Source organism: Lathyrus oleraceus, chromosome 7, assembly GCF_024323335.1.
Source record: "Lathyrus oleraceus cultivar Zhongwan6 chromosome 7, CAAS_Psat_ZW6_1.0, whole genome shotgun sequence".
NCBI classification, from domain to species: Eukaryota; Viridiplantae; Streptophyta; class Magnoliopsida; order Fabales; family Fabaceae; genus Lathyrus; species Lathyrus oleraceus.
This window is the reverse complement of record NC_066585.1, coordinates 302,218,084-302,290,172: the sequence shown is the minus strand read 5'-3', so window position 1 is coordinate 302,290,172 and position 72,089 is coordinate 302,218,084. Positions and strand designations below refer to the sequence as shown.

Here is a 72,089-nt window from a genome sequence, read left to right as displayed (position 1 = left end):
TTATTTTCTCAATTGTATTATGGATTTGTGATTGTATGAAAACTTGGAAATATTTGTCAAATAATAAGGAACTATGAAGGTTCCATTGGGAAACCATTGAAGAGTGCATGTATGAAAAACGAGGACGAACGCCGAAGCACTATAAATATAGGTGTCATCTTTCTCTCTCTCTCTCTCTCTCTCTCTCTCTCTCGCATTTAATTTTGTAGTGATTGTATGCTTAGGTTTTTTTCAATTTCTCGTACTATATTGTTTGTACATTGATAGAGATTTATCACGTAAATATGCTTGGTCCTAGGACGATACATTTGATTGTTTGTCAAATAAATAACACTCTGACTATCACAATGCAACCAAAATCCACCATGCTCAACACTTAATTCTCTCACCAATCTTATACGCCATAAAGCTTTTTTGGAAGATTCAATTTTCGTCATGTACTCATCTTCAATTATCAATATGATCACTATGGATTGAACCAATGATTTCCAATAAAAGATCTTCTTACTAAGGAAAGATATACCTTGTTGTAGATATTATATCATCCATATCACCAACATAGTATGAATCAACATATCCTACAACTAAAGGATCTCCTGTCTAATGCTAAACTTTAAAACATGACATGTTGTACCATTCAAGTACCTAAAAATCCACTTGAATGTTTCACAATGATGCTTGATCAGTTTGGACATAAACTTACAGACTTAACTTACAACTTGCGCCAAATCTAGTCTAGTGTAGACCATTGTAGCGGTGTATTCGTTGCTATATGATCTATTAATTAAACCATAAGCAAAGTATACAATGAAACGAGTCGTCACCGCACTTTTATTTATCCAAAAGGACTGGTTAAAAAGCGAACAAAAACCTAAGAAGTTTTACACCTAGAAAACTAATAAAAAGATCAGAGAGTCTGGGTAAGGGGTAAATTACGCAATGGGAAGGTGTTAGGCACCCACTACGTCCTAGGTACTCCTAGGGAGCCCTTTTCACACTTGTTGTATAAAATTGTTTATCTGTTTAAAATATTTATTGTGCAAACATGAATGGGATGATGAGAAAAGAATATACAAGTTAATTATTTTTGTGTTTGAACGGATGAACCCGTTGCCTACGTACCTTCCATCAAAGGTAAGGATCAAAACGCCGTAGTTCGGCTAAAAGATTTCCAAAAATTAGTGAGTTCAGTTTTAAACAATAGCACTTAAGGTTCTTCATTATCAATGGGAGAAAACTCGACCAAGACCAACATCCACCATGCGAGGATAGCTTCGACGTACTAGAGGGGTTAACCCTGTTTTCAGTACGGAAGTCTTATTGTCGACTCACTAAGGATAGGGTGAGGTTTACATCAACCACAATGAGAATTGAAACCTATGGCTAATGCATGAAAACATGTTAATAATGGACAAGGCCAAAACATTTGAGTGAGTGAAATTAGTTGATTATGATTATTCACAAAAGGAGTCAAAGTATGATTAAGATTGATTCAAAGAAGTGTTATGAAATGGAGTTTGAAAAGTCAAGGACATAGGGTCCAGGTTTCTAGTTTGAAAACATGGCAATGTTTGCACAATTATATCTCAAGTTTTTTGAAAAGCAATGTGTGAAAAGTTTTAGGACACAATGGGATGAATGAGTGAAGGTGGAACGTAATTCCTAAGAGGTTCGCCTCTTGAAGTCATATGGAAGATGACTCAAGTGCGTCCTTTGGAATGGGCAATGAGCAATAACAAAATAAACAAACAAATGGTACCGGATGCCACTCAATGGACTTACTCCGATCCCACAAAACAAAACAAAAGCGGACACCGGATACCACTCAATGGATTTACACCACTATCCTTAAAACAAAACAAACACGGAAGTTGGAAGCCAGCGGATGGACTTACTCCAATCCCACACATATGATCATGGGAGTACAAATGCCAACTTGCAGGGACTTACAATTGTATCCTCACATACAACAGATAAGTGCACTAGGCACTGGATATGAGTGACCAAAGAGGTCTTACACTCTATCCCTTCCATGTCATAGGAACAGATGCCAACTTACAGGGACTTATAACTGGTTCCTCAATGGGTAAGCAAACAAATCACATAGGTATGAAATGATAGTCATGCTACAAGGAGCAATAAATGATGAGAAATGCACTAAGGCATGCAAGCAATCATGTACAAATGAGTAATAAATCACACAAAGTCATGTAGCACACTCTATAACCAAACAATGGGGCTCAATCAAAGGGTTTGACTATGAAAGTCCACTGTAATAGGTAAGTGTCGCTCTTAACCTTGCCATTGAGGGGCTAAGGTGAAGCAGATGAAAGGATATGAGGGGTGTGCCTCATTGCTTCTATCTCAGGTCCGAGAGAGCATGTAAATATAAGAATGTGGGGGAGTTCAGAAAGATGGAACTCTCTCCCCAAGTGAAGACTCGATAGATCTTGGGTTTTACTCAACATGCTTCAAACACAAGTAGTGTGAGCAATGTGAGTGACTCACAGACTAGCAGGAGATAGGTTGCTTATCTCTTGGGTTCTGCCAATTTGCCTTTATGAAGGACTTTCCTGCTTAGCACAATAATAAACAACCACAAACATTGCCCCTTAAGGGGGACTTCAGACAGTTGCCTGGCTAAATAACAAGCCAGGTCTTCCAGACTACATGGAGAAGAAGGTGCTATACCTCAATTGCAAATGCTACTCAAGCAAAGCAATGCAAGTTCTTAAAGAACTATAAGCGACTATGATACCTGAAATCAATCAAATATAATCAGTACCAAACACAAAGTCAGAATAAACAACATAAGAGCCAATAGACAATGTACAATCAAATAATGCAATGTGCAAAGCACAAAAGCTCAAGGGAGCCAAGCACCCTACAAAACAAGACAAGTTAGCTTATGACATCCAATGAAACAACATTAATCAACTTGAATTAAGTCCTTGAAGCATTTTACTTCTTTAACCTGAAAAAACAACTCAAATGTGAGAAGTAAGACCACTAGGACTAGCCTAGGCTCAAAAGGAGGTAAAAAATTTGAAACAGCAAGTAAAAATTGGTCAAAACCAAGATTAATCAATTAAAAAGAAGGACCAATTGGTCCCATATCAAAACAGTGCACCAAATTCATTTTATGCACATGACATGTCAAACTATGCATTTGTGAATCACATTGGAGCTAACAGAATGATCACACTCAAACAAATACCAAAACAGTCCAATAAATTCCACAAAAATTCCAGCTCAAACAGAAGATATTCAATAAGCTACATATCAAATTTCATGTTATTTGGACTAGTGGAAGTAGAGAAATTAAATCAGGAAATCATGGCATGCAAAAATCAACTCAAACTAGGTCACAAAGTGTACACCAACTTCAATCAATTGTAAAACAGTGGGAACACATGAGAAATAGATGGGACCAAAGCCAAAGTGAAGCTAAACATGTTAATAAGCACTCCACCAAATTTCATCTTCATATGGTAAGGTATGAATATTTCACAAGCTATGGAAGTTTGCTACTCAAGCAAAACCCTAAAAATGCTAAACAGCAAACAAAATGTCAATCAAATAGGAAATGTATCAACAATTCCTACAAAAATTCATGGTGAAACTAGACATGTATATGGTACCTCATGCAAAAAATCAGAGCCATTGGCCTAGTGTAAGCATGGAAAATTAAATCATGAACATTGCATATCATAGTGTGACACATATTGTCACACTCAAATTGAATAAATCATATCTACCAATCCAGAGATCCAAAAATTACAAATTATACATCAAAATCTCCAGGCATGAGTCAAGAATCATCATATGAAATTTCATTAAATTTGGAGCTAGCATGATTATTTGGTGATTAAAATGGTAAAACATACAAATATGTCACACATGACAAGAATCAATATACCATTCCAAACTTTTACCAGGCACAACATGAACTATTATGCCTAAAAAATTCTAGAGAAAAATTGGGATTTAACAAAAAAATTCCCAATTAATTTGGATTAAAATTGAATTTTATATGATTTTTATAAGATTTGTTTAATTATTGAAATAATTAATTAAGATGATTAAGAGGAATTAATTAAGCGAATGGCATTTCCGTAATTACCACCAGCCATGGCCAAAACGCACAGCTCCATTAATGCCGTGGCAGCACGTGATTCGCTTATCCCGGCGGGAAACAAAAGTTTGAAACGGAGCCAAGCCAGCATGGATCAAAAGCGAAATATTTCCAGAAAATATGATGTTCTTCGCGCGTGTTCATCGTTCATCACCTTCAGAATTGGATATGAGCAATCTTGCACCAAATGACACAAACGACATACCGATCTCTCCGTCTTTCCATGTAGATCAAGGATACGGCCATGAAAATGTCTAAAGATCAACGCACGCAAAGAACCGATCGAAAGAAGATTCACACACAAATATTCAGATCAACATATCTAGCTCAATATCTAATGGATTCGCGCGATTCGAAGTTTAACGTGACCTACATGCCACGATCTACAAGATCCATATAGGAATTGCAAGAATCGAAGACATTGAAATCTTACCTTCTTGAAGTGACAGTGCGGAATCGGCACGTGTTTAGCTCCGATTTATGAAAACAGATGGAGTATTATGCTGTAGGAGGTGAATGATGAAGAATTCGCAGCTCAACCGTGCATGATCATGAAGAATTTTCCACTTGCCATTGATGAGTGAAGCTTGGACAGTTACGAATTTCTTCAAGTTTCTCCAAATTTTTGCTGCAACAGATCTTCTATACAACCTGCAAATGATGAATCATACAAGAAGAAACAGAAAAAGTGACGAATTCTTGATGAATTTGATGAAAAGTGTTTATGTGAAAATGGAGAAAAGTGAGAGAATTTGGGAGTTTTTGGATTGGATCTGAAAAATGATTATCCCCCTGAGTTTCTGTTAGGATTAGTCTTTTATATGTGCTCTTAATCCCAGCTTTAATCATGATTAGCAAAAAATGGTAATTAGCAAAAATGTAGCTTGTAGTGCATTTTGGCCTTTTTGCCCTTGGATGACTAGAACCAATGTAACAGTGATTTTTCAATTTGAACAAGTCACAAATCTCATTTAGAAGCTATTGGAATTGGTCCCATGTCATAATTCCATGTACTTTGAGTTTTGGACCATTTTGCCCTTGCATTTTAATTGGTTCACTTAAAAAATGACCTTTTTATGTGGAGGCTTTTGGCAAAATGTGATGATGGATCATGAAAGTACATATCAAATATGGTTTGCTCAAAGAAGAACCATCCAATTTGGCCATTCCATGTGAAAGTTATGCCACTTTGAATTTGGGCATTTTTGGAAAATGATTGGACCATAACTTGCCAACCACACATGGGAATTTCAAGTTCTTGGACTTTTTGGAATGGTGAGAACAATATCTTCAACTTTCATGTTGGACAAATTTTGATTTGAAGCTTGTATGATGAAGTAATTTTGAGGAGCAAAACTTTCCATTTTGGGCAGGTGAGAATTACAGGTCATTTCCATTTTGGGAAACTTTTTGCCTGACTTCAAATTCTTCAATCTTGATCTTTGAAATGCCAAATGAGGCTCATATGGACAAGAATGAGACTTTTCAAACCATCTCACACCTTCCAAATCCTGATTAAATGCACAGTTGACCACAGTTGACTTTTTTAGGGTTTTAGTTGACTGGGCCATGTTCTGATGAATTCCAAGCCTCTACCACTTGAGATCTTGATTCCAAATGATATCACAAGTTAAATGAACTCTTGATGAAGGATCATGGTGTCCAAATTCTTCAAGAATGGTCACCATCCAATGCTCAATGCCTGATTTTGATTGTTTGACCTAGTTTGCTTCATCTGCAAGTAACATGGTTAGATGACAATATTTTTGTACTTTCGGTTAGTAAACGAATGAAAAGCAATGATATACAAATGCAATACATGCTGGGTGATCAAGAACCACACTCACAAGGTAACCCACCCACTAGGAGGGAAGCTAGGGTATGCAATGATCCTTGAGGCCATGATATGATATGATATGGGCCATGAGGGATCTTAGGGCCAAAATTGGGGTCTTACAGATGCCCCTATTTAAGGTCATTCTAGCCGGAGAAGTGAAGTTTAGAAATCTTCATCTCGACGCGGTAGAATGGGCTTAAATAACAGTAATGAGACAAATTTTGGTCCCTAAGAGACCTCATGATGCAAATGTATGCATGCAAAAGAAAAATTCTGTGGGGAATAGTTCACACAGAAGAAAAGACGATCCATCAGAGTAATACACTCACCAGGAACAGAGACTCTAACAAGACTCTTATTGGGGATAGTAAAAGAAAAAATGCGTGAGCAGGACACGACTTTGAGTTGGGGAAAGACAAAACTGACATAGCGTGAACAGGACACGACTCTGATTAGGGGATTAACAGAAATCAAACCGGAGACCTCACTGGGGAAGTGAAGGACTTACACTGGGGAAAAGAATTCCAAAGGAAAATAAATCCATTGGAGACACAAGCTGACTCCTGGGGAGAAGCAACAGGAAACTCCACTGGGGAAGTACCAAAGGATGCGATGTTACCGGTATAAGGGTAACAAACTCAGGAAGAATGAATATCTAAGACCGGTATAAGGGCGAGAGATATCAATCAACCAAACATCTGAGAAAGACCTGAAAAAGGTACATAAACTCAGGAAAATCTGACTCCACAAGGGACCGAGGTCATAATAGGGAGTAGAAAGGAAGGAACACCAGGGATACCGGGTTGTAGGTACGTAACAGGTGACCGACCAAAGACGTGAATTGGTGTGTATGCCAAAACACTCATCATCCTGAAGAGAGCGAAAGCAAACTTGTTTATAGGATGAGTATTCGATTCTGTAAAGAATACGAATCTTACTCAGTTGGGGGAACAAGCAAAGTGTTCGACAAAAGAGTGCATGAGACATATTATCTATAGCCGTCAAAACGTAGACAATATCCTCGCATGGAAAATTATCCTGAACCGGGTGGTAGGTTGTTTATAGGAACAAATCCGGAATCGTGAATTGGTTTGTGTTCCAAAACACTCATCATCCTGAAGAAAGCTAGAACATCAGACTTGTTTATAGGATGAACATTCGATTCCACAAGGAATGCGAATCTTACTCTGCGGAGAAAACAATCAGAAGATTGACTCAAGAGTGAACGAGATATAATATCCATTACCGTCAGAACGTGGATAGAATACTCACAAAAGGAAGATTATGCTGAACCGGGTTGTAGGTTGTTTATAGGATAAAATCCGAAAAGGTGAATTGGTTTGTGTTCCAAAACACTCATCATCCTGAAGAGAGCGAAGGCAAACTTGTTTATAGGATGGGTATTCGATTCCACAAGGAATACGAATCTTACTCGACTGGGGATGATCAACAAAGGATTCCAACCAAAGAGCGCATGAGACATATTATTCATTACCGGCAGACCGTGAATAACATACTCGAAAGGAAAAGACACCAGAGCTACCGAAGTGTATGATAGGTGACTAACCAAAAAGAGAGACAATCGATACCAAGCATCCGGGTAAACGAAAGACAACTCAAGGGGATAAATTGCAAGCATACGGCAATTATCCAACAACAGGGAATATTCGATTCCGCAAAGGGAAATAACGAATCTTACTTGACCAGGGAAACACAAAAGGCTTCGACTGACGAGTGCATGAGATATATCATTCATTACCGGCAGGCCGTGAATAATATACTCGAAAGAGGAGGATTATCCTTAGCCAGGTTGTAGGCTGTTTGTAGGATAAAATCCGAAAAGAAAGGCATCGGGATACCAAACTAGGTATATAATGATGACCAATCAAAGGGAGCAACAGACATTACCAACAAAGGGGGTAAATGAAAGAAGACTCGTTGGAGATGCATTGATGAAAATCAATGATCTGGGGAACACAATCACTGACAAAAGGTGAAAGGACCCGCTAGGGATAAAATTGCAAGCATACGGCAATTATCCACAAAAGACTTGCTGGGGATATAAGTGCTTATTCTGAGCAACTTATCCAAGCAAAGGGAAAGTCAACATCAACTAGATGAAGATGACCACAAAGAGGGGATTATCATCAGTTGGGATGAACAAAGTTAACTCCGTTAGGGGAGAAAACGGGTTTATAACTACCGGTTAGTGGGTAGAAAAACCACAAAGATAGGACTTACGACTGCTGGTTTGTAGGCAGAAGGCCAAAAAGATAGGGATGGAAAGATTAGGGTTTACCTCAAACCATCAACTCTGCGTGGGGATGGGAATGGATCACGAATCCGCACGAGAAACCAAATAGGGTTTATAACAAACCACAAATTCTGTTGGAGAGTAAGAAGAACAGGATTTACGACTACCCACCACTAGGTAGACCAACAACTCTTGCCGAGGAATAAAAGGTATATAACCACCAATTCCATCAAAATGGCAAGGAAAATAGGACTTACAACTACCGGTTCGTGGGTAGAGGCCCGCAAACTCCGCTGGGGAACAACCCACTGGGAAGCACAAGATAGTTGACAAGCGCCAAATCGGGAGTATTCCGAAATGACAGACTGAAGCAATACGCGTCCTAATGAGGATATAACCCAGTTAGGAAAATCCATCCCAATATATGTTGGGAGGAAACGGAAGAAACCGTCATCCACGAGGATATGTCTCAGTGGGGAAACGCAGAAGGAAAAGCTGACGCTTTCTGCTTATGGGCTGACTCTACATGGGGAGATTTAAAGCACCCGACATCTGCTTTAGGAAGATCTATAAAGAGATCTATATCATCCATAGCAGGAGACACAACAATCAAAAGATATATGGCAAACAATGCAACATGAATATCTGAATGTTTATGAATATGCGTGAATATGCGTAATTATGTTTGATGAATGCTGACAAAACAGACATATCTAACACGACAGGCCCAGGAATCAAACGCCCGGTATTATACTTCCAGGGGAAAACCAGCTGGAAAGCCAATCTGCGGAGATCTACGTGCGGTAAAGCAAAGATCTGCGGATACTGCTAGGGAAGCAGAGGATCAGAGATATCAGGAAACACCAAATCTCTGGGTGCTGGATCAACGAAAGTCCCAATCGAGGCACAGAAAGTCACAACGGGCAAACAGCCACCAAGACGAATCTGTTGGGGAACAAGAGAAAAACTCGAAACATCTGCAGGGGATCCCAGTATCAACTGAGAAACAAAAGTCACTACAACTCCAAACAACTCCGGGGAACAACCCACTGCAGGAGAACAAAATCATCCTAGTAGAGCATAACTGCATAAGCAACTCTACTGGGGAAAACTGTCAACTACTTTCTTAGAGAACAACCCACTGAAGGAGAAAGCACCACACAAGTAGATTCTGCAACAAACCACTCTACTGAGGATCAAAAGCAATCAGGAAATCAATCCAGTCTCTGGATGACGGAATCATCAACCGACCATACCGGGGATTGAGGGAGGCTCAACAGGCAACACTGGCCACAACAACCACTCTGCAGACAACGCTGAGGAGAGATGGATGAAAATACTGGGATATCAACCCAATCAACCACTGAGTAGGAAAATAAATCCTTCTCTGCTGAGGAGAAACGCTCTGATGGAGGGAAAGCAACAACTACACTGGCAACTCCGTCGGGGAAAAGGTAAAGTACCGGGTATCAAACCACTGACTTACCGGGTCTTCCAAAAGGAAAATGACCATGCTGAGAAAACAGACAGCTCTGCTGGCAACTGCACTGGGAGAGTGACAACCACTTTGCTCACGATTGCAATGGGGATATCAATAACTGCTCTGCTCGCGACTGTGCCCTGGAGACAAATAAAGTCTGGGAATAGCGACTCTCTGGAGAAAGTGACGGGGTACCAGGATGACAAACCATCAACCGCCGAATCTTCCACAAGGAAAGCACCCACGCTGGGGAAGACTGCTGCTGGAGAAAACTAAGTCTTCAACAACACTCTGCTTGGGGAACAACCCCACCATCAACTCTATTTGGGGAACAACCCCAACAAAGATCTGAAGAAAGAAGATACAACCAAACCAGGAATATGACCACATGTCTTACCTGTTGGAGATCATGCCACCCTCGGGAGAGCACTGAGATATTCTTGAGTATCCTTTCAATCTTGTGAATATTCACTTTGTTTAAAACAATAATCTTGAAAAAATTTGTTTTTAAAACAATGACATTTCTATCAATTAAAACATGCAAAACATTTGTTGAATTGAAACAAATAAGAGTGCAAATAATTGGATAAAAGCTCAAATTTATTTGATGGAATGGTAGCCTGCAAATGGCAAGACTCCATAGATCTGTACAAATTTGAAATCAGTGATATATATTGGAAGAGGGCTACATTGAACATAATGATCCTTTCTCTACCATTCTGAATCTCGATGTATCCGAAGCTTCAGTTGACGACGAATCGAGAATCTTCTGACGAAATGACGACTGGCGAACAGAAAGTCTTGTCAGGATGCAGTTACTTGCCAAATCCCTAATTTTTGCCTAGATTGCCCCAGGGTGAGGTACTCAATCTAGCGGGATGCAAATTCTGATTTTTTTTCATGTCTTTAATTTTTGCCTGGATCACCCTCGCGGATTCTCCACCGAGACGCTCATTTTTGCCTAAGCCGCCCTTTCGGGTTTTCAACTTAGCGAGCTGTTCTGTTTTTCATTTGCATATACCTTTTTTTTTTCTAGGCAAAGTATCTCTTGACTGCATCTGAATTCACAGGACGAGTGAAAAATCCTCCCCATCCATTGTTGTAAGCATCAAAGCACCGCCTGAGAAGGCTCTCTTAACAACATATGGACCCTCGTAGTTTGGAGTCCACTTGCCCCTGGAATCGGGCGCGAAAGACAAAACCTTCTTGAGCACGAGGTCACCTTCTCGGAACACACGAGGCTTGACCTTCTTGTCGAATGCTTTCTTCATTCTCTGCTGATATAACTGACCATGGCACATGGCAGTCAATCGCTTCTCTTCAATCAAATTCAACTGGTCGTAACGACTCTGAATCCATTTAGCATCAGTCAACTTGGCTTCCATCAAGACTCTCATTGATGGGATCTCCACCTCTACTGGGAGAACAGCTTCCATGCCATAGACAAGAGAGAAAGGGGTTGCCCCTGTTGAAGTACGTACAAACGTACGATAACCATGCAAAGCAAATGGCAGCATCTCGTGCCAATCTTTGTACGTGACAGTCATCTTCTGGATGATCTTCTTGATGTTCTTGTTAGCAGCTTCAACAGCCCCATTCATCTTAGGTCTGTAGGGAGAGGAATTATGGTGTGCGATCTTGAATTCAGCGCACAAATCTTCCATCATCTTGTTATTCAGATTAGATCCATTATCAGTAATGATCCTCTCTGGCACACCATAACGGCAAATCAGCTGGTTCTTGATAAACTTCACAACCACCTGCCTGGTCACATTCGCGTATGAAGCGGCTTCAACCCATTTGGTGAAGTAGTCAATTGCTACGAGAATAAACCTGTGTTCGTTGGACGCTTTTGGTTCAATCATGCCGATCATGTCAATTCCCCACATAGAGAAAGGCCATGGTGATGAAATCACATTCAAGAGTGTCGGAGGAATATGAATCTTATCCGCATAAATTTGACACTTGTGACATTTCTTCACATACTTGCAACAGTCAGACTCCATTGTCAGCCAATAGTAGCCTGCTCTTAACATCTTCTTAGTCATGACATGTCCATTGGAATGAGTACCAAATGAACCCTCATAGACCTCAGTCATCAACAGGTTTGCTTCGTGTCTATCCACGCATCTGAGCAAAACCATGTCAAAATTTCTCTTATACAGCACTTCACCACTGAGGTAGAAACTGCCTGACAACCTTCTCAAAGTTTTCCTATCTTTCACAGATGCCCCAGGCGGGTAGACCTGGTTCTGGAGGAAATTTTTGATATCAAAATACCAAGGCTTGTCATCATGTACTTCTTCAATTGCAAATATGTGAGCTGGTCTGTCCAAGCGCATCACAGAGAGATTGGGGACATCATTCCATCGTCTGACTACAATCATGGAAGCAAGCGTAGCAAGCGCATCTGCCATCCGATTATCCTCTCGAGGAATATGATGAAAGTCAACTTCTGTAAAGAACGTTGAAATCCTTCTTGCATAATCTCTGTATGGGATGAGACTTGGTTGATTCGTCTCCCATTCACCCTTGATCTGATTGACAACCAGGGCCGAATCACCATATACATCAAGATGCTTGATTCTCAAGTCAATGCATTCTTCTAGTCCCATAATACAGGCCTCATACTCAACCATATTGTTCGTGCATTTGAAAGTTAGCCTTGCTGTAAGCGAAATATGCGAACCTTGAGGAGTAATGATCACTGCCCCAATTCCATTTCCGTATTGATTAACAGCGCCATCGAACACCATCGTCCATCTGGAACCAGGTTCCGGACCTTCATCAAGTGTAGGCTCATCACAATCTTTCATTTTCAAATACAGAATTTCCTCGTCAGGGAAGTCATACTGGACATACTGATGATCTTCAATCGGCTGGTGCGCTAGATGGTCAGCCAAGATACTACCTTTGATAGCTTTTTGAGCTCGATACTCAATATCATACTCAGACAACAGCATCTGCCAACGGGCAATCCTCCCAGTTAAAGCAGGCTTCTCGAAGATGTACTTGATTGGATCCATTCTGGATATCAACCAAGTTGTATGATTAATCATGTACTGGCGCAAACGCTTAGCAGCCCAAGCTAAAGCACAGCACGTCTTCTCTAGCGTAGAGTACCGAGACTCACAATCAGTAAACTTCTTACTGAGGTAGTATATAGCACATTCCTTCTTCCCTGATTCATCTTGTTGACCGAGTACACAACCCATTGAGTCTTTAAGAACTGTAAGATACATAATCAGAGGTCTTCCTTCTACAGGAGGAGACAAGATCGTAGGTTCAGACAGATATTCTTTGATACTGTCGAAAGCAATATGGCAATCTTCGGTCCAATCATGAGACTGATCTTTCCGAAGGAGCTTGAATATCGGCGCACATGTGGCAGTCATGTGGGATATAAATCTGGAAATGTAATTCAAGCGGCCAAGAAAACCTCGGACTTGCTTCTCAGTTTTGGGTGCAGGCATCTCTTGTATTGCTTTGACCTTTGCAGGATCAACTTCAATACCTCTTTCACTTACCACAAAACCTAACAGTTTGCCGGAACGGACTCCAAATGTACATTTGTTCGGATTCAGACGAAGTCTGAACTTCCTCAGGCGCTGAAAAAGCTTCAACAAATGCTCAACATGCTCATCTTCCGTTCGGGATTTGGCGATCATATCGTCAACATAGACCTCAATCTCCTTGTGCATCATATCATGAAACAAGGTAGTCATAGCTCGTTGGTACGTGGCTCCGGCGTTCTTCAGACCGAAGGGCATCACTCGATAACAGAATGTTCCCCAAGGTGTGATGAATGTTGTCTTCTCCATATCCTCTGGTGCCATTTTGATTTGATTATATCCGGAAAATCCGTCCATAAAGGAAAAGACTTTGAATTTAGTTGTATTGTCTACCAACATGTCAATGTGTGGTAGAGGAAAATCATCTTTGGGACTAGCTTTATTCAAATCTCTGTAATCAACGCACATACGGACTTTTCCGTCCTTCTTAGGAACAGGCACAATATTGGCCACCCATTGAGGATATGTAGAAGTCACCAGAAACCCTGCATCAATTTGCTTCTGAACCTCTTCTTTGATCTTCACCGCCATATCTGGATGAGTTCTTCTGAGCTTCTGCTTCACAGGCACGCACTCAGGCTTCAGAGGCAGGAAATGTTGCACAATGTCTGTATCTAGACCCGGCATGTCTTCGTATGACCAAGCAAAGACATTTGAATATTCTCGTAGCAGACTGATCAAATCCTTCTTGACAGATTCTTCAAGAAGTGCCCCAATCTTTACCATACGAACACAATCCTCAGACCCCAAGTTGACTGTTTCTAAGTCTTCGAGATGCGGCTGAATGATCTTCTCTTCGTGCTCAAGGAGACGGGTAATCTCGTCAGGAATTCCTTCAACGTCATCTTCCTCTGCCTCGAATACAGGGGATTCAAAATTGGGAGATGGTGTTGGATCATTATGTTCAATGGGTTTTAAGATCAACCTGCATAATGATTTGGGTTAATGAAAACTTTAGAATTTAAACAAGCAAACCATTATGCAGATGAAAATGTTGCTTTTATTCTTGTTTTTATGGGTTTTTTGTGATCACTGATCTCATGCGAAGGCAAAAAGCGAAAACAAAGGGAAAACAAATGTTTAACAATGCATTAATTGAATGAAGACATCATTGTATATATGAGCCAATCAATGTCATCACTTCTCCTTTTGGCATGGGAGAAGGGTTTTAAACAAGGTGAACAATTTACTCTGATCTATGGATGACTGTAGGAACATCTACAGCGACCCAATTATGGCAGACACCACTAGGAATAACGAAATTGTTCATATCCTCTGCATCCTCTTCCAAGATAGCAGCAGCCTCTTCTTCAGGTTGATCATCATGGATGAATCCTCCACTCTTGAACAAACCTTGCTCATTATATGCCCCAGAACAGTAGCCAATGCCAGCCCGGGATTTGTTATCTTCCAGTTCAATCAGCTTCCCCAATCCAGCAACTGCACCACATTCGATGGCCAGCTTTGCATCTCTGTAGGAAGTGAATGAAGGAGACTTCTTCTCAATCGGTTCATCAATAGATAAAGCTTGGAACGGCGTTCCGACTTCATCCTCTGCGTCGATATATGAGAAAGAAGACAAGTGGCTAACCAGGAGAGCCTTTTCTCCCCCTACCACGACCAGTTTCTTGTTCTTTACAAATTTCAGCTTCTGGTGTAGGGTGGATGTCACGGCGCCAGCCTCGTGAATCCATGGTCTGCCTAAGAGACAGCTATATGATGGGTGGATGTCCATTACCTGGAAGGTAACTTGGAAATCACTTGGTCCTATTTTGATAGGGAGATCAACTTCCCCGATCACGGTCTTGCGCGACCCATCAAATGCTTTCACAACGACCCCACTCTGCCTCATAGGAGGACCTTGATATGACAATCTGGAGAGTGTGGATTTTGGAAATACATTTAACGATGATCCAGTGTCCACCAGCACGTTGGACATAGCATCGGATTTGCAGTTTAGAGATATGTGTAAAGCCATGTTGTGGTCTCTTCCCTCCTCTGGGAGATCAGCGTCACTGAAACTCAAAGTGTTGCAAGCGGTGATGTTTGCAACTATGCTATCAAACTGTTCGATGGTGACGTCGTGATCAACATACGCCAGATCCAAGACTTTCTGCAGAGCCTCCCTATGGGGTTCTGAATGCAACAACAAGGATAGTATGGAGATCTTGGATGGCGTTTGTAGAAGCTGGTCTACAACATTATACTCGCTTTTCTTGATGAGCCTCAGCATCTCATCAGATTCTTCGTTCATAATGCCACTCGGGCCAACTGAAGAAGTAGGAGTCTTTTGCACGGAGGAGGGTTTGGCAACATCAAGTGTCGGATTCTGAATGTTCACAGCTGTCCCCACCGGACGCTCGGCAGATTCAGAAGCAACAGGAGCCTTAGCAGGTGCAGAAAAAACACGACCATTCCGGGTCAGCCCGCTCACATCGGCGATATTTGTTACAGCAGTTGAAGGCAAAGGCACCTCGACCCCATCTTACACAGCAACAGGGTTGTATCTGAACGGAACAGCTCGGTCAGAAGAATAAGGCACGGGGTCTGCAGGTTTAATCACAAGGGAAGGAGAAGTCTTTGGCTTGCTGCTATCGTAACGGATAACAACAGGCTCAGGCAATTTGAACACTGGAGATATAACATTCACTTCAGGTTCATCCTCGTCAACATTGCGATTCTGCAGAATCTCAATGGTTCCTTCGTCTAATAGCTCTTGCAGCTCTCTTCGGACCTGGTTGCAACCCAGGCGGTTAACTGAACAGATACGGCACTTGTCGTGGTCATGCTCCATATGGCTATACTGACACAGCAGGCGATGTAGCTCCACCAGCGATTGTCGAATATGACTCACATATTTGACCTTATATTTCCCAGGGCATCCCTGGACCATATTGACAGATTTCCCATGCGCGGGCAATGGGTTCTTGGTGATGTTTGGGCTTGAGTCTTCAAAACTCAGAATACCGCATCTCACAAGGTCCTGAACCTTAGTCTTCAGCTGAAAACAGTTCTCTATATCATGGCCCGGAGCGCCAGAATGGTAGACACAATGCAGATCAGGCTTATACCACCACTGAGGGTTGACCGGTATGGCCGGAGGATCTCTTGGAGTAATCAGGTTCCGCTCTATTAGAGAGGGATACAACTCTGCATACGACATAGGAATTGGATCGAAACTGATCTTTTTCCTATCGTAGTTCATGTTCGCTTGATTATTGGCGCTACCCCGAGGCTGGTAAGCCTGTTGCTGTGGGCGAGATTGTTGTTGACGATATTGTTGAGAAGGTTGTTGTTGATTGTGTTGTTGCTGATATTGAGGTTGCTGATACTGTTGTTGAGGATGATATTGCTGATGCTGGGCATTGTCTTTGAAGACTGGCGCAATATGGGCCACCTGATGCTGATGACCGGCACGTCGTGCTGGTTTCCTCTGAACCGGAGGTTTCCTCGATTTATGGGACTGCACAGCATGTGCTTCCCCATCTTTCTTCATTTTTTGGAAGATTCAATTTTCGTCATGTACTCATCTTCAATTATCAATATGATCACTATGGATTGAACCAATGATTTCCAATAAAAGATCTTCTTACTAAGGAAAGATATACCTTGTTGTAGATATTATATCATCCATATCACCAACATAGTATGAATCAACATATCCTACAACTAAAGGATCTCTTGTCTAATGCTAAACTTTAAAACATGAAATGTTGTACCATTCAAGTACCTAAAAATCCACTTGAATGTTTCACAATGATGCTTGATCAGTTTGGACATAAACTTACAGACTTAACTTACAACTTGCGCCAAATCTAGTCTAGTGTAGACCATTGTAGCGGTGTATTCGTTGCTATATTCGTTAACATTGAACCAGGATAAATATACTTGTGTCTTTTATCTTTGTTGAATCTTTGATGTTTGTGTTATTGGGTTGAGAAAAAGTTTTAATCTTAAAACCCAATTCAAAGCCCCGATTTCTTGTGTTTCTTGAACCTTCATTTGGAATCAGAGCTCTGGTTCTGTTATTGATCATTTTATATTAAACACTTAACAGTGTTAGTAAAAGATCCATTTTTGTTTAAACAAATTATGGAAGCTATTAACAATGATAAATATCACTACTCTGCTAAACCTCCAGTTGTTTATGTAGATAAGTTTGATTATTGGAAGGATAGAATCGAAATTTTCTTCCTTGGTTATGAAGCATACTTGTGGGATTTGGTCATTGATGGATATACTCATCCCATTGATACAAAGGTGTTAAGTTGGAGAGAAGCAAGATGAATGACCAACAAAAGAAAGATAATAAAAATCATCATATGTCAAGAACTATCTTGTTAAATGCTATCTCATACACTGGGTATAAAAATATAACAAATAGAGACTATACAAAGTCTATATTTGATTCTCTTAGAATGACTCATGAAGGAAACAAACAAGTTAAAGAAACCAAAGCTTTGGCCTTGATTCAAAAATATGAATCATCCAAAATGGAAGATGATAAAACTATTGAGGACATGTTCTCAAGGTTTCAAATGCCCGTAGCTTGTTTAAAAGTTTCAAACAAAGGCTACACTACTGCAGATCATGTGAAAAAGATCATCAGAAGCTTATCAAAGAAATGGAGGCCTATGGTGACTGCACTTAAGGTGTCTAAAGATCTAAATAGAACGACTCTAAAAGAACTTTTCAGTTCTTTGAGAAGTCATGAAATAGAGAAGGACGAATATAAGCCTCAAAGAAAAGGTAAATCTTTGGCTCTAAAATCAAAAGGCAATACAAAAAAGGCGAAGTCCTTTCAAGTTGAAGAAGAAGAAGAATCTGAAGAAGATTCAGATGAAAAAGATGAGCTTTCTCTTACTTCTAGAAGAATTAATCAACTCTGGAGAAAGAGACAGAAGCATCCCAGAGGAATCAGAAGTACATATGGATGATTTGAGTCAACATCTAGACTGGAGAAGTCTAGTGCTGACAAATATGCCATCTGCTTCGAGTGTAACGAGCCAGGACACTACAGGAGTGAATGCCCACAGCTACATAAAGAAAATTATAAGAAGAAGTTCTTCAAAGATAATAAGAAGACTCCGATGGCTACATGAGACGACTCTGAATCTCCAGAAGGTGATTTTGAAGAAGAGCAAGCCAACATGGCACTGATGGAAAGCACAGAAGCATCTGACTTTGACTCAGGATTAGAATCTGGATCAGAATCAGAATCATACTTCAATGAGGTATTATATAACCTAACTCGCTCTGAAGTAGAGTTTTGTCTTACTGAAATTCTTGAAAATTACTAGAGCCTTTAGAACAAATACAAGGATTTCAAACAAAGTGATGTATTTGACTCTGAAGCCCATAGTGAGCTGAATAAAGAAAACTATACTCTGAAAGAAAAGATTTGCAATCTTGAAAAAGACGATTCTTCCCTTAAAAGCAAGAGTATAGAACTTGAAAAAGAGATTATTTTAGAAGCTCCTTTGGACACTGAATCTGTCATTAGAAAATATGACATATCTTTTATAAAAATTCTTGCACGAAACATAGGCAGAAGCAAAATGACTTCTATGATCTATGGAGTAAGTAGAAATGGAAAAAAAAGGTATTGGTGATGTTCCACCTAAAAGTTCTAGGGTCAAACCTAATTCTAAACATAAGGTAATTAAACCAAAAGCTCTATATTCCCATTCACTTATGGATACACACATGATTATTCTGCACAAAAACCCTGGGTTAAGAAAAAACTCTGGGAGAGATAATAAGAAAGTGTGGTTGCATGTCCTTACTTCACTCAGAGGGAGCATTTATATCTGATTATTTTGTTGCTTATCTTATGGCTTTCATCTTTGATTTAATTTCAATTTGTTGAGTCTCTTTCATGATTGCACTTCTCGGAATAAAGTTCTAAAATATTCTTTTTTTTAGCATGCATAAAACTTTGGTAAGATTTGATCTTAATCATGATGTTCTTTGATCAATTGCATATGTTATTGGAATGAAAACATTTTATATTTTTGGTTTAAGTGTGATTCAAGTAAAATATCAATCTGCCTTTAAAATTTTGAAAAATTGAGATTTTATATGTTTGATTCAAATCATAAAAGTTTACACTGAATTTTTTATTATGATCAAATTGGATACAAGTGAAACCTAGTCATTTGATTTGAATCATATTTTCACTTGATCCAAATCATTTTCTTGGTGATAGTTTTTGTTTGATTTAATTTGAATCAAACTTTGTAATGATTCAAATCATTCACTTTTTCAATAAATTCTCTGTCAAGGTTGTGGCATTTGATTCGAATCAATATTTGCACATGATTCGAATCACGTGGCTCTTGATTCGAATCACCATTTTCTTGATTCGAATCAACTAACCGATTTTTCAAAATTCGGTTATTCTTTTATTCCACTACACTTGCTCATTTGATTCAAATCATGGATTGCTCTTGATTCAAATCTAACTGACTTTTTCAATCATTTTGTGTGCTTAATCTCAAGCACCTATAAAAGCTTTTTGTAATCATTTAAAAATAACATCTATCATTCTGAATATAATTTTTCAGTGTGACTTTAGTGAAAAATCATTTTCCTTTGTTTTGAGTGTTCAAAGTCCTGTAACGAAATTCTCGCATCTTCAACTTCAATTGAGTTTAGATCTTAATAACGAGAGTTCTATAATTGATTGAAGGAGGTGCATCCTTGAAACTTATCGTTTTTTGATATCTTGTTGAGTTTTTCAGGTTGTTAGCAAGATTGAGGTGATTGTCAATGGTGGTGACAAAGTTCATTGAAAAGAAGTAGGTTCTTCTTTCCATAATTACCTTAGTAGTGACCGTGTGGAAGACTATGGATAAGGAGGAGTTCTTCTCAAATCTTTGGACAATTTCACCACTCAAGGAATCGGTAGGATCAATGGGTTGATAGCTGCACATGAAGGCTTTGAGTAGAATTGGTGATATTTGGATATTCAAGAAACGTAGTTCGGGTCAAGATTACATGGAAAAGTTTGGCAAGTGTGTTGTATATAAGTCAAGATCCAAATAGGAGTTTATTTTCTCAATTGTATTATGGATTTGTGATTGTATGAAAACTTGGAAATATTTGTCAAATAATAAGGAACTATGAAGGTTCCATTGGGAAACCATTGAAGAGTGCATGTATGAAAAACGAGGACGAACGCCGAAGCACTATAAATATAGGTGTCATCTTTCTCTCTCTCTCTCTCTCTCTCTCTCTCTCTCTCTCTCTCTCTCTCTCTCTCTTGCATTTAATTTTGTAGTGATTGTATGCTTAGGTTTTTTTCAATTTCTCGTACTATATTGTTTGTACATTGATAGAGATTTATCACGTAAATATGCTTGGTCCTAGGACGATACATTTGATTGTTTGTCAAATAAATAACACTCTGACTATCACAATGCAACCAAAATCCACCATGCTCAACACTTAATTCTCTCACCAATCTTATACGCCATAAAGCTTTTTTGGAAGATTCAATTTTCGTCATGTACTCATCTTCAATTATCAATATGATCACTATGGATTGAACCAATGATTTCCAATAAAAGATCTTCTTACTAAGGAAAGATATACCTTGTTGTAGATATTATATCATCCATATCACCAACATAGTATGAATCAACATATCCTACAACTAAAGGATCTCCTGTCTAATGCTAAACTTTAAAACATGACATGTTGTACCATTCAAGTACCTAAAAATCCACTTGAATGTTTCACAATGATGCTTGATCAGTTTGGACATAAACTTACAGACTTAACTTACAACTTGCGCCAAATCTAATCTAGTGTAGACCATTGTAGCGGTGTATTCGTTGCTATATGATCTATTAATTAAACCATAAGCAAAGTATACAATGAAACGAGTCGCCACCGCACTTTTATTTATCCAAAAGGACTGGTTAAAAAGCGAACAAAAACCTAAGAAGTTTTACACCTAGAAAACTAATAAAAAGATCAGAGAGTCTGGGTAAGGGGTAAATTACGCAATGGGAAGGTGTTAGGCACCCACTACGTCCTAGGTACTCCTAGGGAGCCCTTTTCACACTTGTTGTATAAAATTGTTTATCTGTTTAAAATATTTATTGTGCAAACATGAATGGGATGATGAGAAAAGAATATACAAGTTAATTATTTTTGTGTTTGAACGGATGAACCCGTTGCCTACGTACCTTCCATCAAAGGTAAGGATCAAAACGTCGTAGTTCGGCTAAAAGATTTCCAAAAACTAGTGAGTTCAGTTTTAAACAATAGCACTTAAGGTTCTTCATTATCAATGGGAGAAAACTCGACCAAGACCAACATCCACCATGCGAGGATAGCTTCGACGTACTAGAGGGGTTAACCCTGTTTTCAGTACGGAAGTCTTATTGTCGACTCACTAAGGATAGGGTGAGGTTTACATCAACCACAATGAGAATTGAAACCTATGGCTAATGCATGAAAACATGTTAATAATGGACAAGGCCAAAACATTTGAGTGAGTGAAATTAGTTGATTATGATTATTCACAAAAGGAGTCAAAGTATGATTAAGATTGATTCAAAGAAGTGTTATGAAATGGAGTTTGAAAAGTCAAGGACATAGGGTCCAGGTTTCTAGTTTGAAAACATGGCAATGTTTGCACAATTATATCTCAAGTTTTTTGAAAAGCAATGTGTGAAAAGTTTTAGGACACAATGGGATGAATGAGTGAAGGTGGAACGTAATTCCTAAGAGGTTCGCCTCTTGAAGTCATATGGAAGATGACTCAAGTGCGTCCTTTGGAATGGGCAATGAGCAATAACAAAATAAACAAACAAATGGTACCGGATGCCACTCAATGGACTTACTCCGATCCCACAAAACAAAACAAAAGCGGACACCGGATACCACTCAATGGATTTACACCACTATCCTTAAAACAAAACAAACACGGAAGTTGGAAGCCAGCGGATGGACTTACTCCAATCCCACACATATGATCATGGGAGTACAAATGCCAACTTGCAGGGACTTACAATTGTATCCTCACATACAACAGATAAGTGCACTAGGCACTGGATATGAGTGACCAAAGAGGTCTTACACTCTATCCCTTCCATGTCATAGGAACAGATGCCAACTTACAGGGACTTATAACTGGTTCCTCAATGGGTAAGCAAACAAATCACATAGGTATGAAATGATAGTCATGCTACAAGGAGCAATAAATGATGAGAAATGCACTAAGGCATGCAAGCAATCATGTACAAATGAGTAATAAATCACACAAAGTCATGTAGCACACTCTATAACCAAACAATGGGGCTCAATCAAAGGGTTTGACTATGAAAGTCCACTGTAATAGGTAAGTGTCGCTCTTAACCTTGCCATTGAGGGGCTAAGGTGAAGCAGATGAAAGGATATGAGGGGTGTGCCTCATTGCTTCTATCTCAGGTCCGAGAGAGCATGTAAATATAAGAATGTGGGGGAGTTCAGAAAGATGGAACTCTCTCCCCAAGTGAAGACTCGATAGATCTTGGGTTTTACTCAACATGCTTCAAACACAAGTAGTGTGAGCAATGTGAGTGACTCACAGACTAGCAGGAGATAGGTTGCTTATCTCTTGGGTTCTGCCAATTTGCCTTTATGAAGGACTTTCCTGCTTAGCACAATAATAAACAACCACAAACATTGCCCCTTAAGGGGGACTTCAGACAGTTGCCTGGCTAAATAACAAGCCAGGTCTTCCAGACTACATGGAGAAGAAGGTGCTATACCTCAATTGCAAATGCTACTCAAGCAAAGCAATGCAAGTTCTTAAAGAACTATAAGCGACTATGGTACCTGAAATCAATCAAATATAATCAGTACCAAACACAAAGTCAGAATAAACAACATAAGAGCCAATAGACAATGTACAATCAAATAATGCAATGTGCAAAGCACAAAAGCTCAAGGGAGCCAAGCACCCTACAAAACAAGACAAGTTAGCTTATGACATCCAATGAAACAACATTAATCAACTTGAATTAAGTCCTTGAAGCATTTTACTTCTTTAACCTGAAAAAACAACTCAAATGTGAGAAGTAAGACCACTAGGACTAGCCTAGGGTCAAAAGGAGGTAAAAAATTTGAAACAGCAAGTAAAAATTGGTCAAAACCAAGATTAATCAATTAAAAAGAAGGACCAATTGGTCCCATATCAAAACAGTGCACCAAATTCATTTTATGCACATGACATGTCAAACTATGCATTTGTGAATCACATTGGAGCTAACAGAATGATCACACTCAAACAAATACCAAAACAGTCCAATAAATTCCACAAAAATTCCAGCTCAAACAGAAGATATTCAATAAGCTACATATCAAATTTCATGTTATTTGGACTAGTGGAAGTAGAGAAATTAAATCAGGAAATCATGGCATGCAAAAATCAACTCAAACTAGGTTACAAAGTGTACACCAACTTCAATCAATTGTAAAACAGTGGGAACACATGAGAAATAGATGGGACCAAAGCCAAAGTGAAGCTAAACATGTTAATAAGCACTCCACCAAATTTCATCTTCATATGGTAAGGTATGAATATTTCACAAGCTATGGAAGTTTGCTACTCAAGCAAAACCCTAAAAATGCTAAACAGCAAACAAAATGTCAATCAAATAGGAAATGTATCAACAATTCCTACAAAAATTCATGGTGAAACTAGACATGTATATGGTACCTCATGAAAAAAATCAGAGCCATTGGCCTAGTGTAAGCATGGAAAATTAAATCATGAACATTGCATATCATAGTGTGACACATATTGTCACACTCAAATTGAATAAATCATATCTACCAATCCAGAGATCCAAAAATTACAAATTATACATCAAAATCTCCAGGCATGAGTCAAGAATCATCATATGAAATTTCATTAAATTTGGAGCTAGCATGATTATTTGGTGATTAAAATGGTAAAACATACAAATATGTCACACATGACAAGAATCAATATACCATTCCAAAATTTTACCAGGCACAACATGAACTATTATGCCTAAAAAATTCTAGAGAAAAATTGGGATTTAACAAAAAAAGTCCCAATTAATTTGGATTAAAATTGAATTTTATATGATTTTTATAAGATTTGTTTAATTATTGAAATAATTAATTAAGATGATTAAGAGGAATTAATTAAGCGAATGGCATTTCCGTAATTACCACCAGCCATGGCGAAAACGCACAGCTCCATTAATGCCGTGGCAGCACGTGATTCGCTTATCCCGGCGGGAAACAAAAGTTTGAAACGGAGCCAAGCCAGCATGGATCAAAAGCGAAATATTTCCAGAAAATATGATGTTCTTCGCGCGTGTTCATCGTTCATCACCTTCAGAATTGGATATGAGCAATCTTGCACCAAATGACACAAACGACATACCGATCTCTCCGTCTTTCCATGTAGATCAAGGATACGGCCATGAAAATGTCTAAAGATCAACGCACGCAAAGAACCGATCGAAAGAAGATTCACACACAAATATTCAGATCAACATATCTAGCTCAATATCTAATGGATTCGCGCGATTCGAAGTTTAACGTGACCTACATGCCACGATCTACAAGATCCATATAGGAATTGCAAGAATCGAAGACATTGAAATCTTACCTTCTTGAAGTGACAGTGCGGAATCGGCACGTGTTTAGCTCCGATTTATGAAAACAGATGGAGTATTATGCTGTAGGAGGTGAATGATGAAGAATTCGCAGCTCAACCGTGTATGATCATGAAGAATTTTCCACTTGCCATTGATGAGTGAAGCTTGGACAGTTACGAATTTCTTCAAGTTTCTCCAAATTTTTGCTGCAACAGATCTTCTATACAACCTGCAAATGATGAATCATACAAGAAGAAACAGAAAAAGTGACGAATTCTTGATGAATTTGATGAAAAGTGTTTATGTGAAAATGGAGAAAAGTGAGAGAATTTGGGAGTTTTTGGATTGGATCTGAAAAATGATTATCCCCCTGAGTTTCTGTTAGGATTAGTCTTTTATATGTGCTCTTAATCCCAGCTTTAATCATGATTAGCAAAAAATGGTAATTAGCAAAAATGTAGCTTGTAGTGCATTTTGGCCTTTTTGCCCTTGGATGACTAGAACCAATGTAACAGTGATTTTTCAATTTGAACAAGTCACAAATCTCATTTAGAAGCTATTGGAATTGGTCCCATGTCATAATTCCATGTACTTTGAGTTTTGGACCATTTTGCCCTTGCATTTTAATTGGTTCACTTAAAAAATGACCTTTTTATGTGGAGGCTTTTGGCAAAATGTGATGATGGATCATGAAAGTACATATCAAATATGGTTTTCTCAAAGAAGAACCATCCAATTTGGCCATTCCATGTGAAAGTTATGCCACTTTGAATTTGGGCATTTTTGGAAAATGATTGGACCATAACTTGCCAACCACACATGGGAATTTCAAGTTCTTGGACTTTTTGGAATGCTGAGAACAATATCTTCAACTTTCATGTTGGACAAATTTTGATTTGAAGCTTGTATGATGAAGTAATTTTGAGGAGCAAAACTTTCCATTTTGGGCAGGTGAGAATTACAGGTCATTTCCATTTTGGGAAACTTTTTGCCTGACTTCAAATTCTTCAATCTTGATCTTTGAAATGCCAAATGAGGCTCATATGGACAAGAATGAGACTTTTCAAACCATCTCACACCTTCCAAATCCTGATTAAATGCACAGTTGACCACAGTTGACTTTTTTAGGGTTTTAGTTGACTGGGCCATGTTCTGATGAATTCCAAGCCTCTACCACTTGAGATCTTGATTCCAAATGATATCACAAGTTAAATGAACTCTTGATGAAGGATCATGGTGTCCAAATTCTTCAAGAATGGTCACCATCCAATGCTCAATGCCTGATTTTGATTGTTTGACCTAGTTTGCTTCATCTGCAAGTAACATGGTTAGATGACAATATTTTTGTACTTTCGGTTAGTAAACGAATGAAAAGCAATGATATACAAATGCAATACATGCTGGGTGATCAAGAACCACACTCACAAGGTAACCCACCCACTAGGAGGGAAGCTAGGGTATGCAATGATCCTTGAGGCCATGATATGATATGATATGGGCCATGAGGGATCTTAGGGCCAAAATTGGGGTCTTACAACCATAACAGACATTAAACAACCAACAACACTGGCATAAGGAACCTTTGACATTTACTCACCTTTTGCATCTGTATTTGGTCATTAATCTAATGAGAGCTTAAAATGATTTGCCAATGGAGTACTCACGACTTTTGAATTACTCATTTGAAAATTGTATAACACCTTTTCAACATAGATTTTCTAAGAGAGTCATAATTTTCTAGCACTTTTATCTCTGTAAATTTCCATACCATAAATCTTCTCAGTATCACTAAGTTTTTCATGTCAAACTATATTCCCACCATGATTTCCAGTTCATTTACGTAGTGTAAATTATTAGAAGCAATCAAAATATCATTAACATACAATAACAAGAAAATAAAAGAACCATCATCAAACCTCCTAACATAAACACAATAGATCTACTCACACCTTTTATAGCCAATATGAAGTATGTATGCGTGAAAGTGCTTGTACCATTTTCTTGGAGACTGCTTTAAACCATACAAATACCTTTTTCAATTTACAAATTAATCTACCATGTCTAGTATCATTGAACCCATAGTTGCTCCATATAAATTTGTTCATCTAGATTACTGTGAAGAAATGTTGTCTTCACATCCTTTTACTCTAAATGCATGTCCCGACTGGCTTCCAAGGCTAACATTACCCTAATAGAAGTATGTCTGACGACTGGATATCAAATCTTATCATAGTCAATCCTTTCTACTGTAAGTACCCCTTTTCTACAAGACGAGTCATTAAAATTTCTCCTTCTTTTTCTATTATTTATGGTTTTCTCTTGAACACCCACTTGCAATCAATGGTCCTTTTTCCATTAGGAAGATGAACAAGCTCCCATGTCTGATTTTTCTTTAAGGACCCTATCTTCTCCATCATTGCATCCATCCACTTATCACATGGATAACTATAGCCTCTCGGAAGGTCGAAGAGTCTCCATAGATAGTAAGAAATGGATAAGTTCTCAAGTCTTCATACCCATATCTTTCTGGTGACTTGGTTGAACAATGATCTATGTCACGTACAAGAATATAGTCTTGTACTTCACTTGAAACTTTAGGTATGTGGTCAATTTCAGTGTTAGAGTCTGATTCCTCTTATGGTTCATGCACTACCTACATATTGTTCACTGGTTGCCAATCAACATCCACCTAAATCACCTACTTAATAGAAGTTTATCTTTTAGGTGTTGGCACTTTTGTTGCAACTGGCTGCTTCAACATTAACTGCTAATAAAAAAACAACATCTTTGTTGATTACTATCTTCTTTTTAATCAAATCTTATAACTTGAACCTAAGAGTGGGAATAGGTTGGGCCGAGTAAGGCTTTGCCAAGCCTAAGCTTGGCCTGTTATAAATATCAAAGCCTAAGCATAGCCTATATCATATCATAGGTTTATTTTTAGGCATGAGTCTAACCTTTTCGAATGTCTTATTGGCCTGTTAGCCTACTTAAAAGCTATTTTATTTGAACATATGTAAATAAGCAATTTGATTAATGTTTATAAAGACTAAAAAACTAAAATATCAATGACATTAAAAGTTTGTTTGTATTGACTTATTTGAGATTACTTAGTAGTATAAGATTTAAAAAGATAATTTGTTTAGAAAAACTTGTGAAAACAACTTATGACATTGTTCATAAGATGTTTTAAAGCCTATTTTCATAACTTCTTCAAGATAATTAAGTTTTATTTTTGTATTTTAATTCAAAATACGATATATTGTTAAATATGTTTTTGGTCCTAATAAATATCACAAACTTCACTTTTAATTCCTATAAAAAATTCTTTAAATAATGGACCTCCTAAAGTTTTCCGTCTATAATTTTGTTCTCTCGTCTACTTCATCTAATGAAAGCTGATGTGGCTATGTCATGTCACTTAAAAGTCAACATCATGTTTAACTAAAAAATACCTTAAATTGCAAGGTTACACACCTCTTTAAATTCTTTGACAACTATAACTCCGACTCACCACAAAGAGCAACAAAAAACCTCTTAGCAACCAAACACCTAACAACACACAAAGCATCGTGCATACTCCTTTCGCCCTCTTCAAGCACAAGAAAATTGGATCCACAAACAAGCACGGTTTTGATCTTTCCCATATACTTAGTACTAGAAGTCTTTAGAATCTTCCCATCCCCAAGAGAAAGTTCCTCCGCAAGATCAGCATAACTCAACTTCTCATAACATAAATGCTCAATATTAACAATAGGAAAACTATTAAGAGTCTTGCTAATGAACTCAGTCGCATTACGTCTTTAATCACCAAAATCTTAGCTTTAACAAGGTAATGTAGAGACAAATAAGTAACGTCTCTCAAAATACTCTTCTGAATCAACAACACATTACAACCAATTGCTTTAATATTCTCAATAATACCCAAAATATAACTCATCTCTTTCTTTAAAATCCTATCCATTTGAGAATAATCACTCACCACAATACTCTGTTCAGTATCATTGGGAGGTAAAATCTAGAAATGAATCACATTAATCTTAGCATTCTCCATTCGGGTATGTCTACCAAAGGCATGCCTAACTTTCTTATCAAACAACAAATCCTTCATAAGCTCAGTATCATCGACAGTCCTGACTAGCTTCTTCACAATCTTGACATCACGGAGGTCGACCATAGAATGTGGTGCATCCACTATTTGTAAGCATACCCTCTATAACCTTGGCAACCAAACATTTTGGAGGCATGTTCTAATTTTTAAAATTTATCCTATAATAAATAGAAACACAACAAATTTGAAAAAGTCTTCCATTTTTACTTTTTTTTTAATTTCTTTATTTGTAGAAAATTCATACACTTAATAACTAAAAGTAATTTTTAAACATTTTTTTAATATTAATAACAAATTGTTTTAATTAATAAACAATTAAAAATATTAAATTATTTAATGATTGAAAAAAAATTGAAATACAATTTAAAAGAATAACTCTTTGACCAATAAACTCTATTCATATGATATAATAATCAATTATAAAATTTGAGTAAGTTTGTGTTATACATAAAGAATTTTATGAAAAAATACATAAATAATTTTAGATTAATGTGTTTTAAATTTCAAATGTGTGACGATCAACCTTTATAACATTTTATTAAAATTAACTAACAAAAGTGTATTGTGACAATCAATCTTTGTAACATTTTTATTAAAACTAATTTAAAAAGTGTTTTGTGGCAATGCATAGTTGTAACGTAACATTTTTATTAATATTAACTAAGAAAAATTAGTTGTAGTAATTAAACTCTCGACCTTTAGGTTGCAAATAAAATCTATTTCAACTCGACCAATGTAACACTAATGTCGAGTATCATAATCAACATTATATATTAATTATATATATATATATATATATATATATATATATATATATATATATATATATATATATATATATATATATATATATATATATATATATATTTATTGAATTCAAATCGATATTTAAGGCCCCTAAATTTTGAAGGTTCGGTAGGTCTTCTTGCACCCTGACAGAGTCGGTTCTAGATATTGCATTGAATGTTGAGTTAGGATGAAACCTTGTGACATTATCGTTTTTATTTGACGTGAAGTAAAACTTATCTTTTTAGAGTTGGTCGTGTTAAAAGGGATGAATTTATCAAAATGATTTTTAATATTTTATAGAATTATAATTTGTGGTTGATCTCAAAGCAATTGTGTTCATATTTTGTAATTAGTTCTTATCTTGTATAACAACATCATATTTGAACCAATTTAGGAAGGTTTTTAATTCTCACAATCTAACCTGTTTTTTTTAATCAAACATGAAATAGACTTTAAGTGATATGTTGTGTCACGTCAAAATTTTATGAGGACCATTATTCAAAAAAAAATTATAAGAATTAAAAGTAAAGTTTGAGATATTTATGGGACCACAAAATATTTAACCTTACAATATATAATATAATAATAATAATAAAATTATTCATATTTATTTAATAGGTCAATCTGATAAATTAAAAAAGTTTTTTACGGTCGAAAACCTATAACTTTTTAAAGAAAATTTTACCTTGTACCCCTATAGTTAGCCTCATACCCCTACAATTTTTTAAAAATACCCATTCTATCTTTTTTGGCATTTTAAAAAAATTATTAAAAATTATAAAAAAAAAAAAAACGCACCGGGACACTTCAAAGAAGAGTTCCGGTGAATTAAAAAAAAGGATGACTATCGGAACACTTTTTAAAAGAGTTCCGGTTTAGACCATCCAAACCGGAAGTCTTTAAGAAAGACTTCCGGTATACAACAAATCAAACCGGAAGACTTTTTAAAAGACTTCCGGTTCAGTGCCCCAAAAGGCAACAAACCGGAACTCTTTAGACATGTGTTCCGGTATACATTACGTGAACCGGAAGACTTACTCTGAGTGTTCCAGTTTATAATACCAAAAAGTGAAAATTTGCTTTCCGGAAGTCTTCAGACGAAAATGGTAAAACAATTTAGAAATGAAAATTATACCCTATTTATATGAGGATATTTTGGTCAAAAAATATAAATGTAGGGGTGTGAGTACAATTGTAGGGGTACGGGGTAAAGTTTTCCTTTTTTAACTAAATAGATTTATAAAAAAATTTAGGTCTTCTAAACATATGTAGGCTAGATCGTAGAATTCTATTAATTGATCCGACAAATTCTCATCCTTACTTAAACCCTTCACACTTTTTTCATAGCCTAAAAAAATACATTTATTAGACTTTGGATCAAGTTTAGATTAATTTGAATATATCCATGTATGCTGGACATTAAAAAAAATCTTTAAATTTTCAAGATCAACATAATTATTTGTCCATGCATTCTTTGCAACATTCCCCTAAAAAAAAAAAAAGCCCTTGATGATTTGTTGATAAGATATCACACTATACTTCCCAAAAATATTTTGATAATACACCAACATATATCTTTCTCTTTAAATTAAAGACATATTTATTTTCTTTGCCACACCATTTTGATGTGGTATCTTACGAATTAAGGAATTTATTTAAATATCGTGTTCTTCACATGTTTCTTTAAAATTTGAATGGTGTATTATATTACATTATGTGATCACCAATACTTTACTTTTCTAACTCTTTAATTCTTTATCTCTATCTTCCGTAATTTGAATTTGATAAAAATTTCTAATTTTTATATGAGATTAATTATTATACACTGTCAGTGTAAAAAGTTTTACACCGTCGATTCATCACCATCATCCGTTTCTATTACTTTATAAATTTTTAAAATAAAAATCAAACTTCTTTTAATATCCGACGTCTATGATTAACTGACAGTGTAAAATTCTTTTACACTGTCAGTGTATTTCAATTAAACTCTTTTTATATATATTTTACCCATTATAGAAAAAATACCAATTCTATCTTAGAAAAATAAAATGTCAAATTGAATATATTATAACCAAAATATTAATTACGTCATCAATTTTTTTAATTTTCTGTGATTTACATAATAGTTTTATTTATTTATTTTTATTGAAAGAATCTAGTATTTAAAATAGGTAATATTCGAAGTCAGAAAATTAATTTGAATTAAATTACGGAAAAGATGTAAGCCACAAAAATACTTAAAGTAAGAACTAAGGTCAAAGATATTAGTAATAAGCTTGGATTATATTAGAAGAAAAAATATTAACTTTTCTGAACAATCTGACACAGTCTATGGCCCATTTTCTGCAAAAACTAACATGAACAAGATGCTTCTATCTTTTGTTTATATGCTAACTTAATCATGCCGTTTTCTAATTAAATATAAAACCTTCCACAAAATTTATTATTATCCTTTCACCAAAACTAAAGTCAAAATACAAATAACCAGTCAAAATTATTCAACAATCAAATTCAAAGCATCTTTGATTCAATTTTTACAGGTAACAATTTACCTTATAAATTTTATTCATATTCATCTGCATAATTATAATTATATGATTGATTATTTATTATTAAACTGAAAATAAATATTAAAAAAAAATGTGTGATAGATCTATCTATATTATATATACCCTTTATTGTTAATTTTTCAGAGATGGTTTCAAAAGCAGTTATAGTGTTACTCATAGGTCTTCTAGGAATGGTTTATCAAGGAACTCAACTTCCTCCACCAAACAGCAATGATTCAGTTGGTGGTGATGAAAACTGTGATGTGGTTTCATCAAGGATTAAGCTCGGTGATGGAAGGTACCTTGCTTATAGAGAAATGGGTGTTGCAAAGGATAAAGCAAAACATAGCATCATTGTTGTTCATGGATTTGGAAGTTCTAAAGATATGAATTTTCCGGCGTCACAGGTATTAATTGCCCTTGATTTCATTTTAGTTCAAATTTCAATAGGTTGATCTGAGATTGTTTGTATGAAATGGTGAAATAATGGGTTTAGATCTTAATTATAAGGGGAATGAGTGGATGATTTGCAATATGCACAAATGATGATTTGAAATTGCGCATCCGCAATTGGGGATGGAGTAATGTTAACTGCATCGGATTGCAATTGCTGTGTGATTTGGATCGTATTAAAAACCACATAAGACAATTTTGGTCTAGTTAGTTAAGTTTTTCTCGCCTAAAATTAAAATTTTAAAACTCTAAATCCCAATTTTCTTTTTTACAGATTTAATATAAAATCTTAACTTCAATGGTATCTCAACTGAGTATTTCAAGAATCTCTCGACAAATATTCACTTTGCAATAGCTGTAATGACCGCAATCGCAGCAACTGCAACTACAATTGCATCCGCTGCAATTTAAAAATATGGCACAAATCCTTACATGTAGTAGTTTTATTCAGATACTTAGAGTTAGATACAATCCAAAGGTTTCCGTAAGTGTTTGCGCTAACTCAATCCTATAAGAGTGATGGCCACACTTTGAGTATATGATTCGAAGTTTGATGATAAGTAGAGGCGGGTCACTGCAGTTTAAGGATAATTTCGTAAGTTAGACGGGTAGTATTTAGACACATGTTGTAATCTGAAACTCTTTAAGTTTAAATAATAGAAAATCACCGCAGTTAAAGTAGGTACAATTGGTCGAACACTAGACTTATGGTGCCTCAATTGTCTATAATGGGATGAAAACAATTTGATTTTGTAAGGGAAGGTCAATGTAATTTTCTCTGGTTATCCAATGAGTGGTAAACTGTAATTGATTCTGAATTTTGGTGCATCTTTTCATCACATGAGACTAAGACATGCATAGAAGTTGCACTGCATCCATTAAATATGCTAACTAAAATGACATTGACATTGAATCTATAGGAACTAATAGATGAACTAGGAGTATATATTCTGCATTATGATCGAGCTGGTTATGGACAAAGTGATCCAAATCCGAAACGCACACTGAAAAGTGAAGCACTTGACATTGAAGAACTAGCTGATCAGTTACAAATAGGATCAAAGTTTTATGTGATTGGAGTTTCAATGGGATCACATGCTACCTGGAGTTGTCTCAACTATATCCCTAACAGGTAAATTGCAAACTCAAATTAGTGACTATAATTGCGAATTAGTGAAAATAAAGGGTCCAAAAGTAAATTTTAGCCGAATATTTATATAATTATATGTTCTGTTTATGTTAAAAATGCAATATTAATTTGACTACAAGTTCAACATTTGTGAAGGCTAGCTGGTGTGGCAATGATAGCACCAACCATCAACTATGAATGGCCTTCCCTTCCAAAGAGTCTTGTAAGGGATGATTATAGAAGGAAACTTATCAAGATAGCTATGTGGCTTGCGAGGTATTCGCCTCGACTGTTACACTGGTGGGTGACTCAAACGTGGCTCCCTTCAAATTCTGTCATAGAGAAAAACCCAGCATTCTTCAACAAAAGAGATATTGAAATTTTAGAGAGAATTCCTGGGTTTCCAATGCTTACTAAGGTAAATTACATGTTACTTTCAACTAGTTTAAAGTGTCGCAGTAGAGTTTTAAATCGCGGTCGCCTCATAGCCCTTAAATCGATGTCTAATATGGTTGATACTACTTCAATCATGGTTGCAGCAGCATAGGTTGTAGCATTATAACAAATATTGATGTTGCAGATTAAATTGCGATCACAGTATTTTGAAACTTGTACTATAACTAATATCAGTGCCGTTGAAGGCGTGCAAGACGGGCCCCTACACATGGCCCAAAATTTGTCACGGTTAAACTGTGGCTAAATAAGGCTTCATAAAATATTGTCACGGTTAAATCGTGGTTAAATAGCCCTCTATTTGTTTTTCTATGCTTACACCGTGGCTCACCTACACAGCACATCCAAAAATTTGAGACGGCTCTGATTAATATTTTAAAAATCGGACTGGAGATTAAACTGGTGAGACCTTCGTTTACAGTTCAATTGATTGAACCAGACAACTAATAAATAAATTAGTAAGTACTAATAAATATAAATGAGCTTAACCAACCAAGGTCCAACCCAATTCAATTTGATTCTAAGAGACTGAGAACCGACCCTAGTTGAACCAATTGGCTGACCGACTGGTTCCCGGTTGAAGCGGCTGATCCAGTCCGATTCTTAAAACATTGGTAATACTTTTTCTGTAATGGTAAATGTGATAATTGTATGTATGTTCCTGTTTACAGGAAAAGCTGAGGGACCAAGATGTTTTTGACACTCTAAGGGGTGATTGGATGATTGCCTTTGGAAAGTGGGAATTTGATCCAATGAAGCTTAGTAATCCATTCCCTGACAAAAACAGAAGTCCAGTTCACATTTGGCAAGGCTATGAAGACAAAGTAGTTCCTTCTCAAATTCAAAAATTCATTTCAGAAAAGCTACCATGGACACAATATCATGAAGTTATAGATGGTGGCCATTTGATTGTACATTATAGTGGCTTAGGTGAGGCAATTTTGAAGGCACTTTTACTTGGAGAAGAAGATATTTCATATAAACCTAGATCATCATATCTGCATCTTGATTTGTAATGATATATGGTTATAATCCAATATGTTTATTGTTGGTTTATTTTTTAGGAGAATGTTAGACATCTGTAAATCACATTTATTGGTTGAAAAGAGGAAAATAACATATCACAAGTATATTGTCATTTTTGAAATATATGTTAGTTTTTCTCCACATTTCCACATATTGAGGCATGTGTTTGTTTTTCTCCCTCTGTCAAATCTGTGAGTTTGCACTCATCATCACAACCTTTTAATTGAATATTCTTCCCATATTTGTCATGATCCCATCAATTTTGTTGGTAGAGGATATGGGGATTGAAACGATCTATTGGGAGGTGAATAGACCATTTTCGTAAAATTATTTTTAAAAACATTTCTTTTTATAAAATCAGAGGTTTTCTTACAGATGCGCAAAGGCCAATTATTGTTACCATAAGAGCATATAACAAACGGAAGCAAAGATAGCAACGGTTTTATAAAGCATACAATTAAATGGACATTATAATTCAGTCAGATTATCATAAATCATAATTGAAAAATATAAATTTACTTAAACAAGCAATTCACCAGTTATCATAATTCAATTTACACACAAGACTCAAATTGAATTTGATTAATCGAATGATCAATCTATCAACAAGAGTTCATACATATGGTTGGTTTCACATATCCATCAGGGATCCAACATTTGATCAATCTACAAGATCCATATGGGATCCTTGCCACACATATAGGTGATCAGAACGATGAATCCCTAAGTGGAATCCATGCCATTTATACAGGCGATCAAAACGTTGGATCCCTAATAGGGGTCCTTGCCGCCCATGGAGACGATCAAAGCATTGGATCCTTATTGGATCCTTGTCATCCCTAGAGTCGATCAAAATGTTGGATACCTATGAAAGTCTTGCCGCCCATATAGGCGATTAGAACGATGGATCCCTAAGTGGGATCCATAACACTCATAGAGGAAATAAAAGATTTGGATCCCTAAGAGGGATCCTTGCCTCCCATAGTAACGATCAAAATGTTGGATCCATATGGGATCCTTGCCGCCCATATAGGCGTTCAGAACGCATGATCCCTAATAGGATCTATATGGGATCTTTGGCGTCCATGTATGCGATCAGAACGTTGATCACTAAGTGGGATTCATGCCCCCCATAGAGGCGATCAAAATGTTGGATCCCTAAGAGTGATTCTTGTCGCCCATTAAGGCGATCAAAACACTAGATCCCTACGCCACTCATATAGGCGATCAAAACGTTGGATACCTAAGTGAGATTCATGCCACCCGTATAGGCGATCAAAATGTTGGATTTTTAAGAGAGATCCCTAGCGCCAAAGAGGCAATCAAAATGATGGATCCCTATGGCTATTTTATGTAGTTCTTTCTCCCATACAAATACCATCAGTTCCACATATCCCTAGGGACGAGTGGTTGCCCTTTTGAATGCTTGCATATTTGAGTTGTCATGTGGTATTAGCCTTCCTCTATCTATGCCCATTTTCTCAAATAATGACTAATAAAACTTCCTCCATCAATCAAAATCTGCAATACGTCAAACTGTCTACGATAACTATGATTACCAGGGGAAACAATTAATTAGAAATGCCACAACCTTTTCAGAATCCCAAAATTCTAGCATATTTTGTAACAACCCCAACGCGAAATAATACGAATATATAAAAACTACAATATAAAGTGTCACTCAAACATAACATAAACCTGTTCCATAACACAGTTTTGATAAAACATGCAATAATTTAAACACTTGTCATCACATGCTCGCCTTTACATAGGCTCATCGCAGCGGAAATGAATCAATTGAAATAATTCAACTACTAAATAAGTCTCATAACATAAAACATGATTATGGAAAAATGCCTTCAACATTAACAACATCACAAATAATAACAATTGATAAAACAAATCGTTCATCCACCTAGTGTTACATATCATAGCAACGAAATCTAAATATCACATAAAACAGAAGAAGAAAAAAAGAGCAACCTCAATGTCATCCTTCGGCTTCTAAGCAGCTACTCATTTAACTGCTCGTGTGTACCACAAGAAGGAGCGCATGGCCATACACAACACAAAGGGGTGAGAATACGCTTATAATATATAACAGTGGAAAAGTATGTAGGGGTAGCCTAAACAAACATCAACAATCATTCAACATCAATCATTCACATCAACCACATAAGTATTCTCAATCACCAATATCAACATAGTCATTCAAATACATATGCAAACAATGGATGCAATGTACTCAACACCACGACTATATAATGCATGTGGTACCATTATGGATAACTCAAGTTCATCTCACTCCTGAATTCCCATCCTAGAACCAGAGCACACCAATTCGCTAGTATCACCATAAGTAACGCTTCACCGATTTCCATATGGAATCAGTTACTCGATCCTGAATCCACACCATCGGACCAGAGCACACCAAAACTGGACAGGAGTCCGTACACTATGATGCATATTCACCACAACATGCAATATCACTCAATGATCATCATACAATCACCACAATTATGCAATACATCATAATAATATATTAATTCAACAATCAATAATAAACAACACCAAATTATCTCCAAACAGTAGCTTAATCATAGCACAACATCAAAAATCGGAATCGACAATTCAATTTCACGCAACTAAGTGAACATCGTTCATTCTAGAAGTATGATGGGTTACCCTCACAAGGTGACGCCCGTCACTGCCCACATCACCTTACACACCATCACCATGACACTCATCCCACAAAGTTATGCATGTGGACCATGACGGTCTACTCTTCAGGCAATTGACGCATGTCAGTGCCTCAAAAGCCATAACGACCTGGTCGTCACGAGGGTGACGCTCGTCACCCTGAGGTAGAAACATAATCTGCATTTTTGGCCATGGAGTTTAATTCAGAACTCCGATTTTCACTTCTCAACCCTCAAATTGATCAGTAACGATAAGGAAAATATTATCTAACATCGAAACATCATTTATTCATCAATTAACATGCCATTTCATCAATTAATCATGGATTTAACATACTTTATTCATCAAAATCACAACAACATAGAAACACTCATTCTCTTCATCTTTATCAACAAGAACATACAACTTCCTTGGTGAATCAATGCACGAAAATCACATAACACAACACATAAATCATGCCATTACATAATTCAACTCATGTTCATCAATCATTCATAAATTTTTTTGTAGGGAAAAACCGAATGGGATTAAGGACTTTCCTCTACCCCAATCGTGCATTCTACACCATATTAATGTGAGTGCAACTTTTTGTCAAATGCATTTCGCATGATGTTAAAACTAGGAGACTTTAGCGTTTATGTATATTGGACGATATCCTTTGAGTCTTAATGTGCATCTTAGAATTAGGAAGTATAAAAACATTTTAAACGGTTTAGAAAATGTTTCATGTATTAAAAACAAGTTTTATGGAAAAAAGTCTATGTGTCGACACCTACGTGCTATAGGTTAACACATAGAAGAAAATGTTTCCTGTGTGTCGACACATATGAGTTACACGTCGGCACATGTACCTCATTTTTAAAGCATGTAGCTTCTGTTTGATGTGTCGATTATATGCGTCGACACATGACCTATACAGGTCGACACCTGACTTACATAGGTCGACACATGCATTAAAAATCTTTAAAATTTGCATTATTTTTCTATTTCTTTTGCTTCAAACTTGCACACACATATACTTCATGCATGCATAATTTCTAGTAAGGTTCTAGAATAAACCTACACGAAACTGGGATTTCAAAGAATTCTCATCATCTTTAACCTACATTCTATGCATACACAAAACAAACTACACATAGTCATTTTTTATTTGGGTGACATCTAAAATTGGTTGATAACATCCAATTTATATTGTTCAATTTTAAATTGGGTTGAGAACTTTGAGGGTTTCAAATAAGAAAATCAAGTTGGGGTTTTCCTTAAAGATCAATTAAGTATTTGAATGTTTTGGACACGATTACACAATTTGGATCCGATCGAGTGAAGACTTTGAAGAACGGGAGTTTCTTGCAAAGGAGTAGGGTGAGACACTGGATCATATTGATAAATCTTGGGTTACAACAATTCGTAATTTTGATTCGATCGAGTGAAGGCTTTGAAGAACATAATACTCTTACAAAGGAGTAGCGTGAGATGATGAATCAAATTGGTATTGTTTGGTGACTTACTCAACCTCAGATCAAGGGAAGAGAAAGTGTTAGAATCAACATCAAACTTGGGATCTGTAAGGTTAGATTGCTATATTTCTCTTGTATTCTACTTTTGCAAAGTATGATTAATTTCATTATCTCAATTCGAGTTTGAATTAAGGGTAGACGTACCTATAACGATGTCGATTGGGGAACTTCCTAAATAAACCATTGGGGAACTGCCTACACTTGATCTCACAACTTTATTTGACAAGTTAGAAGAACATGAGAAAGAACTCACTTGATTAGAAAAACTTGAAAAAAAGCACGAGAAGAAGATGAAGAAGGAGAAAAGTAAAGAAAAGGAGGTAAAAATTAAGTTTATTGATCTAATGACTTCAATTTCCCAACGACGAAGGAGACAATCTCTAAAGAAAGTTGAACCTACCGCGAGCACAGTGAGATGCCTATTGGACACTAGATTTATTTCCAAGACGAAGTATACAAAATGACTATCCATCGTCGTTCTAGTGAAGAAAACCTTAGAAAAATGGATGATGTGTGTTGATTACATGAATCTTAATAGAGTCTACCCGAAAGATTCTTACTTACTCCCGAACATTGACAAGCTTATAGATAATAGCCGAGTACCAGTTACTATCATTCATGGATGCCTCCGGTTAAAAAATATAATATTGATCATAGAATATAATTAAAAAATATACATAAATTTTATTTTAAAACATTTTTTAAAATGATACTCATTTTAAATGTATTTTTTAAACTTTTCAACAAGCTTAACAAAAAAATAATAAAAAATTCCTATCCATCAGGTAAAAAGAAAAAGATTCATCTATCCTAATCCTACCGTCCCGCGTTATTTTCGTTCTCCGACTCTGCTATATCTATTCCATTTTGGTTCTTCCAAGCTCCAATTTTGATCTACCCTTGACTTTCTTCACTTCCAGGTAAATACTCTTCTTCACTTCATTCTCCTCAATTTTCTCAACCATTAATCCTCTCATTTCAATTTCAATTTCAGTTTCAATTTCAATTCAACTCAATACAATCCCCTCACTCTTACCTAGGGTTTTCATTCACTTCTTCTCCGTCCCCAATTCAGCTTCTTCGCTTATTATCCATGTCGTTTCGTTGCATTGCATTGCGTTACGTGTTACCATTCCTAATAACAAGCTTAGTTGAATAATGTAATAAGATTCTAAATCTATTATTGTAACTGTCTTGTTCAATGTTGATTCTGGAAACTAGGGAATTTTTCTCTTTAGGTTTAATACTTTACCTTCTATGAGTCTATTCTGTATTAATTTGTTTGGAGTTTCACATGCTTCATTAGTGTATTTGGTAAATTCGATATATGCTTTCATGGCAGGAATTTGGTAGACTCAGGACAGAGTCCTTCTCTTGACTTAATGAGTAACCTAAACAGCAGCAGCACAAGTGGGATAACTTCATCGGAGATGCGACCCTTGCCCCAGTGTTTGCCGCTGGATTCCATCACTGTTGAAAATAAAAAATATACGGGAGAGCTAAAGAGGGTTCTGGGTGTTTCTACTGGAAACAGTTCGGAAGATTTTGGAGTTCCACATTCTAAATTAATGGGCTCAGGAGCCTCGGGGGAGTTAAAGAACTTAAAAGAAAGTGTTCAAGATGCCTCAAGAAAGGCTAGGTATATTATTTTTTTCCTATCCTAGGTTCCTCTAACATATTCTTTAGATCTGATGAGTTCTGTTTGAAATGCTGAATGGCAAGAAAGTTTAGGATGGTTAGATTAATTGTGAAATGTATGATCTAAATCTGACAGTTGGTATAGTACTTTTGTATGATGATCAAGTGTTTACAATATTGATTACGATAGATGCAAGCTTAAGTGTCAGTTTTGTTGAAATAAAGTACTATTTTTAAAAGTGTTCAAATGTTTTCATAGTAAGATAGCATGGTTTTTATTTGTTTGTTATACCGCTGCCTGTCTTTTCCTTAAGGGTCAGTTCTATTGTAGTTTTTTTTCGTGGTTCTGGGCATTTTTTAAATTACACACACCCTTGAGGTTAGTCAAATACTTGTGATTATGTGTCTGTCTAGTGTATAATGATTTGATCCAGATTTATATAATTAACCTGTTATTTTATGATACAGTATATTCATTTTAATGTCCTAATAGAAGTGTGTTATATGTTGATCAGGGATAGATCAAAAATGTTTCGGGAATCTATATCTAAATTGGATAGGTATAGGGAGGCCTTAAACTCAAAGAAGCGGGAAAGGAGTGATTTATCAAGTGAAAGGGGAGGTGGAGTAAACTTAACAAAGATGGGTAGCCAGATTCACAAAATCTCGGATGATAATATGACTCAGAGAGAAGTCAAGACCTCAAATTCAATGCTGAACAAGCGCACTCGTATGTTAGTGGCAGACACACGGGTATCTCTTACGCTATTTGTTACTACGGTTTTATTTTTAGTCTGCATTACCCAAGATGCTGTATATTAAGTTGCTTTATTATAGAGTTTTGTCCAGAATATTGTTAAAGCCCTTTTAACAATATGGAGTTTCAATTTTTTTAAGAGCCTAACAGGATCACATTATATGCATAATGGTTCAACACGTCCGAGACCACTTTTTTTCTTATCTAAAGATTCAAGTTGTTTTAAGCCTAGTTTAAACAGTTCAGTATGAAATAATTTAAGCAATTTATCATCTGTTACCATGTAAGGCATTTCAAATACTAATGTCAGATTTAAAACCGGACATAATTTTTATACTATGTTTTCCTCTACAGTCTTCAAAAATAAAGTTTTACACTTATTTTTTATTCATAATAACCTCTTCATGTCTATTTTCATTCTTTCTTCTTGACTTCGTTCATGTGCTCTCTCAGGAGGACCTTCGGCCTGCTTCTATTGGAAAGCAGCAGATGCTCACTGAGAAGGATGGAAATCTGATTCAGACACTTGGTGGGGGCTCTATTCGAAATGAAGAGAAAACTCGCAGATTACTTGCTGGAGGCGAGGGATTAGATCAAAAAATAAAGAGGAAGAGGTCTGTCGGAACATTAGGTAACCGAGTTATAACCGGTGAAAGGGATGTAAAACGCGCCACTCTTCCAAAGGGAAATACTGATTTGAAGATGCGATTTAATGATGCTCAGAGTTTCAGGTAGTTTTATGGATCTTTTTATTAGATTCCAAGATGTTTTCTTAAGTGTATTGTTAATTGTAGATGAACTGTATGCTGGACTGGAGGGATTTTAGTGTGAAAATAATTTCACCATCTCCATGTTTTAGCCTTAGAAAGGATGACCCCTTGTGAAGATTCCAACGGCACCCATATGATGCACTGTCACATTGTTGATACAAGTGGTGTTAGGGTTTTAATATTATCAATGTACTTATCGGGTGTATTTAGTATTCTTTTGCTCGAGTCTTTTTGAAAGCATTACTATTGTTTTCTTGTTTAGAAGCCAGAAAAAAATTGCTGCTTGCATTGTATTAACCGGCTATTCAATTGAATAAAGTTGAGGCTGGACTTTTTTTTTTGTTTGGCAAAAATCAGAGGTTTTATTTTGGGGTCTTGATAAAGACCTGATTTACAATCTTTCTATGCATTTTTTCCTATTTGGTGATTGTTCAAAGTCAACTTCACACGACATGTAATTTAGATGATTTGAATGATCCCCTGAATGTGTAGCTTTGGTGATTTGAAAATTTTGAATTTGCTGAAAAATTACTTATGGCATAAAAATCACTTTAAGCCATGAATACCTGGAAGGTTAAGTGTGTTTCTTTCTATTTGTGTTCTGGAGTGAAATAATCATATAAATGGATTGCAGGAAGGCTTCCATTAGAGAGCTTGATAGTCATAGATAGATAATGTCATATGAATGATTGTATGTCCCTCCATGTATATTACAAGTAATAAATCAAGATTAATGATGCTGAATTTGCTTTACTCCTACAGAGTAGGCCCAGCTGGAAAATTTTGTTGTTTTAGGCTTGAAACATGTATATTGTTTGCTTATGTTATGCAATTAACTAGTCTGTTGTAATCAGGATTAGACAAACTCACAAAAGTTCCTCTGCAATGCATTATATTGCCTGTTTCTTTTTCTCATTCTAATCTGTTCCGCCTGTTGTTTATTCATCTGTTTGAATGTTGTGTTTGTTTACTTCACTCGGGCAGCATGTCAAATATTAGGTAGTCACATCATTGTCCAATGGTCTGACATGCTTTTTATTTATTATTGAAGAACAGAAAAAGAAAACTAAATCTTTTTAACCAATATTATTTTTGCGGCGCAGATTGAAGTCACTTCCTGAATCTAGTGGAATCAACAAGTCTGAGGGTTCTTCAGAGCCTAATAATACATGTGTACGTGTGATACTTACAGGCGAGCAAGGGGTTTCTCTTCACAAGGACCGCATAGCTGACCAAAAAGTTGTAGCAAAAGGAAACAACAGGTTTTAACATATCTTGTCATGCCATGGTTTTCATTTATTACTGCAACCTAGTTTTTAATCAGTCAATTTTGTGAGGTTCCATAGTGAGATTGACCCAATAAGCTTTTAGTCTTGTCATATTTACATTGATATATGTTGATAGTTATTAAGTTTATTAATTGTCAGTCTTTCTATAATTAGAGCAAATACTCAAGAGGACCCAGCAAGCAGCCCTAACACAGCAGTTAAAAACAAGGTATCTCGGGCACCAAGAACGGGTTCAGTTAGTGCGCTAGAGTTGTCTAACATTCAGTCTCCAGCTGGAAGTTTTCCAGGTTGGTAACAACTTTCAAATTCTTAATCTTGGCGATTAGTATGGATAGTTAAAAGCTTTCAATATCTACAGGTTCATCTATACATCCAATGACCCAGTGGGGTGGACAGAGACCACCTAAAAATTCACGTTCACGAAGAGTGAAAGTAGTTTCTCCTGCCTCACGCAACCTTGAAGTTCAGGTCTCATCCGAAGGCTGTCTAATTTCTGATTCCAATGTTAAAGCTTCTTCTGTTGGCAACAATGGGTTCCAACTGGCTAGCAGTGTAGGCTACAGTACACCAAAATATAAAAGACCACCTGATGATATTTCGTCTCCCTTTGGTTTATCGGAAAGTGAAGAATCTGGTGTTGGGGAAAACAAAATAAAAGAGAAAGGATTGAATGGAAGTGACTTTGCTATGGCTGCAGATAGGGATGGAGCTTCTATGTTTCAAACAAGGAAGAATAAAATACCAATAGATGAATCAGGAGATGGTGTGCAGAGACTAGGGAGAACTGGAAGGAATATATCGTCAATAAGACCAGGCCTTCCATTGGGGAGGGAGAAGCCTGAGAATGTACCTATAATGAAGCCAGTACAGGACACGAAGCCTAATGATAAGAATAAAATGTATGTTGATTTTGTTTGTGGATACAATTTCTCCTTTCTCCTTCTGTTTTCATACCTGTCATCATATTCATACCTGGTTGTTAATACAGCAAATATGGGCGCCCTCCTTCAAAAAAGCAGAAAGAACGCAAAGTTTTGACTCGTGTAGGGAAGCAATTGAATATTGGTTCTTCTGATTTTGGAGGTAGTGAAAAGTTTTCAAAACTATGCCCCCTTCCTTTAGGAATTTTACTTTTATGGCATAGGCTGCTATATTCCTCCACATTGCTTATAAATGGCAGTGGTATTAGTGTGTTAAGTATTTTCAAACTGGAATATTTTCGTAAGTTAACAAGTCATAACACTGAGTCATTCAGGCATTTAGTGGCTAGCATATCAAATATTTTTATAATTCTATGTAATACATATATGATGTAACTCATATTCTTTCAGTAAATTGATTTTTCTTCATTTCTGATATATTTGTTTTCATATTAATATGTAGTCTGTTGATATTATATTCTATATTTTCTTTTAGTCATGTTTTCACAAGCCGCATATTCAATTATGTCTGTCTAGGTGAATCTGATGATGATCGCGAAGAGTTGTATAAAGCTGCTAACGCTGCTCTTGATGGCAGCAGTGTGTACCTTGAACCATTCTACCTCCTTTCAAGATTTCTTATAAATCTCCATCATGCTTCTCTTTTTTCTGTTCAGTTTTATGTCTAACTAGTTTGTTGCCTTTTTTCATATAGGTCTTGCTTCGGGCCCATTTTGGCGTAAAATGGAGTATATTTTTGCTTCCATCAGCTTGGATGATGCATCTTTTGTGAAGCAACAGGTAACTGGGTCTTGGACACAACATGCTTTTGTGGAAATGTGAATTATTGTTTGATTCACAATATGTTGAATAGTTTCTGATGTACTGGTTTTTGCCTGCTGTATCAGCTCAATATTACTGACGATTTAGAAAAAAGTTTGTCCCATATGTTTGCCATTGATCATGATATGCTGGTAAGTTTTTAGCATTATGTCTTTCATCTTCCTTATCAATAATGAAAAACTTCTGATAAGATCTCCCTGTTTTAATATTTAGATCTTTGCGTTTGCCATCAAATTCCTTTGTCTGAAATATAAACCAGAAACGGTACAGATTAAATATGAGAAATATCAGTAACTAGCAAATTATTATTTTCTCAGGGTGTTGTTATTAATAAGAAAACTACTCAAGGTTCAGAGGATAAAAGGAAAAGCCACTATGATGAAGAACCAACCAAGTTTGAGGCTGTAGGTGGGAGAAATGACATGGAAAGACTGGACAAGGTTACCCCATTATTCCAAAGACTTCTTTGTGCTCTAATTGGAGAAGACGAAAATGAAGAATCATACCACCAATGTGAAGCAAAGAATACATCTAGACAGTGTGCTAGTGATGATTCTCACTGTGGTTCTTGTAATCAAGTTGATTTTGAACTCAAAGACAGGGATAGAACGGAATCTGAAGTTGAATCACAGGTGGATTTCCAAATTCAGAAGAATTGCATATTGGACAGACTATCTTGTAATAAGAGTAGCACATCCAACACATTTAGGTACCCGAACACACCTAATTCATTACAAAGCACGGGAGTTTGGCAGGGAGATGAAGAATTTTCCCTTTCTGATATTACTCACACCAGTGAAATATGTTCAAATGATCTGGATCAGCTTCAGCCTGAATTAAGTAATCCTAGCTTTCCTTCTTCTGATTGTGAGTATCAGCTGATGTCTCTGGATGACAGGCTGCTGCTTGAGCTGCAGAGCATTGGAATATATCCAGAAGTATTGGTAAAGTTTTATTTTTGTATATGGAATTACAAATGTCATAGTCACTTGAAGCTTACTGGATTTATAACTATACTTCTTATACTTGCTTTGCTTGGTGCAGCCTGATTTAGCTGAGGAAGATGAAGCCATAATTCAAGACATTGTGAAACTTGAGAAAGCTCTATATGAACAGGTTCGCACTGCAAAAATTGTTCTTGATAAATTAACCATATTTATCTAGTTTGCGTCCAATTTGGTCCATTCTTATATCATTACACCCCTTATTTTGATTGGCTAATAGAATGGAAGGAAGAAGAGCAACTTGGACCCAATTGATAAAGCTATTCTAAAAGGGAGGGACATGGAAAAACGGTATGTCCTAATCACTCTTTCCATGTTTTGTAGCTGATCCCTCTTAGTGATCTTTTATTTATTTTATGTTATAGTTATGTCCTAATGTTCCAATATAGGATAATGAATTTGTAAGGATAAAGTATAGGAGGTGTTGGTAACATTATATGATAAGGGGGAGTTAGTTTGTTAGGATATGGGATGCTGAGGAGTTATTTAATCAATTAGTTATATGTATTAATGTATTAAGAGGAAAATAAATGATAGAGAGAATCATTCAGATTTGTTAATATTTTGTGAATAGAGCAATGACTCTGCTGTAAAAGGGGAAACACTCGGAGGAGAATTTTCTATCCTATTCTTTCCTATTTTCTTAATGAAAGTGTTCTTTCTATTCAATTGAATTTCCAAGTTCCTAACACCTAATCTCTTCATTTGCTGAAGATATTATTGATTCTTATTAAGATTAATGTGCTTACTGTGCAGGAGCATTGAGCAAGCTGCATTTGACCAACTTACTGAGATGGCTTACAGAAAGAGATTGGTAATAAGCTTTCGTTTACCCACTTTTTTTTAGAAAGGGCAACCGGTACTAAAAAACTCCTCTTGCCATAGCAAGGTCTAAGGAAGGATCAGATCCATTGTAGGTCTGTTCTAGACCACTTTACCCTGCTTGCATTTGCAAGAGGTTGATTTCAGAATATGAATTCATTACCTTTTAATCACACAACTCTAATCGCTGTACCAAAGTTCTTTCTCTCATATTAAGGCATACATACCTCACCTACTGGGAATAGGCTTTGGTTGTTGCTTTTGAAGAATAAAGTTGGCAGTTCATAAGTTGTAATCCTGTATTTTCTACAAATTTTGGCAGGCATGCCGTGGAAGCAGAAATTCAAAAAGTGCTGTTCAGAAGGTTCCAAAACAAGTTGCTCTAGCTTTTCTGAAACGCACTCTTGGAAGGTGTAGAAGATATGAAGAAGCTGGCGTTAGCTGCTTTAGTGAACCTACTCTGCAAAATATTTTGTTTTCCCCTCGTTCATGTGAGAATGGTGCAGAACCTGCAGATTGCATTGTCTCTGGCATAGCGAGTAATACAAGTAACACAGCTTTGTATCAAATTGAAGCCAGAAAATTAGGTATTTATCTTTGCAAATGCGTAAGATATTTATGCATGTTAGTTGCTTATTTATTTATATTCTTTTGCTTTTTAATTTTTGTTGTGTCTTTTCATGGTTCAATCCACTCAACAGAACAAGTGTCATCCATGAATGGGTCTGTGACGATCAAGGAGAAGAAGAGGGCAATGCTGGTCAACGGCTCTTCAAGAACATCAAATCTTGGTGGTGCTGTTCATGGTGGAGTGAAGGGAAAGAGAAGTGAGAGGGATAGAAATCAGATCCGGGATCAGACCAGAAAAAATTCCAATTCCCGAGCTGGTTATGTGTCATTTGACAGTAGCCAAAATGAGAACAAACCAAAAGTTAAGCCCAAGCAAAAGAGTACTTCTGGTGGACATAAGCTCATGGAAGCTAAGGAATCTACACATTTACCGATTTATGATTCTAGTCTATCTGCGGTGGCTAATGCAAGCAACAATGGTAGCAAAGATGTTGCAGCATTATCTGGTAACCAGAACACTTCCCAAGTAAAGGAGTCCTATGGCTTGGGCACTTTTCCGCTACATGATTTAGGTTCAATAGATGAATTTGGTGTAGCTGGTGAGCTTGGTGGACCGCAAGATCTTGGCTCTTGGTTGAACTTTGATGACGATGGTTTGCAGGAACATGATTGTATTATGGGCCTCGAAATTCCAATGGATGACCTATCAGAGTTGAATATGCTTATGTGAAGGAATGTAACTTGTTAACTCTACCTATGAAACAACTTGTATCTGAAGGAGAATTTGCATTTATTCGCCGAACCTGGGGGGCATCAAGATCATGATGTAACCTGGGTTTTTTTTGGAATGGAGAAATTTCAGTGGTTAGGATCAGAATTTTGATTCAATTCTTAGGTAATTAAAGTTGTTCTTTTTGTAGAACGTTGTATATAGGGAATAGTTCAAACGCAGTCATGGATTTCATGACAATGCTTCCAGATTTCTTATTAACTCCATGATACCAGATGTTCAATTTTTTATTGATCTAATTATAGTATTTTTTTGGGAAGTGTAACTTCATAATCTTTAGATTGAAGCTGGGCCATTCATTTAGCCAAAAGGTGCCTAAAGGATGGCCTTTTTTCTCATGTTGATACTTCAGTTGCCAAGCAATGTAAAATATAATGTGGTTCGAACTGTATTAAGTCAGAAAATCAAAAGTTATATTCCATCTCACCTATGATTAGTTAAACGATCTATTTTCTTAAAATTAATTTGCATCTCCGAATATGGTCTAGGATATTTTTAGATATACATCACATAATTCTGCTCAATATTACACAAGTCTTTCTGAATGAGTTGATATGTGATATTGTCCCCCATTTATTGGTTTTCACGCGAGAATACTATATATTGTTTATATGTAAATGAAATGTTCAAAGAAATTGGTAGGTTATATTCTATTATTGCAATATTTTTATATGAGATGGTATTCATTGTCATGATTTTCTTCCTACTTATCATTTCTCTCCCACAGTATAGTTTTGAAAAGCTTTATTACACTGTTTTGTTTCTGGAACATATGTTTGAAAACAGAAAAAAAACAGGAAAAAGTGAAGACATTTGCCAGTTTTCCAATTTAAAGTGAGAACAGAACACCTTCAATCCATTAATCAATTATTATTGTCCTCCTTCTTTTTGAGATGGAATATATTAGTGTGATTATTTAATTTTCTCTTGCAAAATAGCGTTATTCTTCTCCAAGTTGCTATTGAAATATTTTACTTAATCCTCTAAAAATAATATGTTGACTCTAGATCGAGCCTAATCCTCTCAATCAAATACACTACTACAAATAATGACAAAAGCTGCATTTCATTGCTATAAATTGATACCTAATATAAAGAGACGTATTCCCTCAACAATATTAAACAAGTTGTACACTAGAAATTAAGTCTACAATCTCAAAGATTAAATGATTAATATACGAAACACACGCGTATAATGACCCAAATATATTGCCATCCTTCCTAATAATCCATTCCCTGCTGCTAATCATTGATTAATCAAAATCAAAATCAAAAGTAATATACAATAAAAATCACCAGGGCCAATCTAATAAAACCGTATAAAGATCCATTGCCTTTGCAAAAGAGAATATAGATCCATGATTTCAAATAAAATATCAGTTCCACCAATCATCTTCCGGAGCATGGCAATTAATTTCCATTTGTAAATCAGATTGGAGGTTGCACTAGCAAGCTGGAAATACTTTATATCAGATGCGAGGCCGGTTAACGCCACATCGTATCGAGATGGACACAAACTTCATGTTGTAAATGTAAAATTTATTTATAAATTTAGGAAAATTCTTAAGGCACTCAATGGATTAATGTCACATTCTTATGAAAATACAATAATAAATTTAGATTCTAAACTGTATCTCCGAATGCGCTTCAACTTAATATATTTTCGAATAAGACCTTGAAATCATGTAAAAGAAATTACGGAAATGCATCTTCGTATAAGTTATATATATATATATATATATATATATATATATATATATATATATATATATATATATATATATATATATATAATGTATCTCTGGACAATGTTTGCTCAAAAACGTGGCAAAATCCTTTCTCCTTCTTCACTTCTAAAAGAACACTCTCAAGGTTCTCAAACTCTCTTAACTCATGTTCTCTCAAAATCATTCAACCAATTTCAAAGCTTCTTTCATCAACATCAAGTCTATCAAAAAGCTCACATTATATCAAAATCATTCAACCAACTTCAAAGTTTGTAAGTTTTTTCTTTTTTTAAAACTTTTTTTGAGTTTCTATATAAATTTATAGAAATTGATGATTAGGTGATGAAATAGATAGTTTATACATGTATATAACTGAAAAACGTAGTTTTATTGCACTATTTTTGCTGTTTTGAGGGACTGCATTTCTGCCATTGACATTGACGTGAGTTGTAGAAAATTTCGTAGGTGTATCTACATAATTTTCCAACATTTTTTTTCCTAGAAACCAAAGATGCATCTCTAGAGTTTTTCAGTGCATTTTTTGACAGTTTTTACTTGAATTCATTGTGTTTCATATGTATAAGTGTAACACTTGTGTGGTTTACTTATAAAAATTATAGATGATAGACAAGACCGAGTGAGATACGATAGGATTGCACAACATGCATTGGTTCAGAGGGAAAAGAGTCAGCCATCGCAGGCTCTTGTTACCTCTAGCCCAGTTGATGCAGACACATCAACTTCGGGGACTCATGTATCTCCACCTTCTTCTTCCCGTAGGAGACATGTGTCAATCGAGGGGCTCATGCTATGTTTCTATTCTTGGAGAAGGTGTCTACAGATGAGCTACTTAAAGTAGTACATGTTATTGGTGATGACAAGCAGGCTGCACAACATAAAACATACATTATGAGAGCATACATGTTATATTTTGTTGGCACTGCCATTTTTGTTGACAAGAGTGTCAGTTATTTGGATGTCATCTCCTGCGATACTTCAATGACTTTGAGCGGATCCATGATTACAACTAGGGGCCCGCTTGTTTGGTCTACTTGTACTCAAAGTTATCAGAAGGTTGTATGTGGAAGAGAAAATAGGTGACAAACATCATCACACTATTGACATTAGTATTTCTTTGTCTTTTAGTGTTTGCGTGTCGTTTTCATAAAACTTTTGCAATGCCATTACTAACGATTAATCTGTTCCAACACTTTTCAGGCTTGAATCCCCCAATAATTCCCATGCATATTCGACTGGTCATGTCTTCCGACATGCACTGAGGATATGCCACATGCTTATGCATTCGTCTCGCTCAGATGAAATCAGGCGATAGAGCCATACCGAATGTATCTTGACCGCTTGGTAGTAGAGGACATATACTCCCATTCTTACGTTGCTCACTGTGAGACGCGTCCCTTGGAGAACATTGCCTTATACTCTGGATGGTTGATTTGCAATTCACGTCTGACGTATCCTCATCTTCCGAGGCGCGTCATGCGGTAGTTAGGATACATGCAATATATTTCCAAAGACACTTATGTGTCTATTCCTTCCGCTATGACAGGTAGAGATATAAATGCTATGTTTGATGATCATCTTAATCATCTGGTATCGGAGGAGACATGGAGTACCATAACTCCTAGCGACTGAAGCTACGCAAATGGTTATATCTATTGGTTCTTCATGATGTCACATCCTTATATGATACATGATGCTCCAGGTGATCCACTGAAGCTATCTCATCAGGAGATACTAGAGAAGGAGTAGGCTATGGCATATGATGTTGTTGATGTGTTGCCTATATGTCGATGTATCATAAAGATTGGGAAGACGAGTATTGATAGAGGACTATTTCTGGATGGCTCTAAGGCCAAGGATGTTATAGATGCCATGATAGAGGGGATACAAGAGGCACGACAATACAGGAAGTAACGCAGGAACAGGGGTCCCAAGCCCATCATACTATTTTTACTATGGATTTATTATCGCTTGTATTTTATTTTGACTTTTTTCGACTGTGTACTATGAATTTAATACTTTATATATGTTCTTTTCTTCATATCACTTGTATAGTATAATTCGTCATAGTATAGTATAATATATCGTTAATTTCATCTGAGCATGACTAAAACAAACTTAAAATTTATTGTCTAGTGTGGTTATAGAGATGTATCTCAACTTCTGTTTGGTGTGAATACGGAGATGCGTCTCCGGAACAATCTATGGCAAAAAAGGGTGTTTCAGTGAGGGGTGAATGAGGTGTATATTGAATTATTTTGGAGATGCATCTCCAGATTAAATTTTGAAATATATATTGGGTGTGATTCAATTTTAACATTTTGACTGAAGCGAAGGGTGCGCTCGGAGATGTATCTCCGACATCTGAAGAGCAATTTCAAAATTTCATAGGATGTTTTTCCACTACTTATAATAGGATTAGGATTAGTAATTCCTCAAATTTATAATAATTGGTATGCATAATTTTAAAGTATTTCAAGTACACAACATTATATCTGATTAACACCACCACCACCTAACCTTAACACCCCTTTAGAATGGAAATATGAATTTGCTTTAGACTAACCTTCTGTCAAATATTTATAACTTTTTTTTCTTAATCTTCGTCCTCTTCATCTTCACCATCACTTGCGGAATCCAACTCTATCGATTGAGATTCATTCTTCTCTGCCAAAATCCCTACAATGAATGACATGGAATACAAAAGGAACATGGGTTTCAAAGTTTTATCTCAACCTCCTTTGCCACTTCTGTATGACTAAACTTAGTTATGGTGCATGTTTATAACATAGAATTTACAGTTTTATATTTTCTTTATTATTTCATTTCTCATTTTGTTTCTTTCCCCTTTGAAAACGATTTTAGGTGTAATGAAAAATTATCACTGAAAAAATATTTCCTTTCAATTTTCTCTATGTATTGTTATTGTTCTATTTTTGTTAAAGTTTATATTTTTATTTTTAAAACTGTATGATTTTCATCTTTTATTTTAAAATTTTATTTTTATGATTAAACGGGGAGAAAGGTATAACATCATAATATAGATATAGAGAGATAAATATAAGCTAAGCAATATGTTTGTTTATCCGAGAAAAATCATATTCAGGAACTAACAGAACCAGACTTAAAATATTGGATAATATTTAAAGTCGGGTTGCCAAAATGATACGAATCTAATCAAATCGAGTTTGCCACAATCTACAAGTTATTTATTTGGTTAATTTTAACTTGGCTTATATTCAGGGGGAGTTACAAACCCCATCCTATAAGTATTTATTTGGAAAGTTGTTTTTGAAGTTATATATATTCGTGGCTCTATTTCTATAAATATGGTTCAGAGAAGATTAACCTCTAATTGTGGAGTTTTATTAATAACAATATAATTAAGAACAATAAAAACTCTAACATATTTGTTCCAGTGTGCAGAACAATTTTCAATCGAGCCACGACTATATGCAGAGAAATAATCATTTGTACTAGAGTCAACTAGTTTGACCACCAAGACTTCAACTTTAAATGATCATTTTCATCCAGATAGAATAAATGATTATCTACCGCAAATAGACCATGATTATTTATACCTAATTCGACGAGGTTGACCATGTGTACTAAGACTAACATACAACTCAATTTTGATCATTTGTACCCAGATAAACAAGATCATTTGTACTTAATGCAAATAACCACCTATGCCTAGATGAAGAATTGATCACCTGTGCTCTAATGAAGAAGACCTCTTATATTGTGTCACCATAAATAATGTTCTCAAAGGCCACGTCACAATAATTGTTTTAGTACAACAAATAAAAGAACAAGGATCAGTATAAGGAACGAAGGATGTACTTAAGGTGTGTCGTAAGGTTTGGAGCTAGCTCAAGTAGGGGGTGAAAAACTCTATATATGTGGTTTTTTTCTATGAGAATGAAATTGTATTTATAAAATTTAATGTTGAGGTATTTATAGTGGTGTTGTATGTGGATCTTAGGCCCCTTGGAAATAGAAACCATCACTGAGAGGATGTGGGACTGGACAGTTAATCCACTGTTATTTTAGAGAACACAGTCAAATGACTTCTTCCATACCGTTATAGAATAAGGACACATCATTTCCACACTTTCCCACCTCATGTGACCTCTCTTAGAGGAAGACAACATATTCAATAAAGGGGAGATACATCTAGTAAACGAGCAATCGATCCATAAGACACGAGACAATGCATTATTCACCTCCCTTGTCGCCTCTCACGGGTTCCTTACAAATGTGCTGATACATAGTCACTCAAGCACAAATGATTGGAAAAAGAGTCGTGATTTATTCTTGTCCTTCTTATCCGAATGAGTCCCTTAAGTGTGAGATGAACCCCGTATGCATAACGCGAGTCCTTCACGCATATGATGGATTCCCCATATATGGGAAAATCTAGGATATGTTTCCAGGTGTCAATAATGTGATTCATGCGCCAGCTTAGGGAAATACCCAAACTTCCGCTGAAAGAGAAAAAATGTTCGAGCAATTTAATGTTATCAATGATGATTTAACCTTGGGACGCTAAATTAGCCATACTCTTTTGCATATGTCAAAAACCTGTAGAGCCTTTCATGTCTGATGGGAAACCTAGGAGACCCTTGATTACCCCTAGTTTCCCGCTGATATTAAACAAATTGAACACCAACCCTTTAACCTTTTCACATACTTTTTTGTTAAAGCTTTTGAAAGTTTCCACCGTCTTCTTCAACAACTCTTGCATCTTCATGAGTTTAAATCCCCCCTTTACATGTTTATGTTTGATATTTTTATTTCCCATTTTTCCTTTATGGTGATAATTAGGGACTTAGATGATAATGACATCCTGATAGAACCCTTAAATTGTGATGAGTTCATAACCTTGTGGAACCACTATTATAGGAATGCTAGGCGCCTGCCGAGACAATTGACTGTAAATTAGTAGAACTCGGCATGTTTGACAGTTGCGAGAGTTCCATTAATTTGTTGGACAATATTTGTTCGTGCCCTTAAAAGGTTTTGATGATAACAATGTATTTTAAGAATAATAGGGTTTGATAATAATTATTCAAGTGTGCAGGTTATGAAGTAAAACTATATCAAGGTCTCAAGCCTATCAAAAGACTCAGTTCCACAAAGAAATGATTCAGATTCTCATTGATCAGAATCTGTAGTTGTTCATCAGCATCTGAAGGCTTCAGACTCTGGTCTCGACCTAACTTCTGATGACAGCTCAACTTTTGATAGACTGAAGAGCATCTGATCTGTACACTGTACGAAAGCAACCTTGTCTTATTAAACCCCATAATTCTGGATAAAGTTGACTAGGGTTTCATTTTGCAAGGCTCAAGAAATAAAGATGTGACATCTTCAGTTTGCTATACCTGCTGGTAGATATCTAGTACCTTGAAAGGTACTGAGAGCATTGCTATTATTCAGTGGACAAAGCTTCAAACCTGATGCTAGTTTTCAACGTCTCTCTTGGTATACTTCTTCATCAAGCTTGCCCGTTATGATTCAAATCCTCAAAAGACTATTTTCCTAGTCATATAAAAAGAAGTTCAAAGATATGAAGAAGGTGCTGAAGATGATTGGTCAAGTTGATAAATATGGGTTCGTTGACTTTGGTTAGAAAACTCTAAATATGTTAAAGATTCAAATACTGTGGAAGTATTTGAATAACCTGTCAACATAACCATACAACATAAAGAGTGTCTGATACAAGCAAGAACACTTTTGTATATATGTTAGCTTGTACAATAGGGTCTTAAGATTTCTTATCATTGTTAATCTTAGAAATCTTAAAGACATCAGAATCCATGTTGTAACTATGCACCATTGATAAGAGTATCAAGTGCATTTGTATTTACCATCCTAAACCGTTGTTTAGTATATGTAAGAAGAAGTCTCTTACTGAGTACTTGAGCAAAGAAGTATCTTGCTTAGTGCTTGAGCAAATAAGTCTATTTCTGATAGATTGAGCATTGAAGTCTCATGCTCGAGGGAAGATCAAGAAGTCTCTTTCAAGGTTTGATTTAGCATGAATTCTCTTTCCATGGGATTGAGCAGGAAGTCCTGAATGGGTTGTTCAAGAAATGAAGTCTCTTGCTTGAGGGCTTGAGCATAAGTCTCTTTTGTAGTTTGATTGAGCAAATTGTAATCTGATTGATTATAGTGAAAATCTCTTGTGTTGCAAGGGAATTGGACTACTCTCAGATTGGGAGGAACCATGATATATTGTGTGTCTCTTTATTTACTTCTACATTTATATTCTACTGTGCAACAAACTCTGAAGTCAGACTCTGATCTGATTCATATTCTTACTTGGATTTGAATTTGAGCTTGACACGTCAGATTCTGAACTGGTTTAAGAAAAAGAAGTAAATTTCGCATACACAATTCGACTCTCTGTTCCCGTGTATATTTTTCTCACCTTCAATTGGTATTAGAGCTCGATTGTGATTATTTGACTTAATAGTGAAAGAAAAAAGATTCGGTGAGAAAAAACTATTCAATCAGTGATTCAGATTTCTTTGAAGTTTCCTTCATTAGTCAAAGAATGGAAACTACATAAGGTAAGAAATATAAACTGGAGAAATCAAGAAACTTGTTTCTACTCTAAGTCATTTGTTTTATGAGTATGAAATATTTTTTAATCTTTAAGACTGACTCATGTGACAAGTGTAGTTGTTGAAGAAATCAATAAACCTTTTCTGCTTTAAGTCATTTGCTTTGTGAGTATGAAAGGGTTCTTTAATCCTTAAGACAGACTCGTGGGACAAATTTGCTTGCTACAAGAATCAATATTTAACCTTGATCTGCTTGTTTGAAAGGAAGACTGATTAAAATTCCAGATCCTCAAAGGTCACAAAACTAGAAGAAACTTCTGATGGAGAAGATTCTAATGGGGACTCTGATGATGAGGAAATGGCCTTCTTCTTCAAGAGTTTTCAACAACTAACCAAGATAAATAAGAGATTCTCTGGTAGAATTTCTAACTTCAAAGGTTTCAGTTCCAGAAACTGAGAAGATGACCAAAAGATATGCTACAACTACAACAAGACTGGTCACTTCTGAAATGATTATCCTAATATAAAAAAGGACAAATCCTTTAAGGAAGTCTTTTGATATAAAGTTTCAATAGCAATTTAAAGAAAAGTCTCATGACAACATGAAATGGACTTTATGATGAAGAAGATTCAGACAGAGAAACTGAAGAAGTCAACCTTGCACTGATGGCTCTCACACTTTCTGATTCAGAATTCAGATAAGGTTCTGGCTCAAAATATGATAAGGAAGATGAGGTATATTCTAACCTATCTTATTCTGATCTTATTCATGATTTCATGAGCCACTGTCAAGATAAGGCAAGGCACATGAAGGATGTTAAGAAACAACTTGATTTTCTTAAAGAAGAATTTAATTCTTCTAAAGAAACTGTTGAGACACTGGAAAGAAATCTAACTACTATGGCTCTTCAAGATTTCTTGACAATAGGTCTTAACAAAACTAAGCTTGCATCCATGATCTATGAATTAAGTAAGAGCAAAGGAGAAGGTCTGGGCTATCATGAAAAATATTTTTGTTTCCAAAACCTTGACTTGGAAGAAACCCTAAGAACCATCTTCTTCAAGCTATGTTGATAAAAGGCTTAATGACTATGTTGTGTATGTTGCTGATATTATCAAAGTTCTAAACTCATCAGAATCAATAACAAAGAAGTCAAATGTTATAATTGAAATGGAACCAGAGACCTCAAGGTCAAAAATTCTACAGAAGACATAACCCGATACCTCAAAGTTAGTGGTTTTGAAGAAACACGACATTATGATACAAAGGTCAAAAGGTCAAAGGAATTCAGAGCCTAAGACCTTTAAGTCAAAGGTTATGAGATAACCTGTACTTGAGACTTATGGATCTAAGTTTCTGAAAAGTTCATAAAACTAATGCCAAAGCTTATCCAAGATAAAATCTCTTTAAAAAGAAAGTATGGAATGGGTCTATACATTACTATAAGGCAAGGACACATAATAAGAAAAAGCCTAGAGTAACTAACACAAAAGGACCCATAATATTATGGGTACTAAAATCTGAAATTGTGTTTGTAGATATGCTAAAAGTAAAGGGTAATGCATCTGTCCTAATTTCTGGAAAATTGATGACTACAACCTACAACAAGAGGAAAACATATGTTCCAAATCCTGACTCTGAAAGAGGAAGGAAAGTGGGGCATGGAGGAAAGTAGAAAAGACTACTATGGTTTCTAGTACTACCGAACTCCAATACTGTGGTGAATAATGACCAGGTTCAACAAAAAGAGTGTTTAAGACTGATTCTCATCAGTAAGAACATTATTAGAACCAAAAGCTATTCAGAAGCTACACTAAGGTATGTCTAAACTCCTTATATATATATATAAACAACTTTTGTGGATGAGATATATATAAACAACTTTTGTGGATGAGATATTATTTACTTTAGTCTATGTATCTATCTCCTTGATGCGTAACTATCTTAGATAATATGTCTGGGTAAGAATTTTCATAACAAGTGGAAAATATTTTAACTATGGCCTCGTTCCTAGTCTTTATTCAAAACCAAGCATTTTTAAGCTCAAAAGTTTTGATCAGAAAGTTAGGTTTCTAATCCATTCACCTGGGTTTCATCCTAATTATCCTCACTTATCAACATTTTAGGTTATTAAGCACAAACATGATAATTATCAAGCATACGCAATAGCACACATAAGGCCTATAACGATTATTATCATTCACCAAGCATCCTGGGTTTAAGAATCCTAGTTTCTCATCACCATGCAATAACCCATTGGATTAGCCTTCCAATGCCTCAAGTCTCATATCCATCGAATTCACGGTTCTTGAATTATGGTGGAAACAAGAAATATGATATTCAATCAACAAAATAACAACTCATAATATATATATATATATATATATATATATATATATATATATATATATATATATATATATATATATATATATATATATATATATATGATTCATAACCAATACACAAACAATAATCACGGCACAATCATAAGTATACACGAAAAACACATGGTAACCTAATATGTCCCAATAAACCCTAATAAATAATTCCATCACACTTTCACTTCAATCTTTTCAACCTTATCGTGATTCTAGGTTAGAGCACACTCAAACCTCATCATATTTCACATATTAGTTATCACTATTATCCTATCAATCACTGACATATAATCACGTTTTTATTTTACTATCTAATAAAGCATTGAAAGAGCTTTCCATCGCCTCCGACCGCGTCCAAAATGGATTTACGAAACTCATTTTATAGTAAAAGCAGTTGAACCAATCGATTGCTGACAAAGACCAATCAATTGTATGAACCTTCTGTCCATTATTTCACTATCTGCACTTAACCAATCTATTGAGCACTGTAGCCAATCGTTTTTCATAATCAAAATCCAACTTTTTATTCATCGTAACATGAACCAATCGATTGGTTTTGTAGTGTAATTGATTGTTCTCTGCTATTTCTTCAAATTTTCAACTTCTAACCACATCAAACTCCATACTTAACCATTCTAATCCATACCAACATACTCTCTCTCTCTCTCTCACACACACACACACACGCACACACACACACACACACACACATACACACACACACACACACACACACACACACACACACACAAACACAAGTACACATGATTAACATCCATAACTTCAAAGATCAAGGTCATAATTCAATAATCAACACCAACACAACATGATAACCTAGCTTATCATTGTCATACCCCCAAATTCATCCTACCTTCATATCATCTTCATAACCCTAATGCATAAGCACACATCATTTCATTTGCATTTACAGCCATAACAAGAGAACATGATACATAGACTCAAGGCATGGTGTTAATATCTGAGAAACTAGACCTATTGATCATGTTGGGGTGTGCCCAATCTACCCTAAACCTTAATTTCATATTCAATCACTCCTTGACCTTGTGGAGCCACACAAGTCATCTCATTCATCTCTAAAACCCTAATTGGGTAGTAACCTTTAATTGGAAACCTTGCTTATTCATCTGGTCATCCATGGACCTTAACCCTAATCCCTTGATCCTCTATGGATTGTACAAGTCATAATGTGACCTTGTGCTTTGGCCTTTCTCTTAAGAAACCCTAAATATCCAAACATTTATCATGCATCAACCTTGTGAGTTACTCTAAGACACCTGTTGCACCCTAAACGCTAATTTTGTATGACTTTGGCCTTTGAGGAACCTTTTGGCCCAAGAAACCCTAGCTGGGGGTACTCATCATTGTTGGTTCACTGGACCTTTTCTTGATGCTTGAAACCCAAGCTTAAAAGGTCTTGCCTTAGTTTTTCTTGACGCTTGTTACCTATACACTTAAACCCTAGTTGTGCCCCTATGCTTCTATGCTTTGATTTGTCTGCTAAAACCCTACTTCATGAAGTTTGTGCTTGATCATTTCACTTGGTGATTTCTAGCCCTGGATTCAATCATGCTTGTCCACGTGTCCATTAAATCCTTCATTTCATTCCCATTCATTTCACTCTTCGTATCATGATGGATGGTCCATTGAACTTTGATTCATTCAATCAAGTCTATTCATTCATGCCATCCCATCCATTTCATTACTTATTCAAGTGTTTAGATGGTTAGGTCTTACACTTGGTTCATTGGATTTTCAGTAAATCAAGTTATTCCATTCCCATTTTTCATGCTTCCATTCATTTTAAGTCTATACAATTCAAGCCATCTTCATTTCAAATGCATCTAATACAATTTCATTTCAAATTCAAAACTATTCAATTCAAGTCATATTCATTTCTATTCAATCCATACATCTTATACAATTCAAATCCCATTCAAACATCATTTCCATTCAACCAAATGTCCATAACATACAAAAAACTACAAGCTTTACAAATTTGACCAATTTTTTTTACAATAATTGACTTTTGGTCAACTAGTTGACTTTTTATCAACCACTTGACCAAAGTCAACTCACCCCTTTTGACCACCTAATACCAAATTCCATCCCATTTTGTCTTGATTCATCATCCAAAGTCATGTTTGTTTTCTTTCACCATGGTTGCTTCATTTACAAGTCACATGGTCCATGCTCATGTTCATGCCCACAAAGCTACAAAAACATACCAAGTCAATTCCAAAAATGCTCATGCAAATAGATCAAATCATAACCAAGTCATACAACATGTGCATACCATACAAATCCCATGTTTTCCACACTAATGCATCAAATAGACCTTGTCATACGGTGAACTGGACTTTTTGTGTTTTTAATCGCAATGTCGCGGTTAGCAAGAGTCGCCACCGACTTTTCTTTTATCCAATAAGGAAAGGTGGAAAAGAACAGGAAAGACCTTAATTTAGATTTTGGGTTCGGGAGGTACATTATACAAAGGGAAGGTGTTAGCACCCTTTGTATCCATGGTTATCCATGGGCTCTTAACTGCTCGATCACTTATATTATTTTTGTCTGAAAAAAGTGTTTGTGAATTGTTTGGGAAATTGTTTTGAAAAGAGAATTTAACTTTGTAATGATTCTTGTATGAATGTATACAAAGTGATTATCTCGTTTGGTTTTGAAAATTGTTTAGAAAAATATAACTCGGTAATGATTCTAGTATGAATGTATACCAAGTGGTGATTTTTGAAAGTTATTTTGAAAGGTGTAAAGTGTGAAAAATATTTTAGGTTATGAGCCAGCAATTAAGAGTTATACCGACCCAAGGTCTTTACGGGCATTTCCTATCCTTATGAGGGTAAAACTGTCCTTATTATTGAGAAATAAGTAGTTTTATCCTTTGGATGTAAAAGGGTCATCGTAGGGTCATCGATAGGTCATCGAAGGCAACAGTTGTGAGGATACCTTAGCATTCGAAGGGACTATCATCATTTAACCGTAGGCAACATCGGAGGGTCATCGAGGGACAAAGTTGTATATTCGAAGGCAACATCCGAGGGGCTATAATTTATTTTATGATGATTTAACCGAAGGATCTTTGCTAAGGGTATCCCTACGTTCGCGGGACATGACCGTAATATCGTAATCGTAAGGCAACAAAGAGAGGTCCAAGATCACTTATTCAAAGGCAAAGTTTTACAATTAATTATATAATTAGGATGAAACTCCACATTAAAATTATTAAAAATAATATATTAAAAAATTAATACATTAGAAATTAATACATTAAAAATTAATTTAGGGTGAAACTCCACAAGGGTATCCCGCAAATAAAGTGGAATACCTAGCCAATAACCTTTTCCTGGGATATGTGAACCTTTACGAAACTCAAAAAAAAAGAAACATGTCAGAACACCAAATCAGGGTGCAATCGAAGATTACACCGGAAAAATATCGCAACAGTAAATAGGATAGGATGAATAATGCACGGCTATGATAAAAACATAAAAAAAACAGATTAGAAAAATCAGGTACTGTCTCGTTCGCCTCTGCCTCGCCTAGCGAAGTGCTAGCGAGCGGCCACGGATTTTGAATTTGAAAAACAGCCCCATGTTAGGAACTTTGAATTTTATGGCATTTTATCACAGGAACAACATGGTCAAACATTCAGGGTATTCAGGCATATTTAAATTCACATACGAAAGCAAATTATATATCAATATTTAATCATGATGCATTATATGTGTAGATATGGCCAATTGAAAGTATAAACAATAGGGATACGCAAACCTGTTTGCCAATTCAAGGTTGAAGGGGTTGATCACTTGTGGTATCGGAATGAGTTAGGCGGCGGGAATTGGGCGACGGTGGCTTCGGTGCGGATGGGCTGCTTTCCGGATTTCTTTACTCTGAATTCTCCGGGTTGGCAGGGTTCCTATGCCAAAGTTTCTATCCGTCCTTCTCTGTTCTCTCTCTTTCTTTTGCCTCAAGGTTTTGTTCCAAGGAAACCTCAGAGTGTTTTGCTTCTCTTCCTTCTTTCTCCAGTGAATCTCCCAGTGTAAACTCCCAGTCTCACTCCCCGTCTAACTCCAACTCTCCTTCCCTCTACTGAAACTTCAGTATTTATAGACTAATTTCGTGGGTAATGGGCTTGGAATGAGGGAGACCCAAGTCCAAAATAATTTGTTATATTTTTATTTATTTATTTATTTTAATTATTTAATTAATTAATTAATTAATTAATTTTTTTTTCTTTTTTTTTCTTTTTTTTTTTTCGTTTTTTTTTTTTTTTTTTTTTTTTTTTTTTTTTTATGGGCAAATTTTGGGGTATGACAGCTGCCCCTGTTCAATATTCTTGAACCGAGAGAGTTAGAATGGTGTGTATGCCATTCGTGGTCTGGAGGTAAAAGAATATTGAACACTAGAATGCCCCAAAAATTTGCACTTGTCAATCGGCAGTTGGTCTTGATGGAGATGGGCTTAAAGATGCCATCCGGGAGGTTTGATGATGAAAGCTTCAGATTGCGCCGTACATTAGGCCAATTTGAAGACATGGGTGCCACACTGGGTCGTCCATTAGACCGAATAATGAGTCATCCATTAGGCTGCCGACTTCGCTGGGGAGTCGGAGTGTGTCATATGCTGTTGGGGATAAAGGATCAGAATGGACCATACGCTAGATCGTATCCGAGTTGAAGAGAGAGCCGTCCGTTAGGCTGAATCTGATGATGAAAGGGGTAGTCGTACACTAGACTACACTTCAGAAATGTACCGTACACTAGGTAGCATCTGAGTAGTTGAGGATCCGAATGGGTCGTACGTTAGGCCGCATTGGAGTTGCTGGAGTTCAGAATGGATCGTACATTAGATCGAATCTGAGTTGCAGAATGAGCCATCCATCAGGCTGAATCTGATGATAAAAGGGGGTAGTCGTATGTTAGACTACACTTCAGAAATGTACCGTACACTAGGTAGCATCTGAGGAGACGAATGTCTAACTGGGTCGTACATTAGACCGTATCTGAGCAAAATGAGCCGTCCATTAGGCTGAATCTGATGATAAAAAGGGGTAGTCGTACACTAGACTGCACTTCAGAAATGTACCGTACACTAGGTAGCATCTGAGGGGATGAACATCCAAACTGGGTCGTACATTAGACCGTATCTGAGCAGAATGAGCCGTCCATTAGGCTGAATCTGTCGATACAAAGGGGGTAGTCGTACACTAGACTACACTTCAGAAATGTACCGTACACTAGGTAGCATCTGAGGGGATGAACATCCAAACTGGGTCGTACATTAGACCGTATCTGAGCAGAATGAGCCGTCCATTAGGCTGAATCTGTCGATACAAAGGGGGTAGTCGTACACTAGACTACACTTCAGAAATGTACCGTACACTAGGTAGCATCTGAGGAGACGAAAGTCTAACTGGGTCGTACATTAGACCGTATCAGAGCAGAATGAGCCGTCCATTAGGCTGAATCTGATGTTAGACTACACTTCAGAAATGTACCGTACACTAGGTAGCATCTGAGGAGATGAAAGTCTAACTGGGTCGTACATTAAACCGTATTTGAGTTGTTGAAGGTCAGAATGGATCATACATTAGATTGTCTTTGAGTTGTTGAAGGTCAGAATGGATCGTATGCTAGATCGTATCTGAGTTGTCGAAGGTCAGAATGGATCGTCCATCAGATCGTATCTGAGTTGAAGGAGTCATATGTTGAGCTGAATCAGAATGAACCGTACGTTAGGCTGTATCTGATAATATTTGTATATGTTGTACTTGCAATAAATGTCTGGGATGGGCTTAGAGATGCCATCGTTAGGAGGATATCGAAGTGTTGTCAGAATGAATGTTCCCATGAATTGTATCCGAAATATGTATCTGAATCTTGAATGTGATTGATAAAGGTGTCCGCCTGAATGAACCTTTTACTTTGATTATATCAGGAGGATAATTAACCTGCAAAGAAAGTTAGCTTCATGCTATGTCATGATGCATGAGATGTTACGTGTTATGCTAAAATGAATGCGAATGTTGTATGCATGCGTATGCTGTGAAATGATGTAATGAATGAGTTATGCATATGAGAAGTTCTGCTTGGGGACTCTACTGGGGAAAATAAATCCCCATCTACTGATTGGAGATATTTGTAATGATGACCCTTTCTCGACTGGGGGTTCTTGATTTCTGCTTGATGGTAGAAATATTCAACAGAGCCTGGCTGGGGACGGATGAGATGATCAATCTGTCTGAGGATGCCGACCTCTGTTGGGAAGTAAATGGCTGTGCCGGGGAATACTGCCAATTTCTTCTGAGGAATAACAGGCTTGTTGGGGGGAAGAGAATTGGTAGCGGATTTATTGGAAGCATGATTAGACCTTTTCCATGATCCTGAAGTCGGGTAGTAATTGCTATTGCTATTCTATGCATGTATTTTTGGTAAACATCAGTCGTATTCAAATGCACATATTAATTCAGATTAAATCAATGGATATTTACGCAACCAAAACAGAAAAGTAAAAACAAAAGCATCTTTTTTTTGAAAGAGGGTTGTATTGATTTTTGAAAGAAGGCCTATAAACAGGCAATTTGTGTACAAGGAGACAGAAATCCTAGTAAGAGGAAATTGTCGAAAAACAAAGAGAAAGCTATGCGGAAAAAGTCCCATTGATTTTAAGTCTACTACTGTCATTATATCTTCAAGCATCTCATCCCCTGCTGTCGGATAGAAGTGATTGGCTTGGTCAGTCCCTCGAACTTGGATGAAAGTTGAGTGAGAACGGGACATAGTCATACGCTTTAATCCCTAATTTTTGCCTGGACCGCCTTTTCAGGTTTTCAGTCCACCAGGATACCCTTTTTTGCCCAAGCCGCCTTTTCAGGTTTTCGACTTGCCGGGTGTACATTTTTTTATATATATCCCTAATTTTTGCCCGAACCCTTTTGGTTCGCCGGGATGCCCTTACTTTTGCCTAGATACGTCGATCTAGCGGGTCTCTTTTATGCGTAGTATTTTTTAACTATGTCCACGTTCACGGGATGCGGGAAATCTTCGCCATCCATTGTAGCAAGTATCATGGCTCCACCAGAGAATACCTTCTTAACTACAAATGGCCCTTTGTATGTGGGAGTCCATTTGCCTCTGGGATCAGTTTGCGGTAGCACGATACGCTTGATTACCAAGTCGCCAATTTGATACACTTGTCGCTTGACCCTTTTGTTGAATGCCTGGGTCATGCGTTTCTGATATATCTGCCTATGACAAACAGCCGCGAGTCTCTTCAATCAATTTTATCTGATCGAGTCGAGTCTGAATCCGTTCCTCTTCATCTAAGCCCGCCTCTTTCATGATTCTTAGCGAGGGAATCTGAACTTCCACTGGTAAGATGGCTTCCATTCCATAGACTAAAGAGAACGGAGCTGCCCCTGTCGAAGTGCGTACTGAAGTGCGATAGTCATGAAAAGCAAATGGTAACATCTCATGCCAGTCTTTGTACATTACTGTCATCTTTTGTATAAGCTTCTGGACATTGTTAGCAGCCTCCACGGCGCCGTTCATCCTTGGCCGGTACGGAGAAGAATTATGGTTTTTTATTATTTTGAACTGCGTGCAGAGTTCAGTTTAGTACCATTGTCAGTGATAACTCTTTCAGGAGACAACAGATTTCTCGAATAGATATTTGATAGAATCCATCTTAGAAGTCAATAAAGTGGTATGTTTCAACATATACTGTCTTAGTCGGCGAGCAGCCTAGGCCAAAGCGTAGCAAGCTTTCTCGAGCTGTGAGTATCTTGTTTCACAGTCGGTACCTTTTGCTAAGGCAGTATATTGCATGCTCTTTTCGACCAGACTCGTCATGTTGCCCCAACACACCCTATTGAATTTTCTAACACGGTCAAATACATAATTAGAAGTCTTCCTTCAACTGGTAGCATCAGAATTGGAGGTTCCTGGAGATACTTCTTGATTTTATCATCTCTTGACTGTTCTCAGTAATTTGAAGATGGGTTTGCAAGTAGCAGTCAAATGGGAGATAAATCGGGCAATGTAATTCAAGTGCCCCAAGAGGCTTCTGACTTCTTTCTTGTCTACTCTAGTACTCAGATCGACAGTTTCAATTGACTCCTCATGCGGCTGTATAGTCCTTTCTTATTTCAGTAACAGTCTGACAAGTTCTTCAGGTACTTCACAATCTTCCTCACTTCCATCTTCGGCTTGGTAGATCGGATTTTCGAAGTCATAATGAACAGTAGCAGAACTATTATCAACAGGATCCAGAGTGGATATGGATCGGCAAATTGTTACGTGAGTGTGTGCAAGAAACATAGCTTGTTTGAAAAAAAATGACAGGAAAGATAAAGAGCGCAATATTTGAATGCAAAAAGTCCATTGATTTATTGAATATGAATATGCTTATGAGAATGACAAAACATTTAACCAAATTTGATACATTGAATAAACAACAAACAATTACTCCTGACTAAAGGAAGTTGGAATAGTGTCTTCAGCCTTCCAATTATCCAAGTTGCAATCGCTATTCACATCTTCTACAACATTAACAGTCTTGTCATGATCGGGCATAGGAGCAGTGATGACATTAGGAATATCCAGAGGATCAAATTCAAATTCCCCAGCGTCGATCATATCCTGAATCTTGTTCTTTAGCGACCAGCAATCATTCGTATCATGCCCGGGGCTATCGGAGTGATAGGCACACCTGGCGTTGGGATTATAACGAGGAGAAGTAGTGTTGGGTTTTGCAGGAGGACCTCTGAGGGTAATTAAATTTGCTTTTAGCATACCCTGCAGTGCTTGTGCTAAAGTCATATTGATCTTTGTAAATTGCCTTCTTCCCGGGTTAATGTGCCTCACAGATTTCTTGTCCTTTTTCTTCTTGAGCAAGAGAGTCTTCAGTTCCTCCTGCCCCTTGGATAAGTTCAAGATCATCTCCTGGAGTTGAGCATTCTGAGCCTGGAGATCTTTGACAGTTTGTTCGAGGTCCATTTTTCTGTTTGAAGGAAAACCGTGAGAATACTGATCCTTTTAGAGTACCTGTTATGCAATGTCATGTTATGCTATGCAATGTATGAAATGTTTTCAAGGACTTTCGGGATTTAACTTTGCATAAACTAACAAAAAGAGCCTTTTTGTTTTTGCTTTTGTTTTTGTTTTTGTTTTTTTTTTCTGTTTTTTTTTTTTTTTAGCAGAGTTAAATCCCTAAATCCTTGAAATGGTTAGTACAATGCCATGATGTTATGATGTTATGTTGTTATGATGTCATGTTGTTAGATAAATAACAAGCACAAGCAAGTCACACAACAATCATTCCTAGGTTTTAAGGCTTGCGTGAGTTCCATGGGTAAATACCCTCCCCACTGAAGTTTGGTTGGTTCAACCTGTCTTAGAATAGTAACCGGGTTCTAGAAGGATCTCAAATCATCGACCTTCCTTTAAGTCCACTTCAGTGCAACACCAAGTAGTTGACCGAAGCTTCCCTAAAGTCCAATCTCAAAGAGTGTAGTATCGAGTCTCAACCAACTCCAGTCGAAACCGAAGTCAGTTATCTCACTACTTTCTAATGGCCAGGATGAGTCAATTAGGGTTCTAAAGGTCTGGTTAATGCTTTGATGATACCACGCGAATGCCAAATATTTCCTCAACTAACATGAGGAACATCAGGACATCCAAAGTGCCACATTAACCGTAGCCATCATTTTGACCATTCCAGTATACGCCGGATAGTCGCGATGATCTTTTGCTACTTACCTAAGGTACACTAGATCCGGGTGTAGGATCTTTCACTCAAGAATACCCAAGCAATCCCTTAAAAGTAAATCAGACAATTTGAATAAGTGATCTTGTTTTCAAGGTAACCTCTCTTTTTAAATATTTAGTTACTCCCCAGCAGAGTCGCCAGTTCTGTCATACGGTGAACTGGACTTTTTGTGTTTTTTATCACAATGTCGCGGTTAGCAAGAGTCGCCACCGACTTTTCTTTTATCCAATAAGGAAAGGTGGAAAAGAACAGGAAAGACCTTAATTTAGATTTTGGGTTCGGGAGGTACATTATACAAAGGGAAGGTGTTAGCACCCTTTGTATCCATGGTTATCCATGGGCTCTTAACTGCTCGATCACTTATATTATTTTTGTCTGAAAAAAGTGTTTGTGAATTGTTTGGGAAATTGTTTTGAAAAGAGAATTTAACTTTGTAATGATTCTTGTATGAATGTATACAAAGTGATTATCTCGTTTGGTTTTGAAAATTGTTTAGAAAAATATAACTCGGTAATGATTCTAGTATGAATGTATACCAAGTGGTGATTTTTGAAAGTTATTTTGAAAGGTGTAAAGTGTGAAAAATATTTTAGGTTATGAGCCAGCAATTAAGAGTTATACCGACCCAAGGTCTTTACGGGCATTTCCTATCCTTATGAGGGTAAAACTGTCCTTATTATTGAGAAATAAGTAGTTTTATCCTTTGGATGTAAAAGGGTCATCGTAGGGTCATCGATAGGTCATCGAAGGCAACAGTTGTGAGGATACCTTAGCATTCGAAGGGACTATCATCATTTAACCGTAGGCAACATCGGAGGGTCATCGAGGGACAAAGTTGTATATTCGAAGGCAACATCCGAGGGACTATAATTTATTTTATGATGATTTAACCGAAGGGTCTTTGCTAAGGGTATCCCCACGTTCGCGGGACATGACCGTAATATCGTAATCGTAAGGCAACAAAGAGAGGTCCAAGATCACTTATTCAAAGGCAAAGTTTTACAATTAATTATATAATTAGGATGAAACTCCACATTAAAATTATTAAAAATAATATATTAAAAAATTAATACATTAGAAATTAATACATTAAAAATTAATTTAGGGTGAAACTCCACAAGGGTATCCCGCAAATAAAGTGGAATACCTAGCCAATAACCTTTTCCTGGGATATGTGAACCTTTACGAAACTCAAAAAAAAAGAAACATGTCAGAACACCAAATCAGGGTGCAATCGAAGATTACACCGGAAAAATATCGCAACAGTAAATAGGATAGGATGAATAATGCACGGCTATGATAAAAACATAAAAAAAACAGATTAGAAAAATCAGGTACTGTCTCGTTCGCCTCTGCCTCGCCTAGCGAAGTGCTAGCGAGCGGCCACGGATTTTGAATTTGAAAAACAGCCCCATGTTAGGAACTTTGAATTTTATGGCATTTTATCACAGGAACAGCATGGTCAAACATTCAGGGTATTCAGGCATATTTAAATTCACATACGAAAGCAAATTATATATCAACATTTAATCATGATGCATTATATGTGTAGATATGGCCAATTGAAAGTATAAACAATAGAGATACGCAAACCTGTTTGCCAATTCAAGGTTGAAGGGGTTGATCACTTGTGGTATCGGAATGAGTTAGGCGGCGGGAATTGGGCGACGGTGGCTTCGGTGCGGATGGGCTGCTTTCCGGATTTCTTTACTCTGAATTCTCCGGGTTGGCAGGGTTCCTATGCCAAAGTTTCTATCCGTCCTTCTCTGTTCTCTCTCTTTCTTTTGCCTCAAGGTTTTGTTCCAAGGAAACCTCAGAGTGTTTTGCTTCTCTTCCTTCTTTCTCCAGTGAATCTCTCAGTGTAAACTCCCAGTCTCACTCCCCGTCTAACTCCAACTCTCCTTCCCTCTACTGAAACTTCAGTATTTATAGACTAATTTCGTGGGTAATGGGCTTGGAATGAGGGAGACCCAAGTCCAAAATAATTTGTTATATTTTTATTTATTTATTTATTTTAATTAATTAATTAATTAATTAAATTTTTTTTTTCTTTTTTTTTCTTTTTTTTTTCGTTTTTTTTTTTTTTTCGTTTTTTTTTTTTTTTTTTTTTTTTTTTTTTTATGGACAAATTTTGGGGTATGACAGACCTAAATTGCAAAACATTGCCAAGCTCAGACCAAACCAAGCATGAACTGATCAATGCACATACCAAAAAATTAGCCATGACCAACCACATACATGACCTACTAACTTGAATGTGGACCTGCAACGCAAGCCTATAACACACAAACAACATGTATTCTGCAACTTGTAAACCAATCATGAACCATGGACTTGCAAACAAAGCCATGATAGACCGCAAAACTTGCAGGAAACGAGCCTACACATTGCCTTCAGCCCAATCTGCAAGATTCAATACAAGACTGCACCAATGCATACACAAAACTTGTAGCAATCAATGCTAACTCAGGCCTGCAACATGAACAAACCTGCAATTCACCCAACTCTGCAATACTCCACACCAAACCTTACATCAAACTTGCAATACA

General features: G+C 36.6%; 3 protein-coding genes across 5 annotated transcripts; 2 read left to right on the top strand and 1 right to left on the bottom strand.

Annotated features, from left to right (window-relative positions):
• Nucleotides 1-28,405: 28,405 nt before the first annotated feature.
• On the bottom strand, nucleotides 28,406-29,085 carry LOC127103541 (T-complex protein 1 subunit delta). The gene is made up of 3 exons (XM_051040791.1): nucleotides 28,942-29,085; nucleotides 28,720-28,899; nucleotides 28,406-28,630 (listed from the first exon to the last, which is right to left on the bottom strand). The coding sequence occupies exons 1-3, from the start codon at nucleotides 29,083-29,085 to the stop codon at nucleotides 28,406-28,408; spliced, it is 549 nt and encodes a 182-aa protein (XP_050896748.1).
• A 3,030-nt stretch (nucleotides 29,086-32,115) lies between these two features.
• On the top strand, nucleotides 32,116-35,519 carry LOC127105763 (uncharacterized). 2 transcript variants are annotated; one of them, XM_051042967.1, is made up of 5 exons: nucleotides 32,116-32,348; nucleotides 32,538-32,764; nucleotides 33,731-33,942; nucleotides 34,096-34,357; nucleotides 35,064-35,519. In XM_051042967.1, the coding sequence occupies exons 2-5, from the start codon at nucleotides 32,549-32,551 to the stop codon at nucleotides 35,406-35,408; spliced, it is 1,035 nt and encodes a 344-aa protein (XP_050898924.1). In that variant the 5' UTR covers nucleotides 32,116-32,348; nucleotides 32,538-32,548; the 3' UTR covers nucleotides 35,409-35,519. The 2 variants fall into 2 exon arrangements, with proteins under 2 accessions (XP_050898924.1, XP_050898923.1); XM_051042966.1 differs by having other exon boundaries at nucleotides 32,117-32,348; nucleotides 32,502-32,764.
• Nucleotides 35,520-40,405: 4,886 nt separating this feature from the next.
• Nucleotides 40,406-49,297, top strand: LOC127100796 (uncharacterized). 2 transcript variants are annotated; one of them, XM_051038071.1, is made up of 17 exons: nucleotides 40,406-40,555; nucleotides 40,978-41,274; nucleotides 41,789-42,026; nucleotides 42,484-42,761; nucleotides 43,904-44,062; nucleotides 44,243-44,376; nucleotides 44,448-44,988; nucleotides 45,078-45,172; nucleotides 45,547-45,609; nucleotides 45,725-45,810; nucleotides 45,918-45,983; nucleotides 46,170-46,796; nucleotides 46,897-46,968; nucleotides 47,077-47,147; nucleotides 47,613-47,670; nucleotides 48,001-48,265; nucleotides 48,380-49,297. In XM_051038071.1, the coding sequence occupies exons 2-17, from the start codon at nucleotides 41,018-41,020 to the stop codon at nucleotides 48,976-48,978; spliced, it is 3,609 nt and encodes a 1,202-aa protein (XP_050894028.1). In that variant the 5' UTR covers nucleotides 40,406-40,555; nucleotides 40,978-41,017; the 3' UTR covers nucleotides 48,979-49,297. The 2 variants fall into 2 exon arrangements, with proteins under 2 accessions (XP_050894028.1, XP_050894027.1); XM_051038070.1 differs by having other exon boundaries at nucleotides 44,228-44,376.
• Nucleotides 49,298-72,089: the final 22,792 nt, after the last annotated feature.

Bases quoted from the DNA above. Each gene is read 5' to 3' on its own strand.
- LOC127100796 (XM_051038070.1), top strand. From the start codon at position 41,018: ATGAGTAACCTAAACAGCAGCAGCACAAGTGGGATAACTTCATCGGAG. The intron at 44,063-44,227 runs GTTTTAACATAT...ATTAATTGTCAG, and splicing joins GTAGCAAAAGGAAACAACAG to TCTTTCTATAATTAGAGCAA. The intron at 45,984-46,169 runs GTAAGTTTTTAG...TTATTTTCTCAG, and splicing joins CCATTGATCATGATATGCTG to GGTGTTGTTATTAATAAGAA.
- LOC127103541 (XM_051040791.1), bottom strand. From the start codon at position 29,085: ATGGTCGACCTCCGTGATGTCAAGATTGTGAAGAAGCTAGTCAGGACT. The intron at 28,900-28,941 runs GTGATTCATTTC...GATACTGAACAG, and splicing joins TGGAGAATGCTAAGATTAAT to AGTATTGTGGTGAGTGATTA. The intron at 28,631-28,719 runs GTGATTAAAGAC...TGTTATGAGAAG, and splicing joins TTGTTAAAGCTAAGATTTTG to TTGAGTTATGCTGATCTTGC.
- LOC127105763 (XM_051042966.1), top strand. From the start codon at position 32,504: ATGGTTTCAAAAGCAGTTATAGTGTTACTCATAGGTCTTCTAGGAATG. The intron at 32,765-33,730 runs GTATTAATTGCC...TTGAATCTATAG, and splicing joins TGAATTTTCCGGCGTCACAG to GAACTAATAGATGAACTAGG. The intron at 34,358-35,063 runs GTAAATTACATG...TCCTGTTTACAG, and splicing joins GGTTTCCAATGCTTACTAAG to GAAAAGCTGAGGGACCAAGA.